General features: G+C 37.9%; 5 protein-coding genes across 5 annotated transcripts; 1 reads left to right on the plus strand and 4 right to left on the minus strand.

Annotated features, from left to right (window-relative positions):
* The first annotated feature begins 30,286 nt into the window (after positions 1-30,286).
* Positions 30,287-34,013, plus strand: LOC134655635 (arylphorin subunit alpha-like). Its single transcript, XM_063511071.1, has 5 exons — positions 30,287-30,365; positions 30,972-31,105; positions 31,932-32,759; positions 32,836-32,999; positions 33,116-34,013. The coding sequence occupies exons 1-5, from the start codon at positions 30,287-30,289 to the stop codon at positions 34,008-34,010; spliced, it is 2,100 nt and encodes a 699-aa protein (XP_063367141.1). The 3' UTR covers positions 34,011-34,013.
* Positions 34,014-35,995: 1,982 nt separating this feature from the next.
* On the minus strand, positions 35,996-37,965 carry LOC134656041 (arylphorin subunit alpha-like). Its single transcript, XM_063511557.1, has 3 exons — positions 37,318-37,965; positions 37,073-37,236; positions 35,996-36,911 (listed from the first exon to the last, which is right to left on the minus strand). Exons 1-3 carry the CDS (start codon positions 37,963-37,965, stop codon positions 35,999-36,001), a joined length of 1,725 nt encoding a protein of 574 aa, XP_063367627.1. The 3' UTR covers positions 35,996-35,998.
* A 366-nt stretch (positions 37,966-38,331) lies between these two features.
* LOC134655776 (arylphorin subunit alpha-like) lies at positions 38,332-42,040 on the minus strand. The gene is made up of 5 exons (XM_063511238.1): positions 41,933-42,040; positions 40,998-41,131; positions 39,657-40,481; positions 39,409-39,572; positions 38,332-39,247 (listed from the first exon to the last, which is right to left on the minus strand). The coding sequence occupies exons 1-5, from the start codon at positions 42,018-42,020 to the stop codon at positions 38,335-38,337; spliced, it is 2,124 nt and encodes a 707-aa protein (XP_063367308.1). The 5' UTR covers positions 42,021-42,040; the 3' UTR covers positions 38,332-38,334.
* Positions 42,041-42,771: 731 nt separating this feature from the next.
* LOC134655780 (arylphorin subunit alpha-like) lies at positions 42,772-48,208 on the minus strand. Its single transcript, XM_063511242.1, has 5 exons — positions 48,095-48,208; positions 45,930-46,063; positions 44,106-44,930; positions 43,857-44,020; positions 42,772-43,687 (listed from the first exon to the last, which is right to left on the minus strand). Exons 1-5 carry the CDS (start codon positions 48,180-48,182, stop codon positions 42,775-42,777), a joined length of 2,124 nt encoding a protein of 707 aa, XP_063367312.1. The 5' UTR covers positions 48,183-48,208; the 3' UTR covers positions 42,772-42,774.
* A 14,380-nt stretch (positions 48,209-62,588) lies between these two features.
* LOC134655887 (uncharacterized) lies at positions 62,589-68,537 on the minus strand. Its single transcript, XM_063511386.1, has 6 exons — positions 68,445-68,537; positions 67,562-67,731; positions 67,073-67,266; positions 65,878-66,085; positions 65,470-65,559; positions 62,589-62,703 (listed from the first exon to the last, which is right to left on the minus strand). The coding sequence occupies exons 1-6, from the start codon at positions 68,511-68,513 to the stop codon at positions 62,589-62,591; spliced, it is 846 nt and encodes a 281-aa protein (XP_063367456.1). The 5' UTR covers positions 68,514-68,537.
* Positions 68,538-72,089: the final 3,552 nt, after the last annotated feature.

Raw genomic sequence — 72,089 nt, forward strand, 5'->3', positions numbered from 1 at the left:
CCCTCGTAAAAATATTTTTTATCTTTCGTGTAAAAATGCTCCTCCACTGCCGCCTTCAATGCTTCATCGTCAGAAAATTTATTTCCACGCAGATCCTTTTTAAGATTGGGGAGCAAAAAGAAGTCGCTGAGGGCTAAGTCCGGACTATACGGTGGGTGAGTAACAGTTTTAAACCCACATTCAACAATAGCTGCCTTGGCAATATGAGCAGTATGGACGGGGGCGTTGTCATGCAGAAGCAGAATACCTTTGGTTAACTTTCCTCGCCTCTTTTCTTTAATTACATCCTTTAATTGACGTAGAATGTTAGCGTAGTACTGTCCTGTGATATTTACACCTTTTTCTTTATAATCGATTAGTAATACTCCTTCACAATCCCAAAATATCGTGGCCATGACCTTGCCAGCTGAAGGGATGACCTTGAACTTCTTGGGATGAGCTGAACCCTTAATGTGCCACTGCATGGACTCTTGTTTACCCTCTGGGTCATAATGATGAACCCAGGTTTCATCTCCAGTAACTATTCTTTGCAGCACCTCATCAGGATTTTCACCGCACAGGTCAATAAAATCGGAACAACAAGCTACACGCATGTCTTTTTGAAGCCGAGTCAGCATTCGCGGAACCCATCTTGCACTTACTTTTGACATATTAAGATGGTCATGTATAATATCATGTACGGTACCAATAGAGAGATTGGTTACTTGTGCTATAGATTTTACCTTCACTCGACCATCTTCCAATATAAGTTTTTCCACTTTATCAATATTTTCTTGTGAAGTAGCTACTACAGGCCGGCCAGGTCTAGGGTCATCTTCAATACTCTCCCTTCCGCGTTTAAACTCGCTTGACCACTTTTGAATGGTAGATAAAGAAGGAGCAGACTCACGGTAAACACAATCCATTTCCTCTTTTATGGTTTTTTGATTTTTACCCTGTTTTGTCAAGAATTTTATCACGCATCGATGTTCTAATTTAGTTAACATTGTCAATTCGCACATGATGTTCATGTTTGTTCAGCAATTGCAGAAAAACAAAAGACCATCTCGGTTCGAATTATACTTTTTTTACACGACTGCCCCAAAAAAAGAATGTATTGTTTTTTTCAGGGTTCATGTTTGTATGTGGGTATGTAAGTTTCTTTGTTACACCGTAACAGCTAAGTGCCTGAACCGATTTAGGTGTTTGAGATATCATTGGAATCCTTACGTCATCCCGAGTAACATAGGCTATGTGACGTCATCACAAAACCAATATGGCGGATTATGCACTGCAAATTGTGCAACCGAAACAAAAATAAAACTTATAAACCTATCGAGTTGGGTATTAAAATAAAGGATTTTGAAAGACGATTCTAAAACTGTACACAAAATATGGTTTAAACTATTCATTTGGTAGAACAAGATTTTACAAAATATAAGTATAACGCAGAGATAAATGAATTGTCTAAATCTATTGAATGGGATATTAAAAGAAAGGATTTTTTAAGGCGATCATACGGATATATATAAGTTATATATTTAATTGTATCGTTGGAGAGAAAATACGAAATGTTCTACATCGCGCTAATGACATTTCTCTTTGCAGCTATATACGACAACGTCATACGTGGCGCTTACGTTATTTTCAATTGCGAAAGTGTCAAATACGAAAGGAACGGTTTGAACGATTGACTAGATACATACTCTGAATAAACATATTGTGTTGTTTATTATAAGATTTAACTTGAGACTTTGAATAGAATGTAACAGTTTTCTATGGAAAATGGCTCTTTTGAAAAAAACATAGGGCACGTAAAGCTTTCGATAAACGTATGAATGAATCGCCGCGTTCTCACAAAAATAGGCTAGACAGCGTGAGAGAAAGCATGTCTAAACATTATTCTCAACTGTCTAACGAACCAAAGCAGAGTATTTCCTAAAAATCTGCCCAAAATAGGTATTCCCTAGTAAGGCGTGAAACAGACAACCAAAAAGAAGCATGTTTAGCTACAAATCGCTCACAAATGTCACAAAGACGACAAGAGGAATCCTTGTCTGCGCGTTCTACAAGGCTGACTCAGATGAGCCTACACGCTTCATTAATGCGTGAGCATGAGTCTCCCAAATCTCGTGATAAGCGTTTGGCACAGAAGCGAGAGTATGCTTCAATGATGAGGGAGATAGAGTCTCCTGCTCCACACGAGGCAAGACTTACTCAGATGCGTGAACACGCATCACTTGTCCGGGAGCTATATAGAGTCTCCCACTGCACGTGACACTAGGTTGACGCAAAGTCGCGAGTACTCGGCGTCAGCACGTGCACAAGAGATACCTTAATTCTTCTCGTGAAGAAAGTCTCTCAGGTATGCGACACTAATATTACCATGACTGTAGAAGGCATGTCTTTGATGATGATTTTAATTTTGCACGACAAATTTTGCAAATCCCGTAGCACACGTGCTACTGTTGTGAAACAATATTTTACGAGAAGCAAAGACTGGTAGCTTAAGACAGATGGGCTCTTCCTGCAATTTCCCCGAGTATTTTAATAACGAAAGCCGAAGGCTGAACTCCGCATAGGGTCGACGCTCCGAAGCCTAAGGCAGGTGCGTGCTTCCTGTAAATTCCCCAAGTATCTTAATTGCGAAGGCCGAAGGCCGAGCTCCGCGTAGGGCCGAAGGCCCGGAGCGTAAGAAAGGTGCACGCTTTTGCAGTTTCCCCAAGTTTCTTAATTGTAAATACCGAAGGCGGAGCTTCGCGTAGGGCCGAAGGCCCGGAGCGTAAGAGAGATGCATGCTTAAACAACATGATAAATATCAACATGATGAAAGCTCTTTGAAGCAACTTAAGTGCCTTAAATCATATAAAACATGTGGTTGGTTTGTATGGTCACTAAAATGTATAAAATAAAAAAAAATAATTAAAAATTAAAAAACACGACTGCAGTTTAAAAGCGAACTGAAAAGCTAGAAATAATTTTTAGTTAAGTTAGGTACTCAACTTAATGAATGTAAAATAGAATATATAAGTGTTCAGTCAGGGTCGTAAACAGCAAACGGAAAAGTTTAGGCTCATTTAGGATCGTGACTGTACTTTGTATATTTTATTTCGATTGCAGTCGGGGACCTTGATATATTGAAATTTTCCCATTCACAGGTCCCCGACTGCATCGAAATAAAATATACAGGTACAGTCACGATCCTAAATGAGCCTAAACTTTTCCGTTTGCTGTTTACGACCCTGACTGAACACTTATATATTCTATTTTACATTCATTAAGTTGAGTACCTAACTTAACTAAAAATTATTTCTAGCTTTTCAGTTCGCTTTTAAACTGCAGTCGTGTTTTTTAATTTTTAATTATTATTTTTTATTTAATGTCAATGAATAAACCTTAGCGGCCAGTAACGAAAGAAATTTTAGAAGAGGTCGTAAGATATCAATACCGAGAATATTTTGAACGCCCCTCGTAAGTAAATAACGCACATCGTATACCTAAAAATACATTTCAAATTTGGAACGAAATGCCAACATAATAACTTAAATCCCGCTCTTTGCATCATAAATTTATATTCTCGTAAACAGTTAACCTAATACCGTATGTCGCCTACGAGACATTTTAAACGACTTCAAAGCTAGCTTTGTTCTTTTGTGTCTAAATAAAAAAGAAATTCTGCCATGAAAATTTAATGTTGAGAGTGCCTTAAGATTTTTTGCTTTAAAGACTTTTTTTGGCAGTAGTATTTTCTGCGAAATTAAATTTTACAACCTTTTGCCCGTGAATCACTAAACAAAACGTTTGTTTACGCTCTGTATGAAAAATTATTAGGTATAGTTTGTCAAAGGACTATCTCATTTCGATCATAGACAGAGAGAATCATACTATCTTTGTCTTACACTAAATAGTACTAGCACCCAAAAGAAAAGGATGAGTAAAATTTTCCTGGTTTTTACTGATTGACAAATTAATTTGACCAACTATACCTACTTATTTCGTTATCAAGTTCAAAAATTGTAGACTACAATTTTCCCAAACCCATTGGAACTGGCTGTTAATAAACTCCAACGTACACTCAAAGCTTTATTCTAATTTCAAACTTATAGATATTACTAGTGACTGCGAATTTCAAATTAGGAATTCATGCCACGAACGGATTTATACCTTGTAAATGCAGATAGCTCATATCTTGCCCCATCAAATATCACAAAGTAAACCGTGTTTGAATAATCATAAAGTTTAAAATCGGACGAGGGAAGCGACGAGATACCAGTTTTTGAAAATAATTTGTTCGGTTAGAGAGTGCAAAGCGACCAAATAGCAATAACCGCAATTTAAATAGTTGAGTAACGCCGTGTACCGCGTTTTGAATTCCGACGGTTTATGTTCGAACTGCAAATTACGCTAAGTCAGCGCCATAGACCTAGAAATACGCTAGACTTTTGATTCAGACGGGTTTTCTTATTTGCCAATATGGTGCTAAGTATTTAAAAAACCATTGATGCATTCATGATGTAAGTAAAACTTTATTCACCACACCAGCTGGTAAAGGCTCTTTTTACTTTAAAAATTGATAAGAAAGTAGATAAAAAGAAAGGATTCCGCAATTATAACCGGTTTATGCCTTGAAAGATTATCAAAGATGCAAGAAAAGATATTTGGAATATGTACAATAAAACATTAACGTCTATAAAAGGACGATGACGTTTGAAATTAGTCGTTAACATGACCGGTACTGACATTTTATTTGACTTTATGTACATTATGTACCTGACGAATTTATCCTCTTAGATAATGGCAATATTGTGCGTATATTGCCATTATCAAAGAGGATAGATTTTATAGACAGTTACTATCATGGTAAATTATGTAGCAAATTACCGCCATCTTTTGACAGAAGATAAAAACTGTTAGTACGCCATTTGACTTTGATCCTTATTCTTTCACTGATATGTGTTAATTAGTAAATATTGAAATTAACGCAATCTAGCCGAGCATATGCCAAAGGTATGGTGCAATCTTTTCGAACGATGGCGCATAAGTATAACCTTTGGCATGTAAGCTGCTTATACCGACACTATTTTAGGACCAAATAAAATCTTTTTAAGCTTTACATGCCTAACATTTTCATGTTTATAACAACTGTACTTTATCACAGAATGTCCTCTGCGCACGAAGGTCGATGTGTCTGAGTTGCACTGCATCACGTATTCCGCTTGGAGCGGCCATTAGGCGGAACTCTCGGGTTCGCGGCTCAAAGGGCATATATCACACGGAAATGTATCGTTCTAGCGGAAAAGGGACCAGCCCTAAGGTCTCTTATGCCGCCGCTTACAGTCGGATTAAGATTGGGTAAACTTACAGCACTTTGTAAACCCTTGTGGGCAACCTACTATTTTTAGGGTTCCGTACCTCCAAAGGGAAAAACGGAACCCTTATATTAGGATCACTCGTGCGTCTGTCTGTCTGTCTGTCTGACCATCCCCCCTTTATCTCCGAAACTACTGGGTCTAAAATTTAAAAAAATATACACAAAATAGTTCTGTGCAGTCAAGCGTGAGTAGGAATAAATGTACGGAACCCTTGGAACGCGAGTCCGACTCGCACCTGGCCGGTTTTTTAGTCCAATAGCTCCCAACTAATCCAAAATTAACTGACACAGCACAAAAGGGTATTTGACTACTAGTCATATCAGTTTCTTTTTTCGAACTTTCAAAACGATTCGCTACTATAGAATTCATATGAAACACTAGCATGTGACGTCACGATCAAATTATCTCCTCTTTATAGTTTTCTACGGGTTTTAAAATAGAAATTGTGTCTAAAAATAACTGATGTCCAAGTTTCTCTATCAATCTTCTGGTGCTTAATTTCTTGCATGGTGTAAAATAATTTATTTTAAATACAGTAAAATACCCTATTGTTGAGTTTCCCCACACAAAAAGTCACACAGACGCCAACGTAATTTTTCACATACTTACAAAAAACAATATTTAAAAAATCCAAGAATGTTGAAAAAGCTTATCCTGGTCAAAACATATAGATAGATAGATAGATAATCCATTTAAACTCTAATACATAATCAATATAAAATATTATATTGTAAGCAATATGCATCTTAACTATATAGGTACGTCTGAGGTACGTAAATAAAAAAATATTTATATAGATTAATGCTTTATCTTTTTTGACCTTGCCACTCGTACCTCGTTTAAGCGGTCTTATCACTCTTATCAGTGAGTCGTTCGGCTGATTAATGATTGTGTATTCTTTGCAAACGACCTGCCTCTTTTTATCGCGTAACTTGTTTCCAATCGATCAGTAAGTCGATTTATTTTTGTAAAACATAATATCACTTAAATTAAAAACTTATAAATAAAAGTAATCATTGGTAAGTCACTTGCAAAAAACAAAATGTAAGAGATAGAGTTATTGTTCTGACTGAACATCTATAGTGCGTCAAGCAAATCTTGTCAGTATGTACTGCAAATTAAAGTAGGGTAACACCATGTAACACTCAAAGAGCAGAATTGGGCTAAGAAAAGCAGCAATGTACATCGAACCAAACGTGTTTATTTTTCCGCCCTTCATACGTCAGTTCGAGTGAATTATCATAACCTCAAATTTTAGTAATGTTTACCGTCAACGAGCATGATTGTACATTGTAGGCACCTTAGCTTTGCTTGAGGTCATGCATAATCTTGGTATTTAATGGTGACAGTAGAAATTTCTCTTGAAATAGAAACGATTCAGAATGCGTTTTATAGCGATCTTCACCAAGAAGGAGTTTTGACCAGATAATGCCACATTACATGCTTATTTTTCGCTGCACAGAAACAACAAAGTCTTGCTAAAAGTTAAAGTCAACCTTTTTTTCGGCACCTTTGTTTTCAAAAGAAAAAACTAGTATTATTAACTTAGAATAACAAAGTTTTAAGGGCTTGGTAAAACAAAGAGCCTTTTTTACTTAAAACTTTGAGAGCCATCATTAGATACAGGGAGATCAAAGCTAAAGTTTGGAGACAACGGAGATTAGATTCCGGCGCCGGTATGGAATACTAGAAGTGGTCTAAGACCGTGATCCATTGCTTGTCCTGGCCAAGCATTCAAACAATAATTATAAGTACTTATAATACCTACGTACAGTCAGCATGAATAATAGCGAATGAGGCTATACCTCAAAATGCAAGCTACCATTATCTAAGCATAAGAGTACGGAGTCTTGTCTCGTCGCATTGATTTTCCTAATATAAATGAGTTTTATGCGTAACATTACATTAGGACAATTAATTATTACGCTACCCAATATGGACCCTAAGAATACCACTGCACTAGAATGTAACAGATAATTTTGAAAGCAAAGAGAGATCTATCTCTAGTTATTCTTAAAACTATTAGAGCGTGCCAGTTTTGGCGCGTTGTTCTATCCGCTACTTTGATTCTAAGTCTATCATTCTTCAAAATGGCTTCGGCAGTGCCAAATGTCCATAAAGCTTATTCATTTTAGTCATAAACTATTTGCAAACATAAGTAGAGTATTATTTCAACAGCACAACTTAACTGGCCCCCGTGGCAATTAGTTGGAAGACTTTCATCTCTAGACTGAGTTGACTTTCAAGCTGTGTAGTTGGCTCCTTCGGCGCAAACAAGCGTTGAGAGGTATTGAAACTTTCAGGACTTGCACTGCATCTAACAAGATCTTTGAAGATATCTATAACCGTGGCACTTATCTCGTACAGTTTAGACTGTTAGTGGGGTAGTTGTATAAGGGGAAGTTTGAAAGTAGCACCGGTAACGGAGAAGATGAGGAGTAGTAGGTTAGCGTGGTAGTGTTGAGTCGCTCACTCGTGAGGCACCTCATTTGTACCACTCATTTTGTTAATTTGTCGCAGTACTTCGTACCGCAAAAATGTCTTACTTCACTCCTCTATTCATTTTACTCATTTACTCGCGCGCATCACAAACACCTCTTGGCACCATCACACAAATCATTCACACACTTCAAATTTCAAAAAACTCTTATCCGTTCAAATTCACTCGCGAGTCTCGCGATCCTCAAAACTCGTACAACTCGGAAGAGAGTCACTGGATTGCGCGAGGCGCTAGGTGCTCGCCTGCTCGCCGACACTCAAAACTCAAATGTCTCAAATGAAGAAACGAGTAATGGTTCACACTGTCAACTGCCGAACTACAAACCTTATTGCAACGACAAAAGGTCCACCGAGAAATGCGTTGAGTTTGTACCACTCACCGCCTCTCTGTGACATGAACCCCTCAAAAATCCTTTCCAAATGAAACAATGAATTAGAAATACCCAAAGAGGGAGTGAGACAGACACGCGACGTACTTGAATATCGCTGAAAAATTGTCGCTGTTGGAATTAATGGAATAGTCGATGCTGAAAATATGCTAGTACCTCACCTCATTTGAAGTAAGACATTGTAACACCTCATTTTAGAAAATGAGGTACTCATACAAACTCATTTTAAATTGATGTCCTACCCATCACTATAGCGTGGTATGGGCATGTAATGAGGAGGGATGAATGCCATATAGGCAAAATAATGTTAGGGATGAATGTTGATGGATTGAGAGCGGATGGTAGACCCAAAAAACGATGGATGGTTTGTGTGAAAGAGGATATGAGAAAGAAAGGAGTGAGTGCTGGGTGACGAAAGATGGAGGAGAATGGAAGAGAAAAACATGTTATGTAATATGAACCAGTTTACGATATTCAATAGTTTGCGGCAACATGGGAAAATTAATTATAAATTTTCTAGAACCGCTTTTGTATCAAAAAGTATATTTGGTATGGCACCACGAATATTTAATAAATTGCCAATTAATATTTTAAGACTAGAAAACATTAATGAATTTAAAATTGCATTATATAATTTTTTGACATCCAAAGCCTACTACACCATTCAGGAATATCTTAATGACATATATTCATAGTTATAAGAACTAGTTAGTAAGTACTTAGATATTAATTAATTTCATTTAAATATGATGCATGCGACACACATGACATCACACAATATTTGCATGTCTCTAGATGACCAAACATGTAGCTCTATTGTATTAGTATTTAAGACCTGTATATACCATGTTTAAGCAAATAAAACTCTGAATCTGAATCTGAATGTTGTGCAGACCCCACATAACGTGGGATAAGGACAGGATGAAGAAGACTGGCGTAGTTGTGCAGTGGTATTCTAGGCGTTGTAATAGGTAACAATTTTGACGGTCTAAGGTCACGCTGGCTTTGGTCGTGGCGCAATGCTATTTGATGGCACTCACTACTGAAAACCAATAAGGTCACCTTGGTTGAAAGATTTTGTTGGAAGCCTTGTAGAAAAGGCTTTATAGGTCGTTTATATAGTGGTTATATGGATACCTATTATAGGTAAACACTTTTCTTATTTTACTCGTTCTATAAGTGGCAAACGAGGAGTCGAATCACCTGATGGAAGACACACCAGACGGTTTGCAAGTGCGCTGCCGGCCTTTAACATGGGAGTACGCTCTTTTTTGTGAACTTTTGAAGGATTTTTCTGCGACTTCGATGTTATTTTGTTATCCTACTTCGAAATTTCGATGGAGGAAACATAAAGAAATTGTTTTTTTTAAAGAGCAGAGATATATTTTCAGAACCTTTCTTGTATCTTTATAGCCAAGTACCCCAGTTAAACATTCTGTTTGTTCCGAATTTTATTTAGAACAAAGTTGCCTTAAGTTAGGCGAAGTTAGGAGTGCTTCGTAATTGGTGACCAGATACTAAGATATCAAGTTCACGGTTGAAACTTAGGGATCTTTGTCGATATACGTTACATGGTGGAAAATTATTTCAAGGTCTCGGTGGAAGCGGAGACTTTCCGGATCTCTATTTTGTTTAGACCCTGAAGTTTCGAATATACAAGATTAATTCTCACGGGGCATCCTTCGAGAACGTTTACTAGTTTTTCGTAAATAACTCGTAAACGGTGGCCCATAGCAAAAAATGTTTTTTATACATAAGTACGAGTAATCTACATCACTTTTCCTTCATTTTCAGACTGCGCATCAAGAGACGATTTATTTTTTTACCTCTATTTACCGAATTTTCGACACAGGTTTCACTGGTCGTGCTCACGGCTAACTGATGTCCCAGCAAAATGTCAAAACAGAGATTTGTGTAACTACCCGACGAAAAGTGTAATAAAAAAATGTGTCGTAATGTCGGTAAATAAAGGTTATAAAATAAATTCGCGATAGACCCGGTTGCAAATGCGATTTAATTTGTGTAGGTGTCGGCGGCCGATCGTAAGATCAGGCATATCGTGAAATTCCTAGGCATATCGTGAAACCTGAAAATCTTTGACCCGTTCCCTGAGTCGACGGAGCCCCGCTACCCAGGCAGAGCAGTTTGCCCTTCGGGTATCTAAAGCAACCTAACGAACCTATCGTAGGTTTAACGTCACTATCGCCAAAACATTACACAGGAACATTACGATCTGCCTGATCTTACGATCGGTCGCCGACATAGGTATTGCCCCATGATCTTTATTTATTTTATTACCTACCTACCTATATGCTTTCTCCTTCCCGGACTCAATTAAACTTGCAACGTGTTACTTAGAAATCGGACACTGCCGAACTAATAACAACATTAAGCCGAAATACAGGGGCTCGGCTTAATTATATAAATCATTAATGAACCCCGACCCGTTCACGCTCCGCCGGGCCCACGGCGCAGGAGACAGTACAACAGTGAATCAAAATCAAATATTTACTTAGTACCTATGCCAGGCGTTAGATTAGGGCCCCTTGCCTTATACTGACCCAGCCGTAGCAGTTTTTAAGTAAAAAATAATTAGAATACGAAGTATTTAATGCCTCCGTACGGCATCAGTTTGGCACTGACATAAACGCCATCGAGAACGTAATTTTACTTGGGGTCCGGTTGTTTCCCATAAAGTTTTAAGTCATAATGTATTGTTTGTCATATTATCATTAGTCATAAAACTGAAACCGTTAATATTTCAGGATTTTCGTAAGGTTAACCTATAGATAGGTTAGGTTAGGTTAGGTTTGTATTATGGCAATCCTGAATAGTGACGCGTTTCTGAACCAAATTAATTATGATTAACGAAAATGCGGGCAAACAATACATTATGGCTTAAAACTATTTGGGAAACAATAGAGACCCAATTTACTTTCTATACATCTCGCTCGTACTTGCATATTAGTGCAAACGAGATGTATAGACAGTAAATTACGTTCTCGATAGCGTATAACTATGTCAGTTTTGACACTGTCAGTGACTCATGGTACGAGCTCAGGCGTTAGATAAGGGGCCCTGGCATACCTTTTTCTGACCCAGCCGTAGTCGTTTTTGAAAAAGAATTAGAATACGAAGTATTTTTAACGCCTCTGTTCGCTATTTTTAACGCCTCTGTTCGCGTTCGGATTTCCGTGAAGTAACTTTCATACAAACATGTTTACCAAATATCGCGCGAGATGGCGCTGTGCCGGGAGCGGCGATTTCTACATCGCGCATTTTTATTGGTATTGTATACAAGTAAAAGGATTAAAAATTATTTGTAACTGTTTGTTTGATTTCATAGTCGATCCTTCATATGTAAATATCGCCCTTTTTGATAAAAGTACGAGTGCACCTATCCTCACTTAACTAAAATTTTAGTAGACTAGACTCTTGCTGAACACATTGGGTAAGGTACTTACATCATTATTATTTTATTAGCTGCTAGTTATTATAATAGTTTGTCAAAGGACTGTCTAATTTCAACATATTAGACAGAGAGAATCATACTATCTTCTTACACTATAGTACTAGCACCCAAAAGAAAAGGATTAGTATAGTTTTCCTGGTTCTTACCGACTGAAAAATTGGTTTGACCAACTATAATTAAAGTCGTATCAAAACCGTAACAAAATGGATAATTCTGAATCAGGCTCCAGGGAACAATAATAATATGCACATCTTAAACTTGTCGTACTGTTTATTTCCTCTACTGTGCCAACGTGTTGATTTTGTCAAAAGGAGTTTCCTCAACAGACAGATACCTTGATTGGAGCGGCTGTGTCAAAATGTAACTAAGTCGGGATGTTTTATAATTGATCTCATGAACAATCAATTAAATATGTATTCTTTAAAATAAAAATAAACCGACTTCTCTAACTACTATTTAATGATCGGACACTGGTCATAGATGTAAGTAAAATGAGGTAGATATGGTACAAGGCGCACAATCGTGAGCCATTAAATATAGGTTAGGTACGGAACCTATATTGAGTTAGTCGTATGGGTGACACCAATGTGTCATGTTGTCAAAATCGTTGGATCAAATTTTAGTTTTGTCAACTATGAACGTCACACGTCTACATAAATAAAAGGTCATTGACACCGTTAGCATTTTATGTCATTTTGACGTCCAAAGTAATGACTAATTGCTCGTTTAAAGGTATAAGAGTATTACGTTGGACGTCAAAATGACATAAAATGCTACCGGTGTCCGATCATTAATTATCAGCCAGCCTATTATGGATAGCTTTATCCATCTTTATCCACGTGATAAAATAACTGTCACTGTTTAACACCGTGGGAAAGAAAGTGACGGACACCGTTTTATCACGCTGTCACGTAGACAAGAACGACCATCATATCCGTACAGAACTCAGAAAACTTGACAAAAATGTGGCTTAAAAACTTAACATGCTTAACAAACATAACGAAGAGGACAAATCGCCAAACGTGAACTATACGTCGTTGAAGAGTTCCATTCTGATCATCATCAGCTAGTATCTAATAAAATTTACACTAGGGGCTTACGTTCTAAGAGCACACTTTTAACGTCGGCGAAATCATGATAAATTTTATGTTAAACTAGCGGCCGGGTTAACAAATTATACATAATCCTTCCTCTTGAATCACTCTATCTATTTAAGAAAAACCGCATCAAATCCGTTGCGTAGTTTTATAGATCTAAGCATACATAGGGACAAACAGCGGAAAACAACTTTGTTTTATATGTAGTGATTATTTAAGAGAAGAAGATAAATATTACGATCCGAAAGGCTCCAGTTTGTAACCTTGATTAAATAAATAAAATACATGTTGTCTTACCAGTATCCATAACACATAATCAGGATAACACTTAACTGCGATCCTCTGTCAATAATGGTGATTAATTATACAGCGGCCAGTCTTAAGTGTGCTCGGAGCCGTGAAGGGGTTAATATGGGGTTGATGCTAGAACTTTGTTGGTTATTATTATTAAACTTAGGTGTTAGTTTGAAATATATTCATAGGTTGTTGTTACCTGTATGACCTATCTACCTACCTCTATAACTAGGCACTTAAGGCACTACTATTACGCACTAGTTTTACGAAAGCGACAGCCATATGACTTTAAGGAAAGACTAGGTCTTGTGATTAGTCCGGTTTCCTCACGGTGTTTTCCTTTACAAAGCGATTGGTAAATAATGAAATATCAAATGATATATTGTACATAGTTCCAAAAAACTCATTTGTTTGAACCCGCGACCTCTGGATTAAAAGTTGCACGCCGTTTCGGGCGGCCGGGACTCTACAAGGGTAATTTTTTACGTGATGCCTATAGTATATAATACCTATATTATATATGACTGTACCTATTACTGAGCAACTTTTGTTAGGAGTGCAAACCTGAAATCGCAACTAAAATTTGGTGTTCCGTACTAAAGTTCAATAAAAAAGAGATTCACAAAAAAAAACCTGGTTTCCATACATTGTGTCGAATTGCATTGCTGCTGTAGTAAAAGTTGATCATAGAAATGAGTATGATCGCGTACAAACCGGACATAAGTAATATCTTGTATCACCTAAAAAATGACACCCAGAGGTATATTTTAGGCTAACAATATTTTTCTGATTCTGATTATATGCAATGAATATCACCCCAGGTCAAATTACTGCGTGGAGGCAAGAGGTTTAGCCGATTGAAAAAAAGAGGTTGTATCACGGCAGCACGGATTTATGAATTTTAATTTTGTTCCAGCAGAGAAGTATTACCTTTCAGAACGTACCTACATTATTTTCAAAGCTGTGTCTAAGAGTTGAGGCGTAGAGGCGGCACTTTATTTAAAGTTGACTCAGAACCACTCATAAAACGTGTCTCAAGATTATTATTTGCATTCCGTTAACATTTTTCATACATTAGTCAATAGTCAATAGTCAAAATATACTTTATTCATGTAGGCCTAGCAACGAGCACTTATGAATCGTAAGTATCGTAACATACTTATAAATTATCTTAAGCTAATTATCAGAGCAATTTATTGATGTTATTATTCCATAAGAATATTGGATTATTATACAAATCAAATTAAACACAAATTTAAGAATTTCACAAAAATATCGTCAAACATGAAAAAAAATTGTATAAAAAATACTAGTCTAGAATGTTTCTAGAATAAAATCTAAATGTCAAATAAATAAATAAAAAACACAAAAGAAGTATATACATCGGAATATCAATTTCCTCATTATTAATCAAATATACCTAAAAAATAATCATTTCGAATAACAATTAATCCCACGTTGTTTTATCATTCATGTAGTCTTGTGTGGTATAATATGCTTTAGAAATAAGTTTACGCTTTACATAATTCTCAAATTTATTAATAGATAATTCAGTAATAGGTTTGGAAGTTTGTTATAACATCTCACACAATTACCCATGAATGATTTTTTAATTTTATGGAGCCGAGTGAAGGGCACTGCGAGCTTATGTTTATTTCTTGTATTAATATTATGAATTTCACAATTTTTTCTAAAATTTACAATATTTTTATGTACATACAGAATATTCTCATAAATGTATTGACAGTGCACTGTCATTATGTCAATTTCCTTAAAGGAGGATGGGCAGATTTGTATGGACACTGGCCTAGACCAGCGCACTATCACAGCTGCCCGCGCTCCCCATGCCTGCAAAGCCCGCTGCTGAACGGGCACCATCTGCTGCTGGAGTAGTGTCGAAGGAGTCGTGCTCGTTGTTGGAGTTCCCAGCACAGGATGTACACGTACCAGCGGTGGGCGCCCTACCGCCTGCAACGTCGGTCGCGGCACCAGCGGAGCGGCGAAAAGGGCTATGTGCGGCTGCACCACGGTTCGCTAGTCTGCACATCTTCAACTTAAGTGCAGAAACCACCACAGACGAAGTCGTAAACCACATTAAGTCCAATATGCGTGTCCAGGTCGACAGGTGTGAGCAGCTGAAGGTCACCAGGGGAAACTATTCCTCGTTTAAGGTGGATGTGCCGGCAGACAAAGTAGGTAAAATCCGAAATCACAAACACTGGCCAGCTGGCGTGTCTATTAGGTACTTCAATGTCGTCCAGCCAAAAAACTTCGTAGTGAGCAGCGGAGATCGACCGCCACGATAGCCACTTCATCAAAGTTCAAAATCGTTCACCAAAATGTTAGGTCAATTTGCGGCAAAACCGGGCTATTAGACTTGTTGTTAAACTCCGAAAAACCCGATGTACTGGCTTGCAGTGAGACATGGTGCAAAAAATATGAAATCGAGCGAGTTAGGTTATGTGGCTATCGGCTCGCAAATAGCTACTGTCGTAAAAACATAGCACATGGCGGCGTTGCGCTGTATACACGGGGCGATATTGAATATCGGCAGCGAAATGACCTGCAAAATCTGGCTATCGAGTTCCACTTTGAGTTCACCGCAATTGAATTGTGTAATTTAAATGTAATTATTATTGTATTGTATCGCACTGGAAATGGTGATTTTGACATGTATATAAATAATTTAGATTTATTATTAGATAAGCTTACAAATGAGAATAAGAAGTTCATTTTGGTCGGAGATCAAAATGTCGATTTCATGTCCGAAAACATTTCGAAACGGCGCGTAGACGAAATCCTTCAAAGCTACATGTGTAAAAATTGTGTTGAGTTTCCGACCCGTGTGACCGCGCACAGTGCAAGTAGCATCGACTGCGGGCTGGTGGCGCGCGGGTGGCGGGGCGTCGCGGCCGCTCCGCTTGACACCCCCATCAGCGACCACAGCGCCCAAGTGTTTACCTTGCCCACTGACGAGCTGAGACAAAAAATCAAGCCAAACACTTACATCCAAAAGCGGCTATACACTGACCAATCCTTATTAGCATTTTATATTGACATAGAAAATTACAATTGGAATTTTATATTTGACGACATATCTTCTATTAACTACAAATTTGACAAATTATTTAATGTTTTAAAGTATTATACTGACGTACACTTCCCGACCAAAAACATCTTAATCAAAAAAAGCAAATCGGTCCCATGGCTTACAGAAACCCTCTCAAAACAAATTACAGACTATAACGATCTAACCGAGATGAAACGTCAGTACCCAGAATTGGAAACTCTAGCGGAACGCATTAGCTATCTAGCAGATCATATTAAATCGGAATCTTTGACAGCCCGTCGAGAATATTATGCAAACCGCATCGTAAGCAGCAAAAACCCGCCTAAAGAAATGTGGCGCGTAGTCAACCACGAAACGTCAACAAAACAACCGCAACATGCCGTGTCCCTAAAGGATGAAAGCGGGAAGAATATACCACCTCGAGAAGTGCCTGAACGCTTAAACCAACACTTTCTCACAGTAGCTTCGAAGTTTAATTTAAATATAAATAAACCGGACTCTGTACAATACTTACAACAACAGTTACAAAACACAAATATACCTGAACTTGTTTTACCCACAGTCACACTAACAGACCTAAACCGTACGTTGCGGTCCATGATGAAAAAAAACACAACCTTAGATATCTATGATATATCACTGAACATAATCGAGTGTATCTGGCCAGTCGTTGCAGGGTTACTAGTAGAACTTATAAACTCCATGTTCGCTTGCGGAGTGTACCCTAACGTACTGAAATACACACGAGTATGTCCAGTATATAAAGGTAAAGGGGAAAAAAGTTCTGTGGATAATTATAGACCCATCACCATAGTACCTAATATATCCAAAATCATTGAGTCTATCTTATCCACCACTATAATGCGCCATCTTGAGACAAATGACCTACTGACGGACAGACAATTTGCTTATAGAAAAAATAGATCGACAACAGCAGCGGCATATCAAATATACGATTGCATTTCAACCGCTTTAGATGCAAAGGAGAAGGTAGCAGGGGTATTCTGCGATTTATCGAAAGCGTTCGATGTTATAAGTCATGAACTGATATTGGAAAAGATAGGGCACTACGGAATCAAAAATAAAGTTCATGACTTATTCGCATCGTTCCTTGACGATAGAAAGCAGACGGTTGAGGTCAAAATGGAGGTATCAGGTTCCATTGAAAACATTAGATCTGAGGCAGGTGTGCTAAAACTAGGCATACCACAAGGATCGGCGCTTGGAAACACTCTGTTTTTAATGTTTATAAATGATCTCCCTACCTCTGTAACCGAAGGTACGACGGTGTTGTTTGCCGATGATACAACCGTAGTAGTAACCGCTCACACGCACTTACAACTTGAGCAAAACATAGCTAACGCGTACCGCCAACTTAGCGACTGGTTCTCGGCGAACGGTCTCGTCCTAAACACCTCTAAATCGAACGTAATCTTGTTCTCAGCTGGAAACACTACACACATCCCACAGGTGCAGAGTCCGATACCGCGTTGCGACTCATGCAGGTTCCTCGGATTCACCATAGACGCCAAGCTGAAGTGGAAAGATCACATAGACAACTTGTGTGAAAGGTTAGGCAGCGCTGTGTTTGCGCTGCGCAAACTGAAACCAATTGTCTCAAATGACGCCTTAATACAAATATACTACGCGTATTTCTTTTCACTGATGCACTACGGTATAATCTTGTACGGCAACTCAACCGATTCAGACCGAGTATTTATACTGCAAAAACGGGCTGTAAGAATATTAGCGGGTGTGAGTTCGAGGCACTCGTGTAGAGAGCTCTTCAAAAAATTTAACATAATGACATATTACTCGCTATACGTCTACGAAATTATAATGTTTACGCGTAGAAATATTGACCAATTTAAACGGTCAACTATGCTCGGCAGAATAACCCGTCAAACGGGGCGATTACTACCCGTGCCGAGGCGGCTAGCGCTACTCGACAAGAACCCGCGAGTAATAGGTCCGTCGCTGTATGAACGTCTACCCGCCAGTATCAGAAATGAGACCGATGACGACATGTTTGATCGCCGACTTAAAGAACTATTATTAACGACATCGCTGTACTCTGTAAAAGAGTACAGTGAACAATACAAATATTAAAAATTTTTACTTGACTTTAATTTAAATTATTGTTTTTATTTTATTTTGGTTTTTTGTATTCATTTTTGACATTTTATTTATGGAACTTGACATTATATTACCTAGGAAAGCACTAGTATTATATACAAAATAGTTTTATATTTTAGTTAAGTTGTACGACATTTTAATTTTATTTCTATTTTATTTTTGACATTATTGATTTCACAATTTACTATTATTTTTATTATTCTTTAAATTTTGTTTGTATACACTTGACGATCTTTTTGTGAATTTCTGCTATTTTTAAGGAAGTAACATGTAAATTTTCAATCAGAAATAAATATTATCTATCTATCTATCTATCTATGAACCAATAAGAATAAGCGACATACCATTGGAAAGGTTTTTTTATATACTCAATTTTTTTGTAGGACGAGACTTGTCAAATCTCTGTTTAAAAAAAACAAATATGACACAAAAAAACATAAGAAAACGAATAAAAAAGTAAAATATCGTGACACCAAATCATCCACAATAACAAAACCTTAATGATCTGCGACACAGAAACTTAGTATCGAAAAAACTATACAGTCACGTTTAAACTCACACTACTTTTTGCGGTGATAACATTTTTCACACAAAGATTTGGGACTATCTGCCATAGTAGAAGTATTAGAACTTAGAATAAGCTATCCAGTGACATATAGCTTATCCTTATTGGTCATTAGGCCAATTTGCCCACCCTCCTTTATCTCTAAGTGAGTCTCTATGGTTGTTAGTTTTGTATGACGGTGACAGAATGGAAGGAACTAAAAATGTATGGACATTTTGGGATACTTTACAAATAAAATGAGACAGACGGCATTTATTTTTAACATTTTTACGTCAACAAATATTGAAAACTAGGAATATCTCGATTTTCGATTCATTAAATCCAATTTTGTATCAAGAGAACTTTATATAGGTATCTAATCCTTTAAGCATATTTGTATACTTGGTATTTTCATATATTTTGGTAGGTCAGATGACGATTTCTTCTATGAGGTAAAAAATCGTAACTAATAACGCCCTTACAATAACTTTTCAACCCAGTATACAATATAATGTAACACACGCACACACAGAACAATCAACATGAATAAAGTGAGTGTTGTTACACACACACACACACATACATACATTATAAACTAATTCAGTATTGTCTCTATTGTTAGTGATGTCATGATCAGATCAATTGTGGGCTCTTTACACTGACGATACGATACCGGATCCGATAATAATTACTTAAATTAAATTAGTGTTGGAACTCGAGTCTTTTGAGTCTAAAATCCTTATTAGGCTAGGAGGCTTAGGGCTAAAAACTTCGGTCTTTTAAGTCCCGAGTCGAGTCAATTATTGAGTATTTTTAAGCGCAATTCTAAGGACTCGAGCCTCCGAATAAAGACTCCGGCAACAATTTTGTAAGCTGTATCTAAATACTAGTAACAGTAAAGAAAATAGGCGCTTTTGCTATGTATTTTTCATGTCACTAACTGATGTCACCGTAAATATTATTCACTTGCGAAAGAGCTCTTGATACTCGTATTTCTACATATAAAAAAATTAAATTTATAAAAAAAATGTTTGCAGAAATCGCGAAGCGTCTGGTTGACGTAACTGTAACTGATGACCGAAGAGCTGCAAGCTGGCGGCTTCCGCGCACAACGTATCAGCATTGCGATACAACGAGGAAATCCGGCAGCATTCTTGGTACAATTCTTAAGGGCCTATTTTAGATTTAAGTTATTAATTTAGTTTAGTTGTGCCACCACTGTATACCTTTATGTACATAAATATTTTTTTATGTTAATATAAATTAAATTATCTCTTCATTGAGTGAATATAACAACCTTTTAGTCCCTAAATATTATTATGAAGTGTAACCTTTGTGACTTCTAAAAGCGATGTATATTCATATCGAGTCGGATAATGTTAAAGGGCTCTCAGCAGCAATCGGCGATCATTTGACTCCATCGTACGCGACAGTTCGAATGATCGACAGCTGGTATGCTCCATTTTGTACCTTAGCCCGTACCATGAGTCACTGAGAGTGTCAAAACTGACATTTACGCAATCGAGAACGTAATTTACTTTCTATACCTACATCTCCTTTGCACTAATATGCGAGTACGAGCAAGATGTATAGAAAGTAAATTACGTTGTCGACGGCGTTTATGTCAGTGCCAAACTGATGGTAGCCGTACTTATTGACAGAAAAATAAATTAGGCGAAGTTGTGAAACCGTTTTTCTCAATACCAGTTGGTAAAAACTCTCTTTATACTTCAATAACTGATTAGAAAATTGCATTTTTACAAACAGAGTTGCTTTCGCATTATAGTATACTGTAGGTAAGTAGGGATATTAGTAGGGATAAATTGTATCTTCTACAGGCGATTCCAAGAAACAAATAAACCAAATAAACAATCCTGTTTTCCGCGACTAGTCGCAAGTGAAACACATCTAACAGATGGTGTCGAGCGATAGACTTTGATTTATTGGAACAGGCCGAATGCCTCCAGCTTACCCGTTTATCTGAATTGCGTGATTCTTCATACAGTAGCTGATTGCATTGAAGGACGTTTTTAGAGTTGCGTAGTTCTAGGTAGGTACTTGTTTCGCCATTTGCGTCCGTCTCTTCGTCCGCTGTCCCTGACGGTTGTACTAGAAAACTGCAATAATAATCACGCTTACAAAGCGGTAAACTAAAATCTAGAAAATGCATAATGTTTTACAATATCTCCTCTTATACGTCACGTAAAGTTTTTTCTTCTTTGCTTTAACTCCAACCGAATAGGCATTTTAATAAATAGAATACCAAGACTTAAAAATCTTTAGGTATTTATTTAATTGAATAGGTATTTTAATAAAAAGAATACCAAGTCTTAAACATCTTTAGGTATTTATTTAATTGAATTGGTATTTTAATAAAAAGATTACCAAGTCTTAAAAATCTTTAGGTATTTATTTAATTGGCTAGTTTTCAGAATTTGCTACTCTAACTCATTGCTACTTTAACAGTTTTGCATGATTCACGGTTAGTTTCACTAGACTTATCAAACAACCCGTGAACAAGATGCATGTAACTGCGTCGAAATATCGGGAGCTCGAAAACAATACAAAAGGTAATTACGGTTAATATCCCGGACGATATAAGTCATTGCTACGTTAGTCCAAAAAAATTTAGGTACCCCTTCTCTAAATGATTAACCGTGAAAGTTTAAATGCAGAATTTCAAGAATTATTTTGAACATGATCCGTTGTGGCGTTATTGAGTTTACCTACGCACCCCTTCTGTGTTACTCTTATATCTTTTTCTTCTTGTTTTTCACCGAAAACCTTCAGTCGACAATTATTACGAGGATTTTCAAATTTTAAATATTATTTTATTTTAAATTTTAAAGAATCAAGAGATTTCCTGGCAAAATTACCACATTGTGGGTCGCCAGTATTTTTATTTATTTATTTAATTAATAAAGTACAGTGATATTCTTAACTATAATCATAGCCCCGCAAAACTCAACAATGAGTTTGACTGTGGGGTCATCAGTCTCTGGTTAATATGTAACTTAAAGTAGGTAAATTAGTAAGTAGTTTACTTAATAATGATTTTCTGCCTTATTGACAATCGTAAAAAAGCCCTTTTGTTTGAAAATGTTTATCCTTAAAAATGTTACATTTTAATACATAAGTACCATTGTAAAATAACAGCATTAATAAAATTAAATTCTCTATTAAACTTATAAATATTCTTTAAACTTATAATTTTTTTTTAAATTATCCAAAAGACGATGAAAATTTTGCCGCCTCTGCGCTTACTCTTTGAGCGCAGGTACCAAGCAGACATCGTATTATAGGGCGCACCTTAAGGGCCCCTCTTTATCATCGCCCTACAATGGGCCCGTAAAATGAAATACGGGACCCCGACCTTCCCGACCTCCCCTGAATTATTACCGCGACCACCTTTCTTGTTGTAAAAATTAAATTGCTTTTTGTAAGAATGTATGAGTGGATGAAATTTGGATATTAATGTTAAACCGCATTTTCAGTCGCTGCTCAATTTTAATAGAATTTTGATATTGCTCGCGAGAATTTGTTATTGTTTCAAATAAAAATAAAAAAGTTAAATCTATTTTGCATCAACTTTAAAAATGGTTTATACAAAATCGAATTAATCCAATAAAAATTAAACCAATAAGGAATTAATTAATTTCGAATTAATCCATTTTTCATGAACTATTTTTACTGCTGAGCTTGAATCTTTTTGCTGATATCCATTTATTTGGTGATTTCCCAATTAGAGTTGTTTGGTTGGACCAAACAATTATATATATCTAAGCAACAAAAACTAGCTCAGTTTATAATGCATCAATAATTATACTTTCAATTATAATAAAGCTTGTAAGTACCTACAATTATTCTCTAAGTACATTGTTTGTAAGAAAAAAATCGTAATACCTACAAGTAAGATGAAACGTCTCGATTTCTCTCCACTTCTGTTTGAATAAACATGAACTGAAAAACATACCTAATACATACATAAACATACATAATTTAACTATTATTCATCGACATAAAACGGTAAAGTTTATACAGATTTATGAGCATGACCCTACCTAAACACTCTCTTAGTTTTATCATATTTTATTTCGATTGCAGTCGGGGGACCTATTAAATAGGCAAATGCAATACATTATAAGGTCCCCAGACCAGCTATCACGGTCGCATTTTTATCACCTATCATGCTATGCGTCACTTTCGCACTTACATATTTGTTAGAACGTGGCAGCAATGGTGACAAATGATAAAGAGCCGGTCAGCTTAGCCCTGCTGACTTCGGCAGTTTGTCCAAAATTTTGAACTAACAAGGAAAGGTACCCAACTGCCCGACTCCGATTTGATTTATTTTTATATATGTTATAGAGTAGTCTAAAATAACGGACACGTATTTTTTTTAGCTGCCCATACTCAACTTTCTGGGAGAAATTGGCCTCCAAAGTACTGAAAAGTGACAAAACGCACTATAGAGAGTTTTGTTCAAGAAAATTGCTAGTTAATTACTTGTTTGAATATATGTTGGAGAACATGAAAAAATAATGGACACGTATTTTGTTATTTTGACTCGTAACCACAATTATTATGGAGTGTAGTAAAAAGTATGTTGCCTGTAAAATTACTCATTAGTTAACTTAACTATTTTAAAAACCATTTTGTATTTAGTATTATATACAAGGTGTTTTTCTAACGCTTAGCCATATTTAGCAAGGTGAATATATAGATCATACTGAGCAAATACTATGTACCTATGTGACCAATCCCGAACACGGGAAAAAAATAGGCCGTGTCTTAAATTTTGGCAGATCTTATATCACGAGAGAAACACTTTTTTAGGGATCCGTACCTCAAAAGGAAAAAACGGAACTCTTATAGGACCACTTGTGCGTCTATCTGTCCGTCTGTCACAGCCTATTTTCTGGGAAACTACTGGACCAATTAAGTTGAAATTTGGTACACATATGTAAATTAGTGACCTCAAAGATGGACATGTAACGTACCTAAACAAATGAATTTTAAACATGGGGGCCACTTTTCCGTAAAAGCCACAACTTGTAGACCAAAACATAAAACACTATTCGCCTTCCACATGATTGTAGAGAAAACTTTGCCTCTACTAGCTCATCTAAATCACAAAAAGTTAGGACAAGCCACCAAAATGAAACGTCACATATCACAGAAATCATGTAGCATGTTTAATTTCACCGTGTATGATACATAGAGGTACAATAATATAGAGATGACACGGCGGAGGGACCAAATGACCGAACGAGATGCACTTAAGGAACTTTCAGTAGGAGTAGCAGAGAAAGCGCTATTTGTTGTTTATCCTGGTCACAGTCTCACTTTTTTTTTCGCCACCTTAAATTTAGTATATTGTGGTGGGTAACAAATAACCCGACCAAATTACGTAGGTTGTTTTTTGTGTGTTGCCAGGCATGTTAAAACATGTTTTTTTGTTCTTGGTAATTTTAATACGAGGTATATTTTTTTAAATTTTGTCGCATTGCGTATGTTCTGTCCCTCACGGGACATCTATATAATACTAGGTCTATGGTATGACACGAAAATTGAGTCGCCTAACTTGAAATTAGTTTCACATGTACAGTCCGAATTTATCATTTCCTTCCCCTATCTTACGAGCGTTATCTATCGTAAAATGAACATTATTTATTAGAGAACAGAATTCATATTCCAATGGATAGATAGATGGATATATGTGTTTGGGAAACACGGTTTAAATTTGGTACGCGCTCGTTAAAAGTTTTGACATGGAAGCGAAATTCTATAACCTTTTTTATTTTGACAGATAATCTGACCTGTATTTTTTTAAATTACTACATTGGGAAGTTTATTTGGTATTCTAATGAGATGCCATGTTAAACGTATGCTTCTGAAATTGTTATAAAATAATAAATATCCCTCCGTTCCTAAGAACAAATGTAGCTGTACCGTAAAACCACCTAACTACTTATAGTCTAAAATATTCCAACTGTGGTCCAAAATTAACTTGACGCAATTTTGAGGCAAAATATTTTCTTTTTTTCATAGATGAGAGAAATAACTCTTAGTCTTGAGACTTATAAACCAGTGGCGCTGTTAGCTGTACACAAAAAACTGAAAATTTTCGAATAACAAAATCGACAAAAAACATCCTGTATGTGCCATGTGTCATGAATGAATGTGTAACGTATTGTTGGTGTATTTTAACACATATATGACAGTTAATCAGGTTATTAGTTTAATACATGTAAATTTGCGTACTATTTCATTGAATGTGAATTAACCCTGACCTTATCGAAAGTTCACTCCATATCGTATAGCCTTTATCTAGGCCATCATCATCATAACTTAAGAGCTTTGCTCTTGTCGGTGGAGTAATCGCCAATCATTCCTTTCTTGTGCCAGTCTTTTAATTTCCTCATACGATGAATCATTATTTATTTGGCTAAGATAAGTTATTCTAGTTTTCCCTTCTTCTCTTGTCTTTTCAATCCTGCCTTCCAAGATGTTCAGGAAAAACTTGTCATGCCGTATCAGGTGTCCTACCATCATGCCTCTCCTATTTCTTATTGTATTTAATAAGCATCGCTTTTCTCCTATCATACTCAGGACTTCTTCATTCGTCTTCCTCTCAGTCCAGCTGATCCTTTCCATCCTCCGCCAACACCACATTTCGAAAGCTTCCAACAGTTCCAACCGTTTTCTATCTTTTTGTCTCAGTGTCCATGTCTCACTCGCATACAACGCAATGCTCCAGATAAACACCTTTACTAATCGTTTTTTGGCTTTTTTTGAGATGCGTGCCTTAAGTAGATCTTTTTTGTTATTGAAGGCTCTTTTAGCCATAGCGATCTTTTTGATGATCTCGTTATCTAGGGCATCTAGGCCAATCAACTTTTTCTAGTTATTGCGGCTCCTAAAATAACAAAAGAAATATTATAAATGTATTTGGTACCTACAATCAAAGAATTTCATTTCCGACCCGATTCATACCGTGCTACAGGCCACATCCGGTATGTACCTAAATTAGAATCGATTTCACGTATAAAGTATGACTCACGCTAGACCGGGCCGGGCCCGAGCCGAGGCGTCCGACACGTCATTTTCTATGATGGCTGATCGGTGATCACGTGGTGCTTATTGGAAATGGGCTAATAATTAAAAGACACACAGCAATTTATATGTTTGTATTTAGTATCGCAATATATTATTGAGGTGTGTTTCTATACCAAGCTACCGAGAGACTAACTTACAAAGCTTGTGAAGTAAGCCTTAACAAACTAAGGGCTGTTGCATTTCGTTCGGTTAAGTCTATGTATACGAGTGAAAGAGAAAGTATTCAAATGTATTAAGTTTGAGTGGGATACATTTAGTTTTGTTAATAATTCCAACAGTGCTTCCCATAGAAAACTAAGCGCTGGAAGCTCCGGCCCGGCCCCGGCCCGGCCCCGGCCTGGTCTAGCGTGAATCGTCTTTAACCTGAACCCCTAGTGGAAATTTACAACATTATTTATTATTATTTATTATTTTTATTTTTATGCATTAAAGTTTTAAACTGTATTTAAGTATTACTTGGTATTACAGACATTTAGAACATCGTAAACAGAGCCGCGAAAATATTCCGCATCGAAAAATCCACACTGCGAGTGAAATCCGAATATATTTTCTATTAGATTCGACTCACGCTAGCCGATAGACATATTTCCGATTTATCGACAGATGCAGATTAGAATCCATGTTTCGCTGTTATAAAATATCAACGCGTGTCGTTTTGGAATTTTGTATTTTCACAGGCTTTTATTTACTTGCCCTGTAGTGTGGGTCAAATTTTGGAAGCTAAATTGGACCCTCTTCCCGATTTCCGGTTGAGCTGAAATTTTGCATATGTATGCAAAATTCAATATTATGATCGGATGAAAATGCAATATTATGATGACAATAGGTCTTTTTTACACAGATCGATCTAGTCCCTTAGTAAGGCTTGTGATATAGGTTAGTTAGACGACGACATATATATTGTGTGTCGTCGTCGTATATAGTTAATATTACTTTTATGTATATTTATACAAAGAAAACATCCATAACTCAGGAACAAATATTTGTAATGTAATATTTAAAACCTTCGCGTTTTGAACACATATTAACTCACATTTATAGACGGGTCTAACGCGAAATTTATTCAATTACCTTTATATACCGATGTTTCGACACAGGTTTCACTGGTCATGGTCGCGGCCAACTGATGTACCAGCAAAATGTCAAAACAGAGATTTGTGCAACTACCCGACGAAAAGTCTATGAAAAAGTTTGGGGTAGACATCACATTTTCAAACCACCCACTACACATAATGTTAATTATTGTCAATAGTCCGACACGCAACACTCACAATATCCACGCACACGTCCGAAGATAGATCCTTTGGCTTTAACTTCTGTAACTTGTGACATTTTATTAATAATGTTAATTTAATTTCTTATTTAAAATTTAATGATATTGTGGTTACATAGTTTTTAAGATGATTATAACTACATTTTAGAATGATTCACGGTTAGTTTCACTAGACATATCGACCGGCATATGAACCGTGATTACCTTTTGTATTATTTTCGAGCTCCCGATATTTCGACGCAGTGTCAAAGTAATACGTATTATGAGGCTAGACCGAGCGCGGTCTACTAATCCATATAATCCATATAATCTAGTCATTACGAGTATAACTAGTTTTACATAATTAAATAAGTGGATCTAATACATGAAGTAAATGATACAATTTCATTTTCAATAAGACAGCAAGACAGTAGAAAACGGAAGTTCAGTTTCTTTGCTCGTCTTCAAATTATACAACCATTATACAACTAGCAAAACTACTCAAGTTTCAAGACACGGCGGAGTATTGGCGAAACTTCAACTGAATGGCAACTAATAAGTTTTGACAGTTCATTTAAGTAAATGACAGCTTTGAGAGAGGTTCTGTTTCAGCTGAATTATTGAAATTCGCAATTAATTTCATCTCAAGTTTTTATGTGCCTTCTTATTTGTCTACGGAAATATCAAAATATCTTTGTTGGCCTTATGGTATTATAAATTAAAATATAATAGTAGTAGTTTATCTGCTACATAATGAAAGTCATAAAATACGTGTGTAGGTTTATGAGACGAGCTGAAAGCGTAGTTCATAAAAACATTACGGGGGTGTTTTAAGCTTAATTATGTACAGTTACCTACATACATTGCTTTATCTATAGGTACACATAAAATACGCTCTCTATGATGTGTTCAGGAACCGCATGTTACGACTGCCATTGCGGCATTTGATTACACACTCCATAAAACGTCGTCTCGACTGATACTAAAAATCAGTTGTTTTCCTTTATTTTTCAGAGAAGTTCGAAATTTAAACGACATTATTATATCGATAATGATGGTATTATCAAGCATTAATAACATTTTCATAGATAAGAAATTAGTGGTAACAAAATAGTTAATTTTTATGCTGGCCATAATTTGTAGTTTTTGAACGCATCATAGAGGTTTTATGATAATATCATAAAACCTGATGATCATATTATGTGTGTAGATAAGCTCGACTTAAAGTTTTTTATTGAATTATGTTTCTTTGTATACATATAAGTATGTATGTATATCGTCGCCTAGCCCCCATAGTACAAGCTTTGCTTAGTTTGTGGCTAAGTTGATCTGTGTAAGATGTCCCCTAATATTTATGTATAAATTGTAACATAAATACCTAGTATAAGAAATAACGTGGAAATAACCCTCTCTAACTACAATTTCCAACAGAAAATACAATTCTCATTTCCCTAGCGTTTAGAATATCAACCGACTGACAACAAAAGAGAGTCATGCGTTTTCCAAGTTGGGAGGAGACGGGGCCTGGGGCATATTTTCTATTGCAGCCAAGTTTGTCTGGGACGAGGGTGACCACGTTAAAGTTCGTAATACGTACTGTCTCGCTTATTTACTTAGGGTCTGAGCGGAAAGAGAAGAGTCGTGGAATGTATGGGGCCCAATACATTCCACGACTCTTCTCTTTCCGCACAGACTCTACCGTACACTTAAGTACTAACATATAATAATTAGTTTGTGCTGCGGCGAACCCGACGAAGCCTGCGTTGCGGATATAAAATTGTGGTCCCTGAATAAAATGTTTCAATCTTCATCTTCCTATGGTGCCGTCTCCTGCCGGAGGTTGTCTATCATCAGGCCTATTTTCATTTCATTTTTGACTTCAGGAATAGAATAAGAGGGAACATATACGGAGTTAACTTAGGTATTACCTAATAGGTAGCATATTGGCGCTTGGAGCTATAAAACCATGGGATATGCATTGCCCACTCGAAAACAAACCGTTTCAAATAAATAAAGAAAATATGAAAAACAAATACGTATAAAAAGTCCCTCATTATCAAATCTTCTAGTCACCCCACAGCTAAGCGCTAAGCGGATAAGCTATATAGCCAGCAGCCGCGAGTCCGGACAAGTTGTGACAGGCGCATCGAATAAACATGTTTTGGCGGAACTTGGGTCGATAGCACGCCAATCTTGCGTGCCTGAGCCTCATTCTGGTCTATGGTACCGTAAACGCTATAGTTTAACAAACAGGCAACATGATGCAAACATCTATGCATCTATCTCTTTTATTGGCTTCCTTTGTTGACTGATAGGTAGGAAGTCGTTAGGTAGGTAGAATATAATTATGTTTGTTTATGTAAGTGTATATTAGGTATTCAATATTTGCCTTTGTAATGTATTTGTCAATTGTCTTTACTGGATTGTTCGTTTTTCCTTGCACCCATTGACGTATAATATCTAAGGACGCGCTAATGGGGCACTAAACATCGTACTAGTTCAGCGGTGCTACCCACGAATTCCAGCCAATCGTGCAGTCTAACGCGACTAGTTTCGACCAATAGCGCGCGTAATGCGAACTCGTCAACCAATCGCGCTCGTGATGCGAACTCATCAACCAATCGCGTTGTAGCGATTTCACACCGCTGTACTGGCCCCTGTCATGCCTCATTATTATTGCCCGTAAAGTCAGTCCCTAGATATCTATGTCAATGCTTGCACCATCTTTTTAGTGTTTCTGTTTGGCCCTATGGTTGACTGGTAGAGAATGCCTTTTGGCATTAAGTCTGCCATTTGTACATAATTGTATATCTTTGTGCAATAAATAGGTAGATAAACAGCATCCGTGCCCACGAATTACACTATCACCGTGACAGGTCAGCTCATTAAGACCAAATTTAAAACTTAATCAATGCCAAAGGTCACAGATAAACTAAATCGTAAACATATTATGAGAAATGCAATCATGCAATGTGCATGCTGTTATGCGATAAGGTGTCAGATCGTGTATAAGCCCGTAGGTAGCTGGAATGGGTTTGGCAGAGTTGAGGTGGCAGAGGAAGGATGAAGACTGTGCTGCTCTTAGCGGCTCTTGTGGCCCTGGTCGCCGGGACGGGCAAATACGATGTGAAACTTAAATCTGGTAAGCTTCTTTCGAATATTGTATCCACAAAACACTGACAATCCAACCTCTAGGCTGAGCTTAGGCCAATTCTTTCATGAAACCGATGCTGCCAAAAATACGGGGGTGCGGGGGGACGAGGTGAGCGAATCCCGTGCCGTGATTGGTCCGTTCAAAGACACGGACCAATCACGGCACGGGATTGACTCGAAGATGGAGTAACGCTACCGTATGTGTGGCAGAGGGGGTAGCGCGACTATGCTATGTCTAGAGGTTGGATTGTCTGTGCCACAAAATTACATCATTCAAATATAACTACTGTCACTATGACTTTTAACGTATATATAGGTAGATATTTTTAATTATTTTAATTTAGGAGGCATTATTTCAGTTCCTAGCTTAAATTAGATTTAAGTACTTATAATATAAGTTCCATCGACTGTCTAAGTTATATTTTTTTCGTTAATTATTTTCACCAACTACTGTTTTGGTGCAACTACTACTAAGTAGGAAATTTGGGCTTTAGACATGCTTTCACATATTAAGTACATGCTTATAGTTTCTGAACGTACCAATGAAAATTTAATCATACTTATTTTATAAACAAAATATTTTTTATTGTTACAGTTGACGCCCATTACATCGAGCGCCAGGAAAAAATCTTCTCCCTTTTGGAGAGCATAGGACAGTACAGAAAGAACGCCGACTTCTGGAAGATTGGTCACGAATACGGATACGAGGGTAACATTGATAACTACACCGTAAGTTACTGCTGCAAATAAAACTCGATAGGTTTATTAACTTAAATAAATCTCATATATATACTAAAGAAAAAACCGGTCAAGTGCAAGTGGGACACGCGTTCCAAGGGTTCCGTACATTACCCAATTTTTAATAATGTATTTTTTTATGTGGAACGTGAATGAAATTTCTTTAAAACCCGCAGGGGTCGGATCAAAATCTAAAGAAGTAGTTAAGTCCGACTCACGCTTGACTGCACATTTTTAATAGGTTTTCCTGTATTGACAGGACCTATTGAGGAAAAGAACTATTTTGTGTATTTTTTTCAAAATTTTAGAGCCAGTAGTTTCGGAGATAAAGGGGGGGGGGGATTGGTCGGACGGACAGACAGACAGACAGACGCACGAGGGATCCTATAACGGTTCCGTTTTTTCCGTTTGAGGTACGGAACCCTTAAAAGTGCCTATACCCTCCAGTTTTCAAGTTCAAATCAAACCGGCGTCTCCACCCTTTGCAGTTAACACCATAAACTTCACGCCAACAATTTTTCGATTTATAATGCTATTTCAAAGGCTAGTCGCCTTTCAGGCCACCAAGCGCTAAAGGCAAGCTGTATACAGTCGAAGAATTTCATTTCCGACTCATTTTGTACCTTGTCACAGTGACAATAGTGAGAGGTTTCATATTGATTGCAACTAAATCATAGTCGTAAATTAAATTATTTGACTGTGCTATCTTACTTACGTGTTTTCACATTAAATAACGCAACTTACACAATATTCAATAAATTATTTAGATGGTGTTCCCTAGTTTATAGGATTAGCTGAACAAACCTTTTTATTTCAGGACAAGAAAGTGTTTGAAAAGTTCGTAGAGTATTACGATAGCGGTTTAATGCCCAAATACAAGGTCTTCTCCGTTTTCTACGACGAAATGAGAGAGGAGGGTTTGGTCCTCTTGAAGCTTTTCTATTACGCGAAAGACTTCGAGACCTTTTACAAGACCGCCGCCTTCGCCCGCGTGTATTTCAACGAAGACCAGTTCCTGTATGCCCTCTATACGGCCATTTACGTGCGCCCCGACACCTGCACTCTGGTTCTGCCTGCGCCTTACGAGATGTTCCCTCAGTACTTCGTCAACACTAAGACTATCCTGAAGGCATACCGTACCAAGATGCAGAACGGCGACTTCGACCCCGCCTATGGTGCCACCCACGGCATCTACCACGAGAACGGCAAATACGTGTTCTACTCCAACTACACCAGTCCCTGGTTGACTGGTAGCGCTGAGGACAAGCTTTCCTACTTCACTGAGGATATTGGCATGAACTCGTACTACTACCACTTCCAGACACTTTATCCGTACTGGTGGTCGAGCAAAAACGTCGAACTCTATGACGAATTCCGTGGAGACCTGTACTACTTCTCTTACCGACAGCTCATCGCTAAGTACTATCTCAACCGTCTAACCAGCGGACTTGGAGAGATCCCTGAATTTTCGTGGTACAAGCCCATCGAGACCGGTTACTATAGCCAGTTGTCCACCTACTACCCCTTCTTCTCGAGGAACGAATACTACCAAATCAACAAGCCCGAAAATGACCAATACATTTCGTACCTTGACTCTTACGAGAAGTCTTTCCTGTACTACTTGGAACAGGGCAACTTCAAGGCTGTGAGTATAACTTATAAAGTATATTTTTTTACTTAGTTACTTATATTTTAGAATATAAAACCAAATTTCTTTACAGTACAACCAAGAGATCGATCTGCGTGACGAAAAGGCCATCAACTTCGTTGCTAAGTACTGGTTCACCAACGTTGACTTGTACGAGAGAATGCCCAAGAACTATGAACGTTCCTACGAGATCATCGGTCTTCACCTCCTCGCCGGCACTCCCGAGCCCACTGACAAGTAAGTTGTTTTTATAAATTCCTAGTAGTAGAGAGATGGCTGTGCTTTTTGAAAGTAATTTGTGAAACTACTTTGTGTAATGTTGGAACTGGTCTTATAGTAGCTTCTTGTTGCAGATACACCATCTTCCCAAGCGCTTTGGAGCTGCCGCAGACCTCTCTGCGCGACCCCATGTTCTATCAGTTCTACGCTCGCATCCTGAACTACTTCCAACAATGGAAAGAGTACCTGGAACCGTACAGCTACAGCCAGCTTCACTTCGAAGGAGTCAAGATCAACGATGTTAAGACTGACAAACTTGTCACCTTCTTCGAGCCCTACGACTTTGATATCACCAACAACGTCTTCCACAGTGTTGAGGAGTTCAAGGCTAATGACCCTACACTCTACACCGTCCGTCAGCCCCGTCTTAACCACAAGCCTTTCACCGTCACCGTAGATGTCAAGTCTAACGTTGCTACCGACGCCGTCTTCAAGTTCTTCCTGGGTCCTAAATATGATAGCAATGGCTATCCTCTAAACATTGAAGACAACTGGATGAACTTCGTTGAGCTGGACTGGTTCCATCATAAGCTGACCCCTGGACAGAACAAGATCGAGCGCCGTTCCCGTGACTTCGCCCTGTGCAAGGAAGACTCCGTCCCCGCGGTTGAACTCTTAAAGCTGTTCAAGCAAGGAAAGGTCCCTGTTGATATGTCTGAGAAGTTCTTCTACCAGCCCCAGAGGATGATGCTGCCTAAGGGTACCAAGGGTGGCTTCCCCTTCCAGCTGTACGTCGTCGTCTACCCCTACACTCCTCTGCCTAAGGAGATGGAAGAGTACAAGGCTCTCTTCCCCGACATGAAGCCCATGTCTTATCCGTTCGACCGCCCCGTGTACGAGACTTACTTCAAGCAGCCCAACATCTACTACGAGGATGTGCTCATCTACCACGAGGGAGAACAGTACGCCAACTTCTACAACGTTAAAGAGTACTACCCTAACTACAAGAACCAAGTGCCTAAACACTAAAAGGAGAGAGAAAAATCGTCCAGTGTGTTATTATTCCAACGAAATTACTATTAAATAGACATGAAAGTGAGTGAATAAACTGCTTTATGTGCCCTACAGGGTGTCATGTTGTACACAATTATATGTAATATGCTTAGATACAATGTGATATGCAATAAAAGTTAGAAGTATGAGTACAAATAAGTACTTAATTAATTATATGCTTGTTTATTCTTACGACATTATGCATGTATGAAATTGAAGAAATGTGATTGTTTCTCGAAGTGTCGTCATAAAAAAGTGAAATTTAAGAAAATAACATAAGGTTTTTTTTATCAAACCTTTTCCTAGCGAGAACTTTTCGAGATACACATAAATATATGTTGTTTTATTGAATTTCTTCTATTTCAGCGTATCACTTAATACATTTAAGAAAAAAAAAACAATTTTTAGGGTTCGGAACGGAACCCTTATTCCTTTATCTCCGAAACTACTGGGTCTAAAACTTTGAAAAAAATACACAAAATAGTTCTCGACCTATATATGACAGGGAAACCTATTAGAAATGTGCAGTCAAACGTGAGTCGGAATTAATTATTAGTTTTTGTTCCAAACCCTACGGGTTTTTTAAAGACATTTCACTCGTCACGTTTCACATGAAAAATACATTGTTAAAAATTGTATTATGTACGAAACCCTTGGAACGCGAGTCCGACTCGCACTTGGCCGATTTTTAGTGTTCCGTACACTTACTACTTACTGACTGTGTTACGTACTTTGTTCACGGAACACTTTGGGATCACTTCGGTCTTGGAAATCGGTTAATTAAATCTGTTCTTCTCAGAGACGGTTTGATGTAGATAGCTAAAATTTAGAACAGTTATATAGCAATTTCCACTACTAACATTATTAATAAGTCAATACCATTTACTTTTATTATACAACATTTATTTAGTGCTCTATCTACAACAACAATTTACGAGAATTACGAGTATATAGTACAATTAAAGGTGACAGTCCATTTCCAACCGCAGCTGCACTACTGTTCATTTTACTATGGAAATTGACAGTAACAGCAACGCGTTCAGTACCAATAGTGCAGCTGCGGTCAGAAATGGAATGTTACCATTACTCAACTCAACCAAACAATTGAAACCTATGACATGTCAATGTCATGTCGAACACTGATAGTCCGAGACAGGTACCTACGAGGCCAATCGAATTCGATTTTTTCGAAGAATTAATTCCCAGCAAGCTAGAAATTGTTTTAATGCCTTAATTTCACAGATGATGCATTTCTGTTGCTGCTGTAACAATAAATTTAAAAACAAAATAATATGAATATTTAAATGGGGCTCACATAAAACAAACGTGATTTTTTTGCCGTTTTTGGCGTTATGGTACGGAACCCTTCGTGTGCGAGTGCACTTGGCCGGTTTTTATTCAACTAATTAAAACACATAATTTCCTAAAAATACGTAGGTACGCGTATGTTCATCCAGAAAACATATCAACCATTATATTTAAAAGTAACAGTCTGTGTAATAACTTTAATTAAGACATAATATTTACAAAAGGAAAAGAAAAATCAATAAATATATGAGAAATTAAAATAAAAACTGATTGCCGTGAAATACTTATAACATTTGGTTTCCTTCTCTGGATTGTATCATTTACTTATTATTCTACTCTATTCTCCTATCTAACAATTTAGAGCTTTTTTATATGTTTTCCTCATTTCAGCCTACATCATTATACTCCGTTTACTCACACATGTAATAATTTCTAGTACTAAAATAAGTGTTTGACATAAAGCTACGAAATAGTAATTCATGACAGGAAAACTTTTATAGAAATATTAGTTTTTCTATAGTTTCATCAAAATAAAACAAATATGTAAGTAAATTATAAATGTATAATTATCTACTTTTATATATAATTTTATACTTATATATTTCATTGGACTAATAAGTCTAATAACACACTTTAGACGGTCCTTCTCTCTCCTTTTAGTGTTTAGGCACTTGGTTCTTGTAGTTAGGGTAGTACTCCTTAACGTTGTAGAAGTTGGCGTACTCTTCTCCCTCGTGGTAGATGAGCACATCCTTGTAGTAGATGTTGGGCTGCTTGAAGTAAGTCTCGGACACGGGGCGGTCGAACGGATAAGACATGGGCTTCATGTCAGGGAAGTAAGTCTTGTACTCTTCCATCTCCTTAGGCAGAGGAGTGTAGGGGTAGACGACGACGTACAGTTGGAAGGGGAAGCCACCCTTGGTACCCTTAGGCAGCATCATTCTCTGGGGCAGGTAGAAGAACTTCTCAGACATATCAACTGGGACCTTTCCTTGCTTGAACAGCTTGAAGAGTTCAACCACAGGGACGGAGTCCTCCTTGTACAGGGCGAAGTCGCGGGACAGTCGTTCGATCTTGTTCTGTCCAGGGGTCAGCTTGTGAACAAACCAGTCCAGCTCGACGAAGTTCATCCAGTTGTCTTCAATGTTAAGAGGATAGCCATTGCTGTCGTATTTGGGACCCAGGAAGACCTTGAACACGGCGTCGGTAGCGACGTCAGACTTGACATCGATAGTAACGGTGAAGGGCTTGTGGTTAAGACGAGGTTGACGAACAGAGAAGACGACGTAAGTATTTCCGTCGTAAGGTTTGTTAGCCTTGAACTCCTCAACGCTGTGGAAGATGTCGTTGGTGATGTCAAAGTCATAGGACTCGAAGAAGGTGACAAGCTTGTCAGTCTTAACATCGTTGATCTTGACTCCTTCGAAGTGAAGCTGGCTGTGGCTCCAGGGTTCCAGGTACTCTTTCCACTGTAGGAAGTAGTTCAGGATGCGAGCGTAGAACTGGTAGAACATGGGATCGCGCAGAGAAGTCTGATACAGCTCCAAAGCGCTCGGGAAAATGGTGTACCTACGTAACAAAATATAAGTTATATTAAACCACTTCCAACATTTCACAAAGTATTCCCACAAATTATTTAAACATTAAAACATTTAATTTATTACTTGAAATAAATATGATTGACAGCTATCTTTCTTCTTGATAAGAATTAAATTAGGAATAAATCTTACTTGTCAGTGGGCTCGGGAGTCACGGCGAGGAGATGAAGACCGATAATTTCGTAGAAACGTTCATAGTTCTTGGGAATTTTCTCGTACAAGTCAACGTTGGTGAACCAGTACTTGGAAACGAAGTTGATGGCCTTTTCGTCACGCAGATCGATCTCTTGGTTGTACTGTAAAAGAATTTCATTTCATATAAAATATTAATAAATAGGTGTGTTAACATAATGTACAACATACGGAGTTATACTCACAGCCTTGAAATAGCCCTGCTCCAAGTAGTACAGGAAGGACTTCTCGTAGGAGTCAAGGTACGAAATGTATTGGTCATTGTCGGGCTTGTTGATTTGGTAGTATGCGTTCCTCGAGAAGAAGGGGTAGTAGGTGGACAACTGGCAGTAGTAACCGGTCTCGATGGGCTTGTACCACGAGAATTCAGGGATCTCTCCCAGTCCGCTGGTGAGACGGTTGAGATAGTACTTGGCAATGAGCTGTTGGTACTCGAAGAAGAACAGATCTCCGCGGAATTTGTCATAGTGTTCGTCGTTCTTTTTCCACCAGAACGGGTTAAGCGTCTGGAAGTAGTAGTAGAACGAGTTCATGCCAATGTCCTCAGTGAAGTAGGAAAGCCTGTCCTCAGCGCTTCCGGTCAACCAGGGGCTGGTGTAGTTGGAGTAGAAGACGTATTTTCCGTTCTCGTGGTAGATGCCGTGGGTGGCACCATAGGCGGGGTCGAAGTCGCCGTTCTGCATCTTAGTACGGTAGGCCTTCAGGAAAGTCTTGGTGTTGACGAAGTACTGAGGGTACATCTCGTACGGAGCAGGCAGAACCAGAGTGTTGGTGTCGGGGCGTTGGTAGATGGCGGTGTAAAGGGCAAATAAGAACTGGCCATCGTAAACCATGTAAACTTCCACCGAAAATTGGTTTGAACGAGATCTAGCAAGTAGTTTTTTTTAATACGTCATAAATCGCCTAAATACGGAACCCTTCATGGGCGAGGCCGACTCGCACTTGGCCGCTTTTTTTTAGTAGACCATAGCAAATATAAAAAAAATCGAGTAAGTTAGTGTTTGACAAAACGCTAAATACGACATAGTATTTCATGACGGGAAAACTTTTATATAATTATTCGTTTTTCTGTAGTTTCATCAAAATTAAACAAATACGAAAGTAAATTTAATATTTATTTCTAATTTTATATAATTGTATATATACAATTCGTTAGACTTATAAGTCTAATAACACACTTTAGACGGTCCTTCTCTCTCCTTTTAGTGTTTAGGCACTTGGTTCTTGTAGTTAGGGTAGTACTCCTTAACGTTGTAGAAGTTGGCGTACTCTTCTCCCTCGTGGTAGATGAGCACATCCTCGTAGTAGATGTTGGGCTGCTTGAAGTAGGTCTCGGACACGGGGCGGTCGAACGGATAAGACATGGGCTTCATGTCGGGGAAGTAAGTCTTGTACTCTTCCATCTCCTTAGGCAGAGGAGTGTAGGGGTAGACGACGACGTACAGTTGGAAGGGGAAGCCACCCTTGGTACCCTTAGGCAGCATCATTCTCTGGGGCTGGTAGAAGAACTTCTCAGACATATCAACTGGGACCTTTCCTTGCTTGAACAGCTTGAAGAGTTCAACCACAGGGACGGAGTCCTCCTTGTACAGGGCGAAGTCGCGGGACAGTCGTTCGATCTTGTTCTGTCCAGGAGTCAGCTTGTGAACAAACCAGTCCAGCTCGACGAAGTTCATCCAGTTGTCTTCAATGTTAAGAGGATAGCCATTGCTGTCGTATTTGGGACCCAGGAAGACCTTGAACACGGCGTCGGTAGCGACGTCAGACTTGACATCGATAGTAACGGTGAAGGGCTTGTGGTTAAGACGAGGTTGACGAACAGAGAAGACGACGTAAGTATTTCCGTCGTAAGGTTTGTTAGCCTTGAACTCCTCAACGCTGTGGAAGATGTCGTTGGTGATGTCAAAGTCATAGGACTCGAAGAAGGTGACAAGCTTGTCAGTCTTAACATCGTTGATCTTGACTCCTTCGAAGTGAAGCTGGCTGTGGCTCCAGGGTTCCAGGTACTCTTTCCACTGTAGGAAGTAGTTCAGGATGCGAGCGTAGAACTGGTAGAACATGGGATCGCGCAGGGAAGTCTGATACAGCTCCAAAGCGCTCGGGAAAATGGTGTACCTACGTAACAAAATATAAGTTATATTAAACCACTTCCAACATTTCACAAAGTATTCCCACAAATTATTTAAACATTAAAACATTTAATTTATTACTTGAAATAAATATGATTGACAGCTATCTTTCTTCTTGATAAGAATTAAATTAGGAATAAATCTTACTTGTCAGTGGGCTCGGGAGTCACGGCGAGGAGATGAAGACCGATAATTTCGTAGAAACGTTCATAGTTCTTGGGAATTTTCTCGTACAAGTCAACGTTGGTGAACCAGTACTTGGCAACGAAGTTGATGGCCTTTTCGTCACGCAGATCGATCTCTTGGTTGTACTGTAAAATAATTTCATTTCATATAAAATATGAATAAATAGATGTGTTAACATATTGTACAAATACATGAGGAGTTATACTCACAGCCTTGAAATAGCCCTGCTCCAAGTAGTACAGGAAGGACTTCTCGTAGGAGTCAAGGTACGAAATGTATTGGTCATTGTCGGGCTTGTTGATTTGGTAGTATGCGTTCCTCGAGAAGAAGGGGTAGTAGGTGGACAACTGGCAGTAGTAACCGGTCTCGATGGGCTTGTACCACGAGAATTCAGGGATCTCTCCAAGTCCGCTGGTGAGACGGTTGAGATAGTACTTAGCAATGAGCTGTTGGTACTCGAAGAAGAACAGATCTCCGCGGAATTTATCATAGTGTTCGTCGTTCTTTTTCCACCAGAACGGGTTAAGCGTCTGGAAGTAGTAGTAGAACGAGTTCATGCCAATGTCCTCAGTGAAGTAGGAAAGCCTGTCCTCAGCGCTTCCGGTCAACCAGGGGCTGGTGTAGTTGGAGTAAAAGACGTTTTTTCCGTTCTCGTGGTAGATGCCGTGGGTGGCACCATAGGCGGGGTCGAAGTCGCCGTTCTGCATCTTAGTACGGTAGGCCTTCAGGAAAGTCTTGGTGTTGACGAAGTACTGAGGGTACATCTCGTACGGAGCAGGCAGAACCAGAGTGTTGGTGTCGGGGCGCTGGTAGATGGCGGTGTAAAGGGCAAATAAGAACTGGCCATCGTTGAAGTGCACGCGGGCGAAGGCGGCGGTCTTGTAGAAGATCTCGAAATCCTTGGCGTAGTAGAAGAGCTTGAAGAGAACGATGACCTCCTCCCTCATTTCATCGTAGAAGACAGAGAAGGTCTTATATTTGGGCATGAAGCCATTCTTGTAGTATATCAAAAACTCTTCTACGGCCTTCTTGTTCTGAAATAAAATGTTTGTTTTACTAACTAACCAAGTCAAATCCTGAACTTTAATTACATATCACAAGGAACTAGAACTTGGCACCCATATAGATCTCAATTCTTTTTCCGGCGAAGCCAACAACGACGCATACCTACCTATTCTTAATACGGAACTTGGGTCTCATTTCACATTTATGTTTTTGATTTGATTATTATACTCGAGACGGGTCGAGTTGCGAGATGGGTGCTGCCGTGTACGGGTTGCCTAGATGGTGTTAGCCGCCTCAGCAAATGGAGGACATAGAGGACTCTCTATTTAATAAGATACTCGTATTTTTTACAAATTATAATCCTATTAGAGAAAAGTTTGGGAAATGCCCACTTGACAAGTTGGTCGATATATAAGTCTAATGAAACTAACCGGGAATCATTCAAAACTGTTAAGTTGCTTCCAATCGATTTTTTTTCTTACGTATAAAAGCTACATAATATAATATAATTATGTACACACTACATATTTGTAGCAGTAACTTACGGTGTAGTTGTCAATGTTAGCCTCGACATCGTATTTGTAGCCAACCTTCCAGTAGCCAGCGGCCTTCCTGTACTGTCCTATGTTCTGCAAAAGAGAGTAGATTTTGTTCTGGCGGTCGAGGTATTCAGCGTCAACTATAACAATAAAAATATAATATTTATGATTTGTATAATTTAATTTACATAAGTACCTACTACCGCTGAGCGACTATAAAAGATGACTCACGTTAGACCTCGCAGACCGAGTCGTGTCCGGGCCGGAGCTTCCGGCGCTTACTTTTCTACGACAGATGACAGGTGATCATCGTGATGCTTTCCATAGAAAACGAAGCTCCGGAAGCTCGGGCCCGGACACGGCCCGGTCAAACGTGAGTCATCCTTTACGTGAGTCATATGTAAAGTAAGACATGCATTAAAGAACACCTCTTTGTACAATAGTTTGGTGCAATACTTAAATCTTTTGCATCAATCACTGGATCGCTAGCCCAGTGCTATTCCAAATGAACTACCAAGACCCAAGACAGCAAATCTGACTGTAGTAGCAAATGTGACCACGGATGTAACGTCAGGCCAAATAATAAACGTAACTGTACGCGATTAAGTCCCGTCCCGTTTTAATCACTACATAATATAAAACAAAGTCACTTCCCGCTGTCTGTCTGTCCATATGTATGCTTAAATCTTAAAAACTACGCAACGGATTTTGATGCGGTTTTTTTTGATATACATATAGAGTGGTTCAATAGGAAGGTTTCTGTATAATTTGTTAACCCGTGCAAAGCCGGGGCGGGTTGCTAGTTAAATATAATGTAGTTAATATACCTACATCATAATGCGTCAATAATGTAATATATCCAGAGAAGAAAATTGGGAATTTGGGACTACATTTGTATGGAGATACCGTCATACAATTTCGTCCCTTTTCGTCTGGCTTACCAGGTTTAAGTTTCACATCGTATTTGTGCGGTACGGTCCCGGCGACCGCCAGGGCCACGAGAGCCGCTAAGATCAGGACAGTCTTCATCTTACCCCTCCTACCACAATTCTGCCAACCTACCCGAGGCACAGGTTTATATAGCTGGTCGCACACCTTATCGCATAGGAACGTGCACGTTGCATATCTCATGTATGTTTTCGATTTCATTTATCTGAGACCTGATTATGTTTCGAATTTTGTCTTAATGAGCTGACCTGTCGCGGTGATAGTGAAATCACGGCCCGTTGTTTGTTTAATATCATATGGAACTTTACAAGCCTCAAAAAGCACAGCTGGGTCAATCACATATTATAGTATGCTGAAATCATTCGCGTCTTTCCTGTAGACATCGAAAAGTTAAGGGTCGGTAAGGTACATATAACATTTGATATATTTCCTTCTCTGAACTGTATAATTTACTATTTATTCTACTCTAGTCTCCTATGTAACAATTTAGAGCATTTCTTATATGTTTTACTTTTTTGTAGTGAAATTTTTAACCTACATATTTATATTCTCCGTTTACTGACACATGTAGCAGGTAGCGTAGTTTTTTTTAGTAGACCATAGCAAATATAAAAAAAATCTAGTAAGTTAGTGTTTGACAAAACGCTAAATACGACATAGTATTTCATGACGGGAAAACTTTTATATAATTATTCGTTTTTCTGTAGTTTCATCAAAATTAAACAAATACGAAAGTAAATTTAATATTTATTTCTAATTTTATATAATTGTATATATACAATTCGTTAGACTTATAAGTCTAATAACACACTTTAGACGGTCCTTCTCTCTCCTTTTAGTGTTTAGGCACTTGGTTCTTGTAGTTAGGGTAGTACTCCTTAACGTTGTAGAAGTTGGCGTACTCTTCTCCCTCGTGGTAGATGAGCACATCCTCGTAGTAGATGTTGGGCTGCTTGAAGTAGGTCTCGGACACGGGGCGGTCGAACGGATAAGACATGGGCTTCATGTCGGGGAAGTAAGTCTTGTACTCTTCCATCTCCTTAGGCAGAGGAGTGTAGGGGTAGACGACGACGTACAGCTGGAAGGGGAAGCCACCCTTGGTACCCTTAGGCAGCATCATTCTCTGGGGCTGGTAGAAGAACTTCTCAGACATATCGAGTGGGACCTTTCCTTGCTTGAACAGCTTGAAGAGTTCAACCGCGGGGACGGAGTCCTCTTTGTACAGCGAGAAGTCGGTGGAGAGGCGCTCGATCTTGTTCTGTCCAACGGTCAGCTTGTGAACAAACCAGTCCAACTCGACGAAGTTCATCCAATTGTCTTCAATGTTAAGAGGATAGCCATTGCTGTCGTATTTGGGACCCAAGAAGAACTTGAACACGGCGTCAGTAGCGACGTTAGACTTGACATCGACAGTAACGGTGAAAGGCTCGTGGTTAAGGCGAGGTTGACGAACAGAGAAGACGTCGTAAGTATTTCCGTCGTAAGGTTTGTTAGCCTTGAACTCCTCAACGCTGTGGAAGATGTCATTGGTGATGTCAAAGTCGTAGGACTCGAAGAAGGTGACAAGCTTGTCAGTCTTAACATCGTTGATCTTGACTCCTTCGAAGTGAAGCTGGCTGTGGCTCCAGGGTTCCAGGTACTCTTTCCACTGTAGGAAGTAGTTCAGGATGCGAGCGTAGAACTGGTAGAACATGGGATCGCGCAGAGAAGTCTGATACAGCTCCAAAGCGCTCGGGAAAATGGTGTACCTACGTAACAAAATATAAGTTATATTAAACCACCTCCAACATTTCACAAATTATTCCCACAGATTATTTAAACATTCAAACATTTAATTTATTACTTGAAATAAATATGATTGACAGCTATCTTTCTACTTGATAAGAACGAAATGAGGAATAAATAAAAACAACTTACTTGTCAGTGGGCTCGGGAGTGCCGGCGAGGAGATGAAGACCGATGATCTCGTAGAAACGTTCATAGTTCTTGGGAATTTTCTCGTACAAGTCAACGTTGGTGAACCAGTACTTGGCAACGAAGTTGATGGCCTTTTCATCACGCAGATCGATCTCTTGGTTGTACTGTAAAAGAATTTAATTTCATATAAAATATGAATACATAGGTGTGTTAACATATTGTTCAATATACATGAGGAGTTATACTCACAGCCTTGAAATAGCCCTGCTCCAAGTAGTAGAGGAAGGACTTCTCGTAGGAGTCAAGGTACGAAATGTATTGGTCATTGTCGGGCTTGTTGATTTGGTAGTATTCGTTCCTCGAGAAGAAGGGGTAGTAGGTGGACAACTGGCAGTAGTAACCGGTCTCGATGGGCTTGTACCACGAGAATTCAGGGATCTCTCCCAGTCCGCTGGTGAGACGGTTGAGATAGTACTTGGCAATGAGCTGTTGGTACTCGAAGAAGAACAGATCTCCGCGGAATTTGTCATAGTTTTCGTCGTTCTTTTTCCACCAGAACGGGTTAAGCGTTTGGAAGTAGTAGTAGAACGAGTTCATGCCAATGTCTTCAGTGAAGTAGGAAAGCCTGTCCTCAGCGCTGCCGGTCAACCAGGGGCTGGTGTAGTTGGAGTAGAAGACGTATTTTCCGTTCTCGTGGGTGATGCCGTGGGTGGCAGCATAGGCGGGGTCGAAGTCGCCGTTCTGCATCTTAGTACGGTAGGCCTTCAGGAGAGTCTTGGTGTTGACGAAGTACTGAGGGTACATCTCGTACGGAGCAGATATAACGAGAGTGTTGGTGTCAGGGCGCTGGTAGATGGCGGTGATTAGGGCGTAGAGGAACTGGCCATTGTTGAAGTGCACGCGGGCGAAGGCGGCGGTCTTGTAGAAGGTATCGAAATCCTTGGCGTAGTAGAAAAGCTTGAAGAGAGCGATGGCCTCCTCCCTCATTTCATCGTAGAAGATTGAGAAGGTCTTGTATTTGGGCATGAAGCCATTTTTGTAGTACAGCAAAAACTCTTCAACGGCCTTCTTGTCCTGAAATTTAAAATTTGTATGAGCGAGGTCCAAGTACTTAAAGTACCTGTAGTAACCTATTGTTAAAAATAAGCCTGACCTTCCCAAGATTATATGTTTATAATTATACTCGAAAAATCAAGACGAGTGCTGCCAGATTATGGTGTATGGTGTAACTTTGGTAAATGTCCACTTGACAAGTTGCTTCCACTCCATTTTGTTTCTTACTAACAAAAGCTACATAATACAGGGTGTCCCAAGAAGTAGTGATATACTGAAGCTGGGAGGTAGAGGACCTAGAGGGCTATCTGAATCACCCCCATGTATGTTCCGCGATTTTTCGTATTTTCGGAGTTATGATTTTTTTTTTAATTTTTCACCTATCGCCGAGTACGATGAGATTTTTATTTATGGTGACGTGAATTATTGCGGTATATGCTTGATTTTTTTTGTGTGCTACGCTGATAGATAGGCCAATTCAGTATGGTAACATTTACTAACGTTAGATCTTTGAATGGGATTAAAAAAAAAATTAATGCCAAGTAAGATAAAATTACCCAGTATGTTCACAACTTCAAGGGCGCTTAGAAAAATAAAACATACTGGGTAATTTTATCGTTCTTGGCATTAATTTTTTTTTTTTAATTCCATTCAGAGATCTAACGATAGTAAATGTTACCATACTGAATTTGCCTATCTATCAGCTTAGCATACAAAAAAAAATCAAGCATCTACCGCAATAGTTCACGTCACCATAAATAAAAATCTCATCGTACTCGGCGATAGGTGAAAAATTAAAAAAAATCATAACTCCGAAAATACGAAAAATCGCGGAACATACATGGGGGTGATTCAGATAGCCCTCTAGGTCCTCTACCTCCCAGCTTCAGTATATCACTACTTCTTGGGACACCCTGTATATATACATGCTAAGTTGTACATATGCTTTCTCCCAGTTGGTACTATACTTTGAGCCTACGAGTCGGACTGTACCACGTTCTATTTGCAGCAGTAACTTACGGTGTAGTTGTCAATGTTAGCCTCGACATCGTATTCGTAGCCAATCTTCCAGTAGCCAGCGTCCTTCCTGTACTGTCCTATGTTCTCCAAAAGAGAGTAGATTTTGTCCTCGCGGTCGAGGTATTCAGCGTCAACTATAACAATAAATAGTATTTTATGCAACCGTTGTTTAAGAGGTCAAAAAAGGCGAGTGGCGTGAGTAACAATTTGAGGCCAAGCCGAAAATTGATAATAAAGACGCCACGAGTATTTTTTGACTCAGTTAAACAACGTTACATACAATACTTTTTCTACGGCCAAGCACTTTGAAATAAAATTGAAAATTTAACAAATCTTTTTAATTCAAGAAGTAGCAAAAAATGGGAGGGTACGGGCGGGAAAGGAATGAATGAATGAATGAAATTACAAAAGACACGTCTATGGTTCACTTATTTGTCAGAGATGACATTTAAAATAAGGTTGGCAACACTATATTTCCAAGTGTTACTTTTTAAGTGGTCATTACACGAAGTATCGTAAAATCGCCAAAAAGAAACTGCGTGTATGCACAAATTCTTTTTTGGGGAATAGACTAAAGACTTGTCTTGACAACTATAAGGTAGGGTTTTAAAGGTGTGTGCACAACCCTTTAAATGACAAATAAAAGTACGGGAGTGTAGAAAAAATATATTACATATTTATAAAATTTGTATAATTCACTACCGCTGAGCGACTAAGGTACTACGTACTGGTGCTCGACGCGGTCCCAGTACATGTCATCTTAAAACTTAAGTAATTGTTAATAGAGGTGACAGCAGGGTGTCATCTATTGGGCATCAGCATGTCGAGCACTAGTACGTTTACCTTACAAATATGTAAAGTAAGACACAAAGAGTGCAATCTTAAATCAAGAACTATTCTGCCAGTATTATACATATAACGTACAGGGAAGTACAGGGAAAAAACTGAATATTATTTTTTTTTTTTAATAAATAAATAATAAAGATAAATTTGTACGGAACCCTTGGAGGGCGAATCCGACTCGCACTTGGCCGGTTTTAGTAAGGAGCGGAAAACAAATTCGACATACCTTCCTCCTTACTCTTACAATAATTAAAAAAAAGCGGCCAGTTGCGAGTCGGACTCGCCCATGAAGGGTTCCGTATTTAGGCGATTTATGACGTATAAAAAAAAACTACTTACTAGATCTCGTTCAAACCAATTTTCGGTGGAAGTTTACATGGTAATGTACATCATATATTTTTTTTAGTTTTATCATTCTCTTATTTTAGAAGTTACAGGGGGGGGGGACACACATTTTACCACTTTGGAAGTGTCTCTCGCGCAAACTATTCAGTTTAGAAAAAAATTATATTAGAAACCTCAATATCATTTTTGAAGACCTATCCATAGATACCCCACACGTATGGGTTTTATGAAAAAAAAATTTTTGAGTTTCAGTTCGAAGTATGGGGAACCCCAAAAGTTTATTGTTTTTTTTTTCTATTTTTGTGTGAAAATCTTAATACGGTTCACAGAATACATCTACTTACCAAGTTTCAACAGTATAGTTCTTATAGTTTCGGAGAAAAGTGGCTGTGACATACGGATGGACAGACAGACGGACAGACGGACAGACGGACAGACAGACAGACATGACGAATCTATAAGGGTTCCGTTTTTGCCATTTGGCTACGGAACCCTAAAAATCACTACATAGTATAAAACGAAGTCTCGCTTCCCGCTGTCTGTCTGTCTGTCTGTCTATATGCTTAGATCTTTAAAACTACGCAACGGATTTTGATGCGTTTTATTTTAATAGATAGAGTGATTCAAGAGGAAGGTTTATGTATACTTTGTTAATCCGTGCGAAGCCGGGGCGGGTCGCTAGTCTACAGTAAATCATGAAGAGAGAATGGTTGTAGTTAGCATCAAAATGCGTAAAAATATTATTCAAATAATGTAATAAATGCACTATATCCAAAGAATCAAGTTGGGACTACGTTTGTATTAGGGAATGCAAATCGCTTATTTTTTGTATGGAAATAACCGCGGTTTCGGTTAATAACCGATTATTTCCATACAAAAAATAACCGAAAATAACCGATTGGAATGCAAATAGTTTGTATGGAGAAACGCGGTCATGTAGCTTCTTCCCGTTTCGTCTTAAAGAATAAATTACTTACCAGGTTTAAGTTTCACATCGTATTTCTGAGGTACGGTCCCAGCGACCGCCAGGGCCACGAGAGCCGCTAAGATCAGGACAGTCTTCATCTTTACCCTTCCACCTCAACTCTGCCGAACCTTTTCCAAGTAAAGACTTATATAGCAGGTCTCACACCTTATCACATAGCAACGTGTACATTGGAATTCTCATACTATGTTTTCGATTTCATTTATCTCCGACCTTTGACATTGATTACGATTCGAAATTGTGTCTTAATGAGCTGACCTGTCACGGTGATAGTGAAATCATGGCGTGTTGTTTGTTAAATATTTTATGAAAATTCACAAGCCTCATTTAGCAAAGAATGTCTAGAATTTACGAGATTGCCTGTCAAATATCAAAAGCGCGACGAAAATCGGAATGATGTCAAAGCTTCGAGCAACACCGGCCTCCGTTCCAACGCATCGGACTAAACCAATTAAACAGAAATCATCAAAATCTACATAACATTAAATAATAAATGGCATACCAAGCTTAAGCTTCACATCGTATTCGTGCGGTACGGTCCCAGAGACCGCCAGGGTCACAAAAGCCGCTAAGATTAGGAAGGTTTAAGCATCGTATTCGTGTGGTACGGTCCCGGAGACCGCCAGGGCCACAAAAGGCGCTAAAATTAGGACAGTCTTCCTCTTTCCCTGCCACGCCACCTCAAGTCTGGCGAACCTACTCCAGGTTTGCTTAAAATATTGTTTTTAGGGTTCCGTAGCCAAATGGCAAAAAACGGAACCCTTATAGATTCGTAATGTCTATCTGTCTGTCCGTCCGTCTGTCCGTCTGTCTGTCCGTCCGTATGTCACAGCCACTTTTTTCCGAAACTATAAGAACTATGCTGTTGAAACTTGGTAAGTAGATGTATTCTGTGAACCGCATTAAGATTTTCACACAAAAATAGAAAAAAAAACAATAAATTTTGGGGGTTCCCCATACTGTGAAATGAAACACAAAAATTTTTTTTTTTTATCAAACCCATACGTGTGGGGTATCTATGGATAGGTCTTCAAAAAAGATATTGAGGTTTCTAATATCATTTTTTTCTAAACTGAATAGTTTGCGCGAGATACACTTCCAAAGTGGTAAAATGTGTGTCCCCCCCCCCTGTAACTTCTAAAATAAGAGAATGATAAAACTAAAAATAATATATGATGTACATTACCATGCAAACTTCCACCAAAAATTGGTTTGAACGAGATCTAGTACGTAGTTTTTTTTTAATCCCCTGAATACGGAACCCTTCATGGGCGAGTCCGACTCGCACTTGGCCGCTTTTTTCTTTTAATTTTTTATAGTATGTGTAACGTTTCATAAGGGCACTTTATTCATTTTATTTTATTTTATTTTATTTTATTTTATTTTATTTTATTTTATTTTATTTTATTTTATTTTATTTTATTTTATTTTATTTTATTTTATTGAATTTTTTTTTATTGAATTTTTTTTATTAATTTTTTTATTTTATTTTATTTTATTTTATTTTATTTTATTTTATTTTATTTTATTTTATTTTATTTTATTTTATTTTATTTTATTTTATTTTATTTTATTTTATTTTATTTTATTTTATTTTATTTTATTTTATTTTATTTTATTTTATTTTATTTTATTTTATTTTATTTTATTTTATTTTATTTTATTTTATTTTATTTTATTTTATTTTATTTTATTTTATTTTATTTTATTTTATTGTATTTTATTTATTTTTTTTTTATTTTTTTTTATTTTATTTTATTTTGTACATGGAAAACCAACAGCGCTATATATACTTGGTCAACCAGATCTTGACAGTAGAAAAAGGCGGCAAATTTAAAAAATGTAGGCGCGAAGGCGCGCCTTTTTTTACTGACAAGATTTGGTTGACCAGCTATATATATCCAGATATTACAATCGACTCGCAAAGCCTTACTTTTAGAAATATAATTAATTATAAAAAGTTTTTGCCCAACATAGTTAAACATACAAGTTCCCAAAGCATAAGAACTGATGATCCTTAGCTCACTAAGTGAATTGTAAATAATAAATGACAATGTATGACTATTACTGAATAAATGATATGATATGATATGATATGATCTATAAATAACTGATCACACACCTGATTGACCTTCTCGCATAATAAGATGCATCACAATGCATTTCATATTTCAACATACTAGTGTGCGTAAGTTTATGATTTCGTTCATCTGAGGCCTTTGACATTGATTCAGTGAAGAACGCTTATTTTTAGGCTTACAGACTCGAGCCCTCAAGACTCGTAAGTCTTGAAGACTCGACTATATTTGAGAATTGTATTTATTTATTTTACTGAGAGATGAGGAAATAATCATTCATTTACAAATAAGATATATACGAGTACAGTGTTTTACTAAAAGAAATTAAAAACTAGCTTAAATGTAAAACAGGCCCTTGAGGCATAGTACCAAGGATGCTGGCGACATTTCCTCGCTGTATCGCAACGCTGATACGTTGTGCGAAGCAGCCGCCAGCTCTTCGGTCACCAGTTACGTCAACCAGACGCTTCGCGACCTCTGCGAACAACTTATGCGCGCTGGGACTCCATGGACCTAGAGTTTCAACTCCAAATGGTACAAAATGGTACTCTCTACCGAGGCTCTTATTTATTTATTTATTTTACGCGTATGGATGGAAGAAATCGTCTTTGGCGCCTTTGAGGCGTTAAGCCTCGAGAGTCTTAAGGGTTCGAGTCTTTAAGCCTCAAAATGAGCGTTATTCACAACACTACATTGATTACTTTGGTGTTGATAAGTTGACCTGTCATGAAGATAGTAAAATTTAAGGACAGGGGTATTGTTTATCTATACCACTAAGTAGATAGTATGCTAGATATATAATAGATATACATATATAAGTAGATATGGATATATGTTTTAAATGGAAAGTAACGAAGTAATTACCCACAGATTTAAAGCCTTTACAGTGACAAGATTCTATTTGGCCCTGAGATTGTATCACAATCAGCTAACATATGGCAATAATGTGCGTACGTCATGTAATTTTAGTCAAATAAAATGGCGGTACCGGTCACGTCAAAGAAAAATAGGGATATTTGGGCATTTATATTCAAAGTTGTAATATATATCCACTCAGGACCACGAGCTTTTTTGATCCTAATATGAGTAAATAGGCGGCCAAGTGCAAGTCGGACTCGCCCATGAAGGGTTCCGTATTTAGGGGATTTATGACGTATTAAAAAAAACTACTTACTAGATCTCGTTCAAACCAATTTTCTGTGGAAGTTTGCATGGTAATGTACATCATATATTTTTTTTAGTTTTATCATTCTCTTATTTTAGAAGTTACAGGGGGGGGACACATTTTACCACTTTGGAAGTGTCTCTCGCGCAAACTATTCAGTTTAGAAAAAAAAGATATTAGAAACCTCAATATCATTTTTGAAGACCTATCCATAGATTGATTTTTTTCTATTTTTGTGTGAAAATCTTAATGCGGTTCACAGAATACATCTACTTACCAAGTTTCAACAGTATAGTTCTTATAGTTTCGGAAAAAAGTGGCTGTGACATACGGACGGACAGACAGACGGACAGACGGACGGACAGACAGATAGACAGACAGACATGACGAATCCATAAGGGTTCCGTTTTTTGCCATTTGGCTACGGAACCCTAAAAAGGGTCCCCTAAATTTCATACATACATTTTTTTCGTTTTGTTACAGTCATAGAGGGTTGTATTAAAAACGAACCAAATGGACCCAAAAAATTGGAGATAAAAGCTCTTGATTCTAAGAAATAATATAAAAATTCACAATTTTAACAGTTGGAGGTACAACTTTAAATGTAGAAATGCCCTTTTTTGGTCGTTGGAGCTGTTGGAAGAACAAAATTGCCAAGATCTTGAATCCTAAGTGTTAGAATGGACAAAACGGCACCCTCTTAATTTCAAACTATTCCATTACAAGTTTAGCATGTGTTCCCGTTGAAGAGTGCATGCGAGTCGAATGTTCATAAAACCGGAGGCTGATTCAGATTTAAGAATTGGTTACGGTTTTGATCTTGATACGACCTTCAAGACGGTCCCGCTGATTAATGAAATCGTGCAAGCGACGCGAATCAATCATAATCATAATCATTTATTTGTCGCAACGCAACCTATGGTATTACAGATGTTTTAAATTCAAGATCAACCGCCTCAGTAGACCCACCATTACGACTCGGTTTCTAAACATTAGGAATATCATCACAGACCTCTGTAGAACTTCGTCATGCGCGATTTAGTTCGACAAATGGGCAAAGTTGCCCGCTTTGTCAGTGGTCAGCCAGTAAAAACTGACGACGGTTACCAAGGGCTATTTGGAATAGTTTCAGTTCAGACACTGATTTAAACTTTCACAATTTTTACACAGCTGTACGGCTACCATCAGTTTGGCACTGACATAAACGCCGTCGAGAACGTAATTTACTTTCTATACATCTCGCTCGTACTCGCATATTTGTGCAAACGAGATGTATAGAAAGTAAATTACGTTCTCGATAGCGTAAATGTCAGTTTTGACACTGTCAGTGACTCATGGTACGGGCTCTGATAATAATGTGTGATAAGAATGATGTAATTTTGTTATAAATCATTCGTACTTACGTCTCGCTCGAAATTAACTAAATGACATCATTTTGATATCAAAATGTACGTTCGAATTGGCCTCAAGATGCCGTCAAGTAGTTAAGTAAATAGCTACTCAAATATTTATAGCAATCGTAATCTAAAGCAGTCCTCTCACTCTCCCTAAAGTACCGCTTTCCTCAATACGGGAAGTGTAAATAATATCAGGACCCTTTTCAGGTAAAACGCGACAGAAAGTTACTTACATTTGAAAGAAACCTAATATCAACCATCTCCGTGGCAACAATAACTTTACAAAAAGATGGATTCACTGAGCATCCTGACGTACAATGTACAAAAAATTTGACATCCTATAATAAATCGCCAAGAGATTTTAAGCCTTAAAATTTTAGAGATACGTGCGAGAGTTCGGTGAGCGCATGTAATAGATGTGACAAAATTTGTTGTGCCGTTTGTATTCTCAGAGGGATTACGTTTCGGGGCTTGTATTATGATGCCGTAGGTATATTTTTATGACAAGCATAGGTTTAGAGGTGTTCTGGGGCCTTATTTTTTCTTATTCCTGTTCGTGCTCTCATCGCACGTGATTTATACAGTGGCTGTTACAGATGGAAAAGACCCTGCGGCGCCCTTTGAATATTCTATGTGCTGCATTTGGTTTGCGCAAGGTTCTTAGGTTATTAGGGTCACAACTTTTTAAGTGAAATGGCTGAGGTATAGTGCGACATAAAATAGTAGAAATAAAATAAAATAAAATGGAATGGGACTAAAAATAATTACGTCAAAAATGTGACGTAATTTTCTACAATACTAAAAGTCGGACTAAAAGTGATGTTTAATAAGCTTCGATTAAGATGAGGCTACCTTGATCAGTACTCCCAGTCGAAAATCGCATTACCTTTCAATTCAATTCATTCATAATGTGTCTATGCAATTTTGCAGCTCGCTGTACGTCTAAGGATAATTATCATCACTACATAGTATAAAAAGCGGCCAAGTGCGAGTCGGACTCGCCCATGAAGGGTTCCGTATTTAGGCGATTTATGACGTATTAAAAAAAAACTACTTGCTAGATCTCGTTCAAACCAATTTTCGGTGGAAGTTTACATGGTAATGTACATCATATATTTTTTTAGTTTTATCATTCTCTTATTTTAGAAGTTAGGGGGGGGGGGGACACATTTTACCACTTTGGAAGTGTCTCTCGCGCAAACTATTCAGTTTAGAAAAAAATGATATTAGAAACCTCAATATCATTTTTGAAGACCTATCCATAGATACCCCACACGTATGGGTCTGATGAAAAAAAAAAATTTGAGTTTCAGTTCGAAGTATGGGGAACCCCAAAAATTTATTGTTTTTTTTTCTATTTTTGTGTGAAAATCTTAATGCGGTTCACAGAATACATCTACTTACCAAGTTTCAACAGTATAGTTCTTATAGTTTCGGAGAAAAGTGGCTGTGACATACGGACGGACAGACAGACGGACAGACAGACAGACAGACAGACAGACAGACAGACAGACAGACATGACGAATCTATAAGGGTTCCGTTTTTTGCCATTTGGCTACGGAACCCTAAAAACCGGCCAAGTGCGAGTCGGACTCGCGCACGGAGGGTTCCGCACCATCAACAAAAAATAGAGCAAAACAAGCAAAATAACGGTCACCCATCCAAGTACTGACCCCGCCCGACGTTGCTTAACTTCGGTCAAAAATCACGTTTGTTGTATGGGAGCCCCACTTAAATCTTTATTTTATTTTGTTTTTAGTATTTGTTGTTATAGCGGCAACAGAAATACATCATCTGTGAAAATTTCAACTGTCTAGCTATCACGGTTATCACTAGTATCGTAATATACTAATTTGGTAACTACTTAGGTATACAATAGTTGAGGTTACTTGGGAGAGAAGTGGCATAAAAAAATTGTTTTCACTTCTCATGCTCAAAAAGTGCACCTTTATGTCGTACGTAGACGACATAAAGTTGCTTATTATAGAGCATAAAGTAAAATCATCTATTGCGACCCTTATTGACCTAGCAATAAAGTCCAAAATCTGCCAGCCTTGCCGGCGCGCCCGCGCCCGACCGGCGCGCTCCCGCCCGGCGTGCCTCGCGCCCCCGACCGGCCCGAATAAAATTTTCTTTAGTCTTGAATAAATACGGGAAAATAACCTAAAATATTGGATATTTTTGTATCGAAGTCAAAAAATTGACTCGGGTAATAATAGGTCACTTTATGCCCTTGTTGTACAATCTACTATTTATGAACTCGAGGTAGGTAGGTACTAACAGCTATTCTTCATTATAATTATTTTCATATTCATACAAATGCAAGTAACTTTTGTTTAGATTCTTGATTACTTTGTTTAATGTTCTTTCTTTGTGTTATCTTTCTCTGTCCTCTCGACGCCGAAGCCAAAAATAGGAAGGTATGTATTTTACCTGTATCTACCTACCTGTCCGCCCGTATTTATTCACTACGATATTTTATCAATAAATAATTCTAACCAATCAATGTCATTTATAAATTACGAATTCCATTCGGGAATTTGTGTTATTTGAACCATAAAACAATTGCATATTTATTCACGCCCCAACCTTCAAAATTTATTCGAAAACTAACATTCAAATGAAGCCCCAGTTTTAATTTGTGGAAACTAATCTAAATTCATTAGGCGCTGTTGTTGAAATATTTGAATAATTTGATTTGGCACTGGCGAGTAACTGTGGATGGACAAAAGGTTATAATTAGAGGGTCGAAACATGGAGCTGAGAATTTTTAGACAGTTGAAAGCTGTATTTATATAATTATTAGTAATTATATAAATACGTGATAATAGTTAGCAATATATCGCTATTAGGAAAAGTATTTCAAGGTGTCAAATACTTTTGGCGCGTTTGTTCCTCCGCAACTATTTATTAAGGCCGTGCATCGAAAAATAACAGGATCTTAGAAAGGTGGCAGTGGCTAGCCCCGGAAACAAACAGTAGTGATTTTCGGATATATGTTTCTTGACTATATGATAAGAGATTTCGTAGTAGTCGAAACACGAATGCTTAAAATTTTCTCGATAGAAAATAAATCCAAACTTACGTGTTCATTTTTCGGTTTTAGCTTCGTGCAACTAGAAAACACATCCATATCCAGCACAACCCACCTTACAGCAAAGGTTTTCATCTCGTCTTAACTTTCAAAGAACTAAATATTAACTTATTATCCTTTACCGATGGATTTATTATCGATTTTTGATTTTATGAATTCAACAGCAAACGCCCATTTTACGCAGTTCGGTTTCTCATTCTGTCATGCGTCAAAGTCATAAATGCATCCTTTATGCCAGTAATGTTAGATGGCCGTCGTGCCTCAAAGAGGTAAGACCTATGTCACTTCGCGCAGCGCTCCGAATTACGTAAAATTTTAATATCCAATAAACGTTGAGTCGTAACTCCATTGAGTAGTAACGGAATCGGAGGTAAACCTATGATTGTGCCTTCTTACAGGCCTATACGTTACGCATGTGTGCGTGTTTGCTAGGCTACGTCATGCTACGTCGAAATCTATACTCTTTGTCAGTTACAACGGGTTAGGAAATTTCGACAGACATTGAAATGTATCGGTAGCTGTTTGGTATTTAGTCATCAGAATCTAACCGTAACTTTTTGCTTTATTTTTGTTTGAAAATAAAATATCTATAAGAATATATTTTTTGCTTTTTTTCTATTGTAATGATAAAAATAAATCTAGTATGTTTCATGCTCAAATAATTTAAAATATATGAATAAATATTAAAAACTAATTGATATTATTCGTTTTAATTATTATATTATTAAGTTTGTTTGAATAAAATATTTTATTTCAATAATACGAAAAGTTATTATATTTAAGTACCACTAAAAAAAGGTCCCTACTTACAAAAACTCACTTGCACGGGCCGGCGGGGTTCGAACCCGTGACCTCCGGTTTGAAAGTCGCACGCCACTACAATTTCACATAAGTAATTTACAATGACATGATACCGTGGAAAAAGTGAATATTACAATGTACTGTGTTACTATCATTTTATAGTTTATTTTGGCTTGACAAGGAGGAATGAGAAAAACGTGCAGAGCGAGAGGATTAAATCTCTCTGTCCCTTTCTTAAAGTAGCCAATCCTAATTATGACATCTGTTTTGATATTAATTCTTTGAACATAATTTGTCGATGTTCTTTTTAGGGTTCCGTAGCCAAATGGCAAAAAACGGAACCCTTATAGATTCGTCATGTCTGTCTGTCTGTCCGTCTGTCCGTCTGTCTGTCCGTCCGTATGTCACAGCCACTTTTCTCCGAAACTATAAGAACTATACTGTTGAAACTTGGTAAGTAGATATATTCTCACACAAAAATAGAAAAAAAAACAATAAATTTTTGGGGTTCCCCATACTTCGAACTGAAACTCAAAAATTTTTTTTTTCATCAAACCCATACGTGTGGGGTATCTATGGATAGGTCTTCAAAAATGATATTGAGGTTTCTAATATCATTTTTTTCTAAACTGAATAGTTTGCGCGAGAGACACTTCCAAAGTGGTAAAATGTGTGTCCCCCCCCCCCCCTGTAACTTCTAAAATAAGAGAATGACAAAACTAAAAAAAATATATGATGTACATTACCATGTAAACTTCCACCGAAAATTGGTTTGAACGAGATCTAGTAAGTAGTTTTTTTTTTATACGTCATAAATCGCCTAAATACGGAACCCTTCATGGGCGAGTCCGACTCGCACTTGGCCGCTTTTTATATCATCGAAAAAGATTTTTATTAAAAAAATGTGTTGAATTTATATGTTTTATTTATGTTTTTTTGGCATAAATTTCATTACTTTTGACAAATTTTGATTGTGATGACAAACGATTTGATGTGATGTGTGAAACGAACCATGTGATCAACGATTTATCTAATAAAACTTCATTTAGTCGAAAAAAATAGTTGTCTACTACCGGGTGGAAAAAAATTATGGGCCCTGGAGGGAAAGTGCCTTAAAACCTTAAGTTTGCTCATTTTACTTAAATGAAACATTATTGTTTTTTAAAGAAACAACTGCATTCAAAGATTTTTGAAGTGAAAACTTCTTTAGCGGCGCTAGGCACTTTTTGAGGTGGGGAAAAAATGATAAACTCGAGACAGCGTAAGGCGATCATGTGACCGTAAGGTTTAGATGGCCAATCATTTAGATGGCATTTAAATCAATAAAGAAAAACTCAATGACATTACATGAAAAAGGTTATAATCTTGTACGGGCTGAAATATGAGGATCTCACAGTATTATAACTTTATATCACTCAAATATAATTCAATAAAGCTACATCTTGATGAAATCGCTAATAAAAGTGAACTCTAGTACTGGTGAATAAAACTCAAAATATCATGACCAAATATATTTAGATGCGAGGTCTGCAAGGTAACTTTACAATTTCTATTCGAATTTTAAACAATTAACGCTATAAATTTGAATTACGAATTTTAAACAAGCTCACTGACCAGCAATTTCGGAACCAAAAGTTTTCAATAGAAAGGAGGATGGGTCAATTATACATAGTGCTGCAGACATTTTGGACTAGTCATTGAGTTTTCACTTCTGTCGGCACTCCCGGAATGCAACACGTTGTTTTTTTTAAATTCGCTTAGTCGCGCCCGGGAATCGAACCTACTTTTTCCACACTGTATAAAAGAACACAAATGCTTTTCTTCTGGTAACTTAAATGTTCTATCTATCTTGGTGATATGTCAATGCAATCAAATAATCTGAAAAAATAATAATAACCCAATTTATGAATTCCGTTCCTTCAGAAAAATGCGAAATGTACGTACAATTTTTAGGGATATCGTACTTTTCCCAGAGACAAATTTAGTTGGCTAAGAGACATTTTCACTGATTTGGGGTCTGTACTAAAAATCTAACATAATATGATAAGGACTTAATCGTTTTAAGCTCAAGAGTGAGTTTTCCTAAAGCTTTTTCTAAAAATTATGTCTTTATTAACGTTAGGAGTGCACTGCAGCATGTCAAATGTATGCCAAAATGTCAAGGGAGAGAACAATAAATTAAGTTTCAATTCCACTTCCACTCATCAGCAAAGTGATATAAGTATATCAGCAGTTTAAAGTTATTTTAGATTACAAAATTAGCGCATCAAAAAAATCAAAGTGCATAGAAAAAAAGTCTCCTGAGTCATAATAAAATTGATGTCTCTTGGGTCACCAGAAAAGTCACCAGGGAGAACGATCACCCAAATCACATTTAAAAGAAAATGTAAATTTTGTGTACTACCTACGAACATTTTTCAAAAAACTATGTTTTTATAACATATTAGACCCAGGATAAATCTAATACCTCTTTTCGTACCCCGGATAAAATGGTCGGCGACTAAAAAAGTAACTGCGTTGTACCCTTGCCTTCGTTGCGATATGTTTGGTAAGTCAGGAGACTTAAAAAATGAGCCATGATTTTGGGACATATTAAAAAATATTTTTTTGAATAAGTATATATTAATTTTAGCGGACTTTAATAATTTACCAGTTAAATTAGATGTAAATACCGTTTTAGTTAATCGTTAATATGATATATTAAGTAGCAGTAAAACACTTTATTGTACAAAAAGACACATAAAACATGAAAAAACACACATCCTTCGTATATGGTAGAATATATTTTTCACACTTATAAGTACAAACCAAAACCGATACGCGATTGGGATACGCTCTCTTTATATGGGATACAAAAAAAAATTCTCCTGGGTCACCAAGACTAATCGACATATTAAAATAATTCAGTTCGTTTTTAAGTTCTAGTCAGATTGACTTTTTGGTTATTTGAGATAAATTACAATAACGCTTAGATTTGAAAAACATGATTTTCTATTTTGTTGCGATCGACCCGGGTAATAAAAATACGGCGAATTTGAACTTTTGTTTGTTGTCGTTGTAAAATGTATTAAAAAATAATGTACCCCTGACAATTGAAATTCAAAATTATCCAGAAAAAGCGGCCAAGTGCGAGTCGGACTCGCCCATGAAGGGTTCCGTATTTAGGGGATTTATGACGTATTAAAAAAAACTACTTACTAGATCTTGTTCAAACCAATTTTCGGTGGAAGTTTGCATGGTAATGTACATCATAAATTTTTTTTTAGTTTTATCATTCTCTTATTTTAGAAGTTACAGGGGGGGGGGACACACATTTTACCACTTCGGAAGTGTGTCTCGCGCAAACTATTCAGTTTAGAAAAAAATGATGTTAGAAACCTCAATATCATTTTTGAAGACCTATCCATAGATACCCCACACGTATGGGTTTGATGAAAAAAAAATTTTTGAGTTTCAGTTCTAAGTAAGGGGAACCCCCAAAAAAATTTTTTTTTTCTATTTTTGTGTGAAAATCTTAATGCGGTTCACAGAATACATCTACTTACCAAGTTTGAACAGTATAGTTCTTATAGTTTCGGAAAAAAGTGGCTGTGACATACGGACGGACAGACGGACAGACAGACAGACAGACATGACTAATCTATAAGGGTTCCGTTTTTTGCCATTTGGCTACGGAACCCTAAAAATGAGTGTTTCAAAAAGGCACCCTGTATTCATTACATACCTAAATAATCTCTTATTCAATAAAACATAAACTAAACACTGTGATTTATTTCAAATAAATGCAAATCGATCGGATAAAAGATATTAATACCTACCTATACAACAATGAATACGAGTACAGTCAGCTGCAATAATATGTTACACACCGAAGGCCGTTTTGCGGTAGATCATGTTAGATCTTATTTGTAGAGCCATAAGAGCGAGCGTGTCACATATTTTTGCGGCCGTCGAAGAGTAACATATTATTGCAGGTGACTGTACCTATGAAAAATTCGAGGGTTAAAAAGCATTTCAACCAAAGTATTTATAATAATAACGACTATGGACGCCTGCAACCCCAGGGATATTGTAACCCCATAACAATAAGGTTGAAATTTGCATTTAGTGACCGCAAAGTCAGGTGAGCGTAATCAAGTAAATCTGTTTTCATCATATTTTATCAAAAATAATCTCTTTTCTGTTCTTGTGCTATTTTCTTATTATCAATACTCTTAACTTATATGCTATATACGCTGCTGCTTCTATGCTGTTAACATCTTCCAAAACAACAATAAATATTCAGATTTATTAATTAATTATTTTATTGTTTGCTATTATGAACAAGTAACAACGCCATCTGTTTAAATTTTTTCCGAATTTAAGTTTCTGGCCGACCGCAGCGACCGCGTATAATGGTAGTTAACTTCTGTAACGTTAGATGGTGCTAAAGGTTCACACAAACTTCACGTGCGGCGCGAAGCGTTTCCATGTGTGCGTGTTAGCGGGGAGGGAAGAACTAGCGGGCGTGGTTTACGAAGCGCCAGACGCGGCTGCAGTAGGCCCTTAATGCTAACTGTGTACAAGTACTGTTGCCAAATCAACTGCTTGTAATGTTATGATCATTTATTTCACCCAGATTACTTCAAAGATACTAAAATACTTACGAAAATAAATGTCGAATTTGTCTCCAGTTATTAATTTATAATTTTCTAACTCCGCCGCCGGCCAATCTATTCATCGTCCAATCACAGTGAACTTTACTGCTACCAGGTTTGCCGGAATTAATTATTATTTACCATGAATCTAAATACAGGTCAGTGGATCTGAACTTTGATTCCGAGGTTTGTTGTGAACATTGAGTTATTATTACTATAGAGCAGCCATACCAAACAATGAAATTGTGTCAATCGCAACATGTACCACGCGACCAAAATGTTTTTCACACCACCTATTCGGAAAAGAGCTTTTTCTTCCCTGCTAGGAGGGATCAAAGTGGCACTTTTCTGTTCACTATTTTTACATTTTTTTGCACATTATTTTTTTAGCTTAAATAATCTGTTTAAGCATCAGATTGTGTCAACACTAAGATTTTTTTATTTTCCTCATAGTTGATGTGAAAAGCAGTATGTGTCACACGGTATCAAAATTATTTCGTCTTGGGCGTTAACACTTGAATCCCTCATTACGCTCAGGATTCTACTTTAGAATCCCTCACTACGTTCGGGATTCTATTGTAGAATCCATCGCTTCATTCAGGATTCAATGTACGCCTTTGACGGAAATATATCATTTTGATCCCTTGTAACACAAACTACTATCGTTTGTTTTGTTGTCGGCCGTCAACAACTCATGGCGCAAAATACTGATTCTCTGTGCCGGTTCTACGTAGTAATAATAGTTCAATGGTTGCATTATGAAACAGTTACTGTTTGTTTAGGAAGGTTCTAATAATCTCCAGCCACCTGCAATACACATTTTTGAGGCCTGACGATCGCTACTGATTGGTGCATGCGAATGCGAATGCTGTTTCGGCACCAACTACGAATTTGTAGCTTTTAGTGTCGCTGTCAAGACACTCGGTCCATGGGGCAGGGGTACACGTGTCCATAGGGAGTTCGAGAAGCGTTTGAGGGAGGCAACGGACGGAGGACCCTTTAGTTCCGTAACGTTAGAGCTGTGAAATAACTACCTAGGTACCCTGTAGGGCTAAGATGGCCGGCTAATTATCATTTGTCACCATGGCTGTCACGTTCTAACAAATATGTAAGTGCGAAAGTAACGCATAGATTGGCAGGTGATAAAAATGCGACCATGATAGCTGGTCTGAAAACCAGCGTCGTGTCTACAGACACTGCCTATGCCGAGCGGTATCCTATTTGGTGTACGTGTCTTTAATAATTTCCTGTTGTTATAATGTATTACATGTTTTTACGCCAAATAAATATGTTTTATTACTATTTCTATAACACTAAGCATAAACGCATTGATACAATTGTTCTCTTAGTTTAGCAGCCGCCTCGTCCGAGACGCGGCGCGCGCGATTGCTGCACGTCGAGAGCTGCTCGCACGCTTGATCGTTGTACCTACAATCATTCCAAAAATTTAAATATGATTTTATCTACACACATATCATGCGTCTATGAAACTCTTTTATTAAAACAAATTGCGTAATAATAACGTCGGTATCGATTAATAATGACTTAGCGCCACTTGCACCATCCCACTAACCCCGGGATAACTGGTTAAACCCATGGTATAATAATATACTCCGCCTGGTACTCTATTCCGAGATTCGCGAATGACCTAACTGGCACTTGCCTACGTCATAATGCTGTTTACAGGTTCTCAAACTTTAAAATGTGGGAGAATTTTAACCAACAGTGAAAATTATTTTAACGGCATTAATTTTAAGTTATTCATGTAGAAACATAGTAAAATAAAACAAATCTATACTGCACTTTTCACTCCTACTCTTACAGTTCCGAATAGAGCAGCCAACCATTTTCGTAACAAAACATTAATTACGAAGCTTACGACGTGAAAAGTTTGGAAAACACTGCGACTGCTGACACTGAGCGAGAAGGGAATAACAATTAACACGCGTTCGACAAGGACGGTCGGTCAGGGACAAAATGGCGGATTGTCAAATGTGAAAGCGCTATCCTGTGTTGCCAGTAGTGTAAACAGAATTACCCGAACGTCTGAAATTTCTTTCGTGAATCGGAAGATATTGCTAATGAATAATTAAAAATGACGTGTTATTGTAAAATTTAAGATAAAATACATATAAATGAAAATTATTAAATTATAAAGAAATAAATTAACTTATTATCCATAGATATAATGTACCCATGTAACATGTTATGTTGAAATAAAGTGGCAATGTTATTGTGACGTAGGCAAGTGACACTCTGGGAAGAGAAGACCATGTTTTATTAGACCATGGTTAAACCGTTAACCCAGTGTCAATTTGTACTGGTAACCATGATAACTCCAGGTTCAACCGGTTAACCCCGTGTTAGTGTATGGTGCTAGTGGCCCTCTGCTTCGGCTGGTACCTGTGTGAGAGGGTGGGAAGAGAGCCGACGACAGCGTGCCACCATTGTGATGGAAGAGCCGTGGACACGGCACAACACACACGCGAGATATGCCCTGCGTGGGCGGAGCCTCGCGCTGCCCTGTCCGCGGCTGTAGGAGGAGACCTCTCACTGCCGGCGCTAATACGCCGAATGATTAGCAGTGAAGAGGCATGGGCGGCAGTGGCTTCCTTTAGCGTCACCGTTCTGACACAAAAGGAAGCCGCAGAACGATCGCGCGAGGACGACGCGAACTCGCTCCCTCAGCGCCGAAGGAGGCCAGGTAGGCGGAGAAGAGCCTTCGCAGCAAGGCTAATGCCGCCTTAACGGGAACCTGCGGGTGATGGGTCGGGAGTTCCATCACTCGCCTGAAGAGGTTTCGAGCTGGAAGACCCTCAAGTGTTCCGAGGTGTCTTCAGCGGAGTAAGCTGCTAGAGCAGCCCCATATGGTGAGCTCGCAAGAGCATCGCCGACGGGGTATCGGAGGTCTACAATAGAGTTCCCGAAACCCCGCCTACAAAGCGCGCGGCGGAACACCCCAGGGGGTTTAGTCCGTGGAAGTCGGACATACCCACAGGGCTTCTCCCGGGCCAGTGGGATCCATAAGGGATTCCCCCTGGGTCATCAAAAAAAAAAAAAAAAAAAAATGGTGCTAGTGGCCCTTAAGACGAAAAAGGAACTAAGATTTAAATATTTTAATAATTCTCGTCTCGCTAACCGAAGCGGCTCCTAAAACTAGTGTGATAAGGACAAGGCGAAAAACCCTGTGTAAAAATCTCAAAAATCGAGGTTTGGACTGTTTCCTCCTCCAAAACTTAACCAATTTTAACCAAATTCGGAAATCTAAATGATTATGAAATTATCTGTGTCGGACTGTTTAGCTTTTTTGGCTAAATGATATCAGTTTTGAATACCACGCCTCTCATTGCGGCATAGTCAATTAGGCCATTTTGGCCATTTTTGAAGGGCTCTCTAGCGCCTTAAAAAACAAAAATATCAAAAAAAATCAAAACAGTCCGACACAGATACCTATCGACAGTATTAATCTGTGTTGAGAAAATCATTGCTCTAGCTTCAAACCCCACGGAGGAAACAGTCGAGTACGTTTGTATGGAGAAATTACCACTCCTGTTGCCTCTTAATGATTCAAATTTCCAACATCTCTGAAAAACAAAGGAATTTTACCTCATTTCTAGTAGGTATCAGTCGAGGTGACATTTTATTCGAAATAAAATGTCAAATGCCACAATGCCGGTCGTAACATGCGGTTCCTGAATACATCATAGACCGCTTATAATATGTGTGGATAAAGCAGTATGTAATTAACTGCACATAAGTAGGCATTAAGTTTTAATGCCTCGCTTTTAGCTTATTTCATAAACCCACACTCGTATTTAATGCCTTTTATTATGTTATGTAGCAGTCACATAAACTACTATAAATGTGACGTTATCTATGAAAAGGGACCTTATTGTCGATGGCGCTTACGCCATTTTTAACGATGCTCCGATATAAATACAAAACCGCGCGATGCTGTGCGGCGTAAGCGCCATCGACAAAAAGGTCCCTTTTCATAGATAATGCCCCAAATAATCTAACTTGAGACCGCGAACCCCAATAGACAAACTTTTATATAGCTTTGTGGGGCAAGAATTATACTATCTTTGTCTTACGCTAGTACCTACTAGCACACAAAAGAAAAGTATAGTTTTTTTGTTCTTATTTACCGACAAATTTAGTTTGCCAGACTATAGTAAATAAATAAATAATAACCGGCGGGCGTTCGTCAGCGTCAGGTCCAACTCGTATCCGAGGTTGGCTGCCGCGCGGGACAATTCTTGCATACAGGCTGGTACGTCACCCCTGAAAATATGCAATTTTAATGCTACAGCCACCAGTGTGAATACACCCACCATAGATAGTAGGGCCATTTTATTTAAAGTTGTCCCCTACACTTTTTTTTATTTGTGTATTTCTATGTTATTTCTACTCAGAATCACGAGCTCTTTCTATGTTAACAAAAGAGATTCACTGATTTAAACTTTCACGATTTTTACACATTATTAAATTGTACACCGGGACTTAATCGCGTATCTAAGTTTTAACTTAAAACTTAGATACGCGATTAAGTCCCGGTGTACAATTTAATAAAAGAGATTAAACTCGCTAAACGGAACTTACTTCGGTATAACCACAGTACCCTCATTAAACGACCTTGTAGCATCATTTAACTGTGATTGCATGTGCTGTCTGGTTAGTTGTATCATTTCGTCAGCGTATACGCCCATCTGAGCGATGCCGTCTCTGGCCGCCTCCACGCACTTGTGGATGTCGGAGACGTGTTGGCTGGCCAGGGTGCGGGCGGCGCGGCGTTCTTCATCGCAGGATGCTGTGGGAAATTGGACATTGGACAAACGATGATGAGAAGTATGAAACTTTTAAGTGGGTTTTTTTCTTGTAAAATTGAAGTTTTGGCCAAAATAACAAAACACGTGTCTATTATTTTTCACCTCAGCAGCTCGAACAAGGGTACTTTGCTACTTAAAAACAGTGAGCAAAATCGCATTTTGCTCACTTAGTGAGACAAAATGAGCAAAATGCGATTTTGCTCACTCAGTGAGCAAAATTCGATTTTGCTCACTGTTTTTAAGTAGCAAAGTACCCTTGTTCGAGATGCTGAGGTGAAAATTTAATTCTTGGTATATCTTAAGAAAACATGAGTGAATAGAGGTAAGTGATGAAGAAGGATTACATTTTTCGGGTTCTCTAATATGTTCTCACTGCTGAGGTGAAAAGTTTTGTGAACTACACGAGATCAAAGTTATTTACATCTCGTGCGCTTTTGAGTCCCTTACTACGCTCAAGATTCTAAATTAGATTCACTCGCTACGCTCGTGAATCTATTATAGAATCTTTCGCTTGCACGGGACTCAAAATAAGCACTCGAAGAAATATCAAACTTTGATCTCTTGTTGTACAAATAACTATTCTCATGTTCTCCAACTTAAATTCAAACCAGTTATTAACTAGCAATTTGCTTGAACAAAAGTTAGAGGGTTTTGTCACTTTTCAGTACTTTGGAGGCCAATTTCTCCCAGTAGGATGAGTTTGGGCAGCTAAAAAGACGTGTTTGTTATTTTAGACTACTCTGTAACATTTAAAAATAAATCAAATCGGAGCCCAAAAGTTGATGGGTACCCTTCCTTGTTAGTTGACTATTTGTCCAAAACAGATTTGGACAAGTACTCTTGCTTTACTAGTCTTAGGCCATGACCATTTTTAATAATTTTAATAGAGGTTACAAATACAAAATACACAATAGTAAGTAAGTAAGTAATAATAGCATTACAAACACGTGAAATTTAAACCCACTCACGCGGCACATTAAGTTCATTAGCCAGTTTGGTAAGCTCGTCGTATAGTTTCTGTTTCTTCTGCACCGCCTGATTGATCTCCTCCTTGATCCGGCGCAGCAGCTTGGCCGTGAACTGCTGGTACGAAGTCTGGATGTTCCTGTGGTAAGCGTCGAGGAATGGGGCCAGAACGGTGTCCACGTATCGGGATACTTCGCTGAAAGAAAATAAAAGCGTAAACTGGAACAGATGTCATAGAGGGTGAAATTTTAACCAACGTGACTTTATAATATTTAAAACTTTCGCGTTTTGATCACATATTAACTCACATTTATAGACGGGTCTATCGCGAAATTTATCTCTAGTCTCTGTTTTGACATTTTACTGGGACATCAGTTAGCCGCGACCACGACCAGTGAAACCTGTGTCGAAACGTCGGTAAATAAAGGTAATAAAATAAATTTCGCGATAGACCCGTCTATAAATGTGAGTTAATATAATGATGATGTTACCTATTAACGAGTGCTTGACGGGGAGACACTTTTCTATACTCCGTAGAAGTTCTGTTTCTCAGCTTTTGTCGCATGTGGTTCAAATGGTTGTCCAGGTCCACTGGCTGCAGCTGCCACGGAAGGACCTCGAAGCATAGCCCGCCATCTTGCCTTACGTGCACGCTTCTCAGCTGTTGTAAAAAAAAATATGATAATAGTGCGGAAAGTAGGAAAGAAAAACGTTGTACGATACTCGTACACGTGCGAATAGGCAAATCGCAACGAGTGGTAGTATTGGAGAACACGACCGAACTGAGTGTATTAAATCGAAACGAGTTGCGAATTACCTATTCGTACGTGTATCGTACAACGTTTTATAGTACATTTAAGGCCCTTTTAATTTTCGAAATAGGCACGGAAAATGCTAGTGCACTAGCACCATATTTACTGTAATAGTTATTTGTACAACAAGAGATCAAAGTTTGATATTTCTTCGAGTGCTTATTTTGAGTCCCGTGCAAGCGAAAGAATCTTGAGCGTAGTAAGGGACTCAAAAGCGCACGAGATGTAAATAACTTTGATCTCGTGTAGTACACAACATTTTTCACCTCAGCAGTGAGAACATATTAGAGAACCCGAAAAATGTATTCCTTCTTCATCACTTACCTCTATTCACTCATGTTTTCTTAAGATATACCAACAATTAAATTTTCACCTCAGCAGCTCGAACAAGGGTACTTTGCTACTTAAAAATAGTGAGCAAAATCGCTATTATATTGTTTTGGCGTACTCTTGTGCTGCAGACGAAAACTTATTTTGGGTCATCGCGCCAGCCAAGCAAATAAGTAAGTATTTTATTGTTTTACCCCGATACTGACATGGTTTACTTAGAAAATGTACCCACCCTACAATCACTGCTGGATTCTGTGGCCGACCATGTGAACAAGCTTAGGAATACAAAAGGTATCAACATTTCTCGTAAACTAACACAATTTTTACAATTTTCCTACTTCGAAGTAGTTATCATAGTCATTGCTCATCGACCATTCGCTTCAAGTTAGTTCAAACCACGTTATACTGGTTAAGCCACTATCACATTATTATTTACGAAAACGGGACGAAATCTCGTATAAATACCTATCTTGTAACATACCTAATGTTGAACAAATAAATCTTTGAAATAAGTTTTAAATTACCTCCGACGTTTCGAGGACAGCATTGTCCCCGTGGTCTCGTAGAAGACCAGTAGTACCTAGTATAATCTTCTCCATGACCAAGATTAGTCATTAGGTAGTTGTTAATTGCTTTAACTTGTAACCGTTCAAACGCTTTAAAATTAAAGAAGTATTTGCTTGATACAAATGGAAAATATTACCTAATTGTGCATTACATCTGTACCAAAAGTGTTACGGTTCCTAAAATTCTGAGGTAAATTTCCTGAGGCGATTCGCTCGGAGCGTTTGCAATACCAAACGACATCTGCACCTGATTGGTTTAAGTCTAGCTTGCGATTTAACTGTTATTTTAGTATGCAATTACATGCTTCAATGGCTCCACGGAGAATTCTTTGCCCAGTAGAAAGCAGTATCAATTACAATTCGTTAAATATTACATTTTCCTACGCAAACGGAAGGTAATCTAATGTATATAGATACATTAATGTGTATAGGTACGCTATAGAGCGTACGACATAAGTATAGTAAGACCGAGTAAGACTATAGCTGAAATATAATATTTAAAACTTTCGCGTTTTGAACACATATTAATTCACATTTATAGACGGGTCTATCGCGAATTTATTTTTATAACCTTTATTTACTGACCTTTCGACACAGGTTTCACTGGTCGCGGTCGCGGCTAACTTTACTGATGCCCCATCAAAATGTCAAAATAGAGATTTGTGCAAAACTACCCGACGAAAAATAAAGGTAGGTAATAAAATAAATTCGCGATAGACCCGTCTATAAATGTTACATGTTTACTGATTATTTTTTATATTGCTTTAGTTTTTTGGTATCATACTTTTGTAGGAATATGATTTATGCAACAGTGCCTAAGACACGTGGGGTTCTAAATCAATCAATTCATAAGGCAAAGTAAAAACATATAAATCATTAATCAAACTATGTAGTTCATATACATACAAGGTTATTAACGCCGCAACAGTAAAGGATGACTCACGCTAGAGGGCGTTTTTTTTTGATGTCCCAAACACTTTTTTTTTCAAATTTGGGATTTTTTATGTTATTTCTACTCAGAATCACGAGCTCTTTCTATCCTAATAGGAGAAAAAAAGTGTCCCAAAATTTCCATACATTTTTCGATCTTTCCATTACGCGACCACCATACAAAGACTATGAAAAATGGTGACGGAATGGAAATAAAAACCTTGGGACACTTTTTTTCTCCTATTAGGATAGAAAGAGCTCGTGATTCTGAGTAGAAATAACATAAAAAAACCCAAATTTAAAAAAAAAGTGTTTGGGACAACAAAAAAAAAACGCCCTAGAACAGGCCGTGACCGGTCCGAGGCGTCCGACACGTCATTTTCTATGACGGCTGATCGGTGACCACGTGGTGCTTTCCATAGAAAACGAAGCGCCGGAAGCTCCGGCCCGGTCCCGGCTCGGTCTAGCGTGAGTCATCTTTAATGCAACTGCAGTTGCCATGTGAATATCACCTAAACTGCACAAACTTTTGTATGGAGAATAATCCGCGCGCTTCATCCATAAGTGCCTTATTCGCTGCACTCTAGCTGCACTTCTAAAATTAATTGCAAACTCGAAATCTTCAACATTAAAGTAAGCGTAGTAAAAGGCGGTATCGTAATTTAGCGGTCTTCACATCACTACAATAACCTCTGCGACAGCACTATGACGTCTGTCATCTAGAAGATCGGTCTTTGCGCCTAGACGGCGTCGCGTATTACCTAAGTCCAAAACTCTGATTATTATTGTGATCCCCTAATAAATATTGTTTAAAATGGTGCTCTGGTGTTTTTACCCTTACAGCTTCAGAAGTGCGATAGTGGATTCCCGCCTACTACGATATAATTTGTCGAAATTGACATTACGAAATTTACCGCGCGTAGTCCTTCCTTGTTTCATTGTTCTGATCGTTAATCTGATTGTAATGAGTAAATGCACCAACACCACTCATCAGTTAGGGACTTAAATATACAAAGTCCAAGATTGGTGTCAAAATCATACCTACAAGAATAGCCTACAAAACTAACCTGTGCCGGCTATTGGCTGGCGTATCGTACCTTTGCCGTGTGTTTTGTGTGTTTTGTGTTTGATTTCAGATACCTATTTCAGTTTATGTACATCAATGATCATGACTGTCAAAAATAAAACATATTGACAGTGTAATAAAGCTGCTGGCATGTATGTATTACAATATTCACAGCAGAAGATCACAAGACATAAGCTGACAGATACCATTAGGTACAATTGAATTTTGATATTGGTATGAATGAAATAAATCCTTGGGATTATAGAGTAACTCAGGTAAAAGTTAACTCAGGTAAGAAGTCTGTCGATCCAACACCTAACAGTGCTCCGGGGCCATAGTGGTAAATATTCACTGCCTCACTTATATGTTGTGTTATTTTTGTAATCTATGTGCTTTCAGATACATAACATAATGTGATTAAGTATGTCTACATGACATATTAACAAAATGCTATGATCATTTTCTAAGTTTGTGTCGTGGTGAAATTTACATTCAAGTAAAAAGCATACAAAACAAGTTTGGTAATGTAAACTTAGCCTTGATTGATACTATATGTATGTTGGTATTATGCTTTCATGATTAACAATGAGTGCTATTTAATACTTTATCCTTTCAGTCAAATTAAAATAGATTACAAGTTTTCAAAAACACTGGAATATTGGTTACAACAACAATAAGGAGAAATTACTTGTTGTTTCATATGTGTGTGTGTATGATATTACACATGCTTATTGCAACTGACATAATGCTTTGTTGGTGTGTTTTTGGTTTATGTAATTTCCAGAAATTTGACAGCAATGATTCTTGAATTGAACGACCATACCGTCGTTGAACGCACTAGAGTGACTATCGGGTCAGGCCTCTATAATGAACCTGGATGGACATGGATAATATTTCAAAGTTAGTTGGTTATGGATGCCAGGTATAATATGTCCAAGTGTTCAACTAATTCATTATATGGAGAAAATATGTTGATACTTAATCTCTGATGTCATGGAAAATGAGGTATTTATTTAGAAATAAAATGCTTGTTCATTTTGTACATGTATACTAACGGTCAGTATGTGTTACATTGACTGTGTGTGGTTAGTAAAATGCGCTTTGTGAATAAGCGAAAGGTGACATTTATTTGTAGCTGGTTAGTATTGTCTGTGACAAATGTAGTCGCTCCATGTTTCCGGAGCCTCCTCGGGTTGAATAATTTAAAAAAACAGTCCATATCACATATAACCTCATGCATTCTCGCAATTAACATTAAGTTGCAGACATACTGATGATGTACATGGACAATTTCTGTCTGTACATATTATTGATT

Source organism: Cydia amplana, chromosome 17 (assembly GCF_948474715.1).
Source record: "Cydia amplana chromosome 17, ilCydAmpl1.1, whole genome shotgun sequence".
Classification (NCBI taxonomy): domain Eukaryota; kingdom Metazoa; phylum Arthropoda; class Insecta; order Lepidoptera; family Tortricidae; genus Cydia; species Cydia amplana.

Excerpts from the sequence above, each read along its gene's own strand:
- LOC134655635 (XM_063511071.1), top strand. The coding sequence starts at position 30,287 with ATGAAGACTGTGCTGCTCTTAGCGGCTCTTGTGGCCCTGGTCGCCGGG. Across the intron at positions 30,366-30,971 it reads CGATGTGAAACTTAAATCTG|TTGACGCCCATTACATCGAG; the intron begins GTAAGCTTCTTT and ends TTATTGTTACAG. Across the intron at positions 32,760-32,835 it reads AACAGGGCAACTTCAAGGCT|TACAACCAAGAGATCGATCT; the intron begins GTGAGTATAACT and ends ATTTCTTTACAG.
- LOC134656041 (XM_063511557.1), bottom strand. The coding sequence starts at position 37,965 with ATGGTTTACGATGGCCAGTTCTTATTTGCCCTTTACACCGCCATCTAC. Across the intron at positions 37,237-37,317 it reads AGCAGGGCTATTTCAAGGCT|TACAACCAAGAGATCGATCT; the intron begins GTGAGTATAACT and ends ATTCTTTTACAG. Across the intron at positions 36,912-37,072 it reads ACTCCCGAGCCCACTGACAA|GTACACCATTTTCCCGAGCG; the intron begins GTAAGATTTATT and ends TTTGTTACGTAG.
- LOC134655776 (XM_063511238.1), bottom strand. The coding sequence starts at position 42,020 with ATGAAGACTGTCCTGATCTTAGCGGCTCTCGTGGCCCTGGCGGTCGCC. Across the intron at positions 41,132-41,932 it reads CGATGTGAAACTTAAACCTG|TTGACGCTGAATACCTCGAC; the intron begins GTAAGCCAGACG and ends TTATTGTTATAG. Across the intron at positions 39,248-39,408 it reads ACTCCCGAGCCCACTGACAA|GTACACCATTTTCCCGAGCG; the intron begins GTAAGATTTATT and ends TTTGTTACGTAG.
- LOC134655780 (XM_063511242.1), bottom strand. The coding sequence starts at position 48,182 with ATGAAGACTGTCCTGATCTTAGCGGCTCTCGTGGCCCTGGCGGTCGCT. Across the intron at positions 46,064-48,094 it reads CGATGTGAAACTTAAACCTG|TTGACGCTGAATACCTCGAC; the intron begins GTAAGTAATTTA and ends TTATTGTTATAG. Across the intron at positions 44,931-45,929 it reads CTAACATTGACAACTACACC|GACAAGAAGGCCGTTGAAGA; the intron begins GTAAGTTACTGC and ends TTTAAATTTCAG.
- LOC134655887 (XM_063511386.1), bottom strand. The coding sequence starts at position 68,513 with ATGTTGATACCTTTTGTATTCCTAAGCTTGTTCACATGGTCGGCCACA. Across the intron at positions 67,267-67,561 it reads CGTCAAGCACTCGTTAATAG|CGAAGTATCCCGATACGTGG; the intron begins GTAACATCATCA and ends ATTTTCTTTCAG. Across the intron at positions 66,086-67,072 it reads TAATGAACTTAATGTGCCGC|CATCCTGCGATGAAGAACGC; the intron begins GTGAGTGGGTTT and ends AATTTCCCACAG.